The sequence below is a fragment of the Cherax quadricarinatus genome, unplaced genomic scaffold, assembly GCF_038502225.1.
Source record: "Cherax quadricarinatus isolate ZL_2023a unplaced genomic scaffold, ASM3850222v1 Contig323, whole genome shotgun sequence".
NCBI lineage: Eukaryota > Metazoa > Arthropoda > Malacostraca > Decapoda > Parastacidae > Cherax > Cherax quadricarinatus.
In genome coordinates, this window is record NW_027195349.1 from 25336 (window position 1) to 86283 (window position 60948).

Genomic DNA, 60948 nt, shown 5'->3' on the forward strand with positions numbered 1-60948 from the left:
GCCATCTTGAGTAGTTTCGGGAAGGTGCTAATTTCTGGTGACTTGTTAAAAAGTAATGAAATAGCATGCGAAAGGATATGGGCCGCTCGCTTGTACAGTAATGGTGGGACATTAGACAGATTCCCTGAGTTGTTTTTAAGCGACTTTATAATCTCGGTGACTTCCGAGGGCTCAGTTGGTGCAAGATACAAGGAATTTGGGAAATTCCCATCTAGGTAGTCCCCAGCATGGGCATTAGTATGTGGGATTTTATTGGCGAGATTAGATCCTATGGTTAAGAAGAAGTCGTTTATCTTGTTAGCTGTGTCACTGGGATGTAGTGGTGTTTCATTAGGTTTAGTTAGGACAATATTCTTGTTTTTTTCAGTTTGTGGGTCCCTAGAATCTGAGTGTGTTTTCCAGGTCTTTTTTATATCTCCTCTAGTGTCTGTGAATCTACTGGAGTAGTATAGTTGTTTGGCTTTCTTTATTACTTTGGTGAGAACTGATGAATAGTGTTTAAGAATATCTTTGTGTATTAACCCTTTGAGGGTCGACAGGCCCTCTCCGAAACTCGTTCTCAGGGTCGGCCAAATTTAAAAAAAAAAAAAAATTATTTTTTCTTATGAAAAAATAGAGTATTTTTTTCTAAACATTATAGGCTAAACAAAAAAATTTTAGCGTCAATACTTACCGAGATATGGAGGTGTGAAATTTCCCAAAATTGAACAACATATGGTAACATCGCCGACTGCCGTCACCCGGTATTTTTCTATTTACTTTTTTATGTACTATTTTCAATTTTTTTTTCAATTTTTCTTTTTCTGAGTAACTTTTATGGCCTCTGAGGCCAACATGATCAGTATTTTGTAAGTTATTTCTTTTTCAATACTACACAATAAGGGCGTAAACACTGTTGTCATTATTTTGTTTACAGAAAATATTTACACAAACAAACAATATGAAATGTTGTTTATTACTATTTTTCTATATTTTATATACACATATACAGTCACAGGACATGTTTCTAGAAGTTCTGCAGCCTGTGGAACTCTTTGAAACATGGTGTCATGCACAGTGGAGTTTTGCACTCCTCACACATAAAACGAGTGTCTCTGCGTTGTCGTGGGCGTTTTTTTGTATGTGAACAGACGTAACACCTCTTCTGAGCCTTTTTCTTCAAAGCAGTAGCAGGCAGTTTTACCAGGAAGTGATCACCATGCTTCAGACGAGCAGGTAGTTGTTGATAATTTGGTGGGCGGTCAATTGCAGGTGCATTTCCTTGGTACTTGAATACTATTTGTCTGATGACAGACAAACAGAATTCGCCGTACTGTGGTTTGTTTCTGGTGCTCATCTTATACATATTATAAGCATTGAGCATGGAAATGTCCAGAAGATGGAAAAACAGTTTGATGTACCACTTATAACTCTTGCGAACACAATCAGCAAACCCAATCTGCATGTCACATTTGTCCACTGAACGCATGTTGAAGGTGTAATCAATCACAGCTGCAGGTTTTAGAATGGGTTCATTTCTCTCTCTATGCTGCCTGCCACTGTCTGCCATTTCATTAGGGTGAATTGATGACAACAGTGTGACATCTCGTTTGTCATGCCACCGAAATGCCATGATGTCATTGGCAGCAAACGCCTGCACCTCACCTCTGCGAGTGCCAGCATCAAACCTGGGCATATGTTTTCGATTTGCACGCACTGTGCCACACACATCTGTCATGTTCACTCGCAAAAAATCACTGAGTGAGGGGCTTGTGTACCAGTTATCTGTATATAATATATGCCCCTTACCAAGGTATGGTTCTATCATTGTTCGAACCACATCACCTGAGATGCCCAATAACTTCCTGGTATTTTGCAATGTATAACTTCCAGTGTACACAATAATATCCAATACCAGACCACTGTAACAATCACAAAGCACAAACAACTTTATACCAAAGCGTTTCCTCTTGCTTGGTATGTACTGCTTGAAAGAGAGTCTTCCTTTGAACAGAATCAAAGACTCGTCAATTACAAGCTTCCTGAAGGGATAAAAATGAGTACTGAATTTCTGTTTCAGATACACAAACACATTCCTAATCTTATATAACCTGTCAGTTCTGTCAGGCCTGGTTTTATCTGAGAAGTGAAGCATACGTAACATTAGCACAAATCGATTCACTGGCATTATATCACTGAAACCTGGTGTTGCAATCAGGGGGTCTGTTGACCAGTATGATTTCACTTTGTGCTTATACACATGTGGCATAAGCATTATTGTGGCAAAGAAAAGATACAGCTCAGCCACAGTTGCCTCCTTCCATTGGTGTAGACGTGATTTTGGTGAAAGTATTGTGTTTGCCATGGTGTACTCGTAGTATGTGTTGCTTTCCATGACAATACTTTTCATCAGTGGTTCGTCAAAGAATAACTCGAAACATTCCAGTTCAGTGGCATTGTTCCCAAGTGCACAAGATGGCCGTATTCCACTTTGGCTGCCATCAAACTGGTGGGGATTTGGAACAAAATTGACAGCTTCCTGCCAATCCCAGGTGCGGTCTGCTGGTGGGTACTGGACAATGACAGGTGGTTGTGGTTGTGGAGGTTGTGGTTGTGGAGGTTGTGGTTGTGGAGGCTGGTGTGGTGGGGGAGTGGGGGATGGTGGCCTTTGTTCTAGATCAGCTGAGGCAGCGGCGTGGGTGGCAGCGTGGGTGGCAGCATGGCCCACTGCTGGTGCCTCACCGCCGGCACCACTACCACCACGCACATTTTCCATCCCAATTGCAACAGTATCTTCGTCATTTTCACTGTCTGTTCCTGTTGTACAGCCACGGGATGTACTCCGAGATACACTCCTTCCCCTTGGAATAGCATATGGCACACTTCCAGAGCGCATATATCGTCGTATATACTGACGCTTCACTGGGGAATATTGCACTTCACTATCACTACTGGAACTAGTTTGAAGAGCTTGTAGTTCATATTCACTATCACTATCATCACCCATGCTCTCATCTGAGTCTGGGATTTGGGAAAATAGAAGTTTCCTCTTGGGTTCTGGAACAACTGAACGTGAACACGAGGGCCCAGCACCAGAGGTGGAAGGCTGAGGGTCGTCTGGGTTTTCTTCACTATTACCGATATTATGGTCATTAGTTTCGGTCAAAACCTCACTAAAACCACGAAACTCATCTTCACTGGCACTTCCATCACTATTAGAACTGTCACTGGGGAACAAAAGTGTCCCAATTCGCCGAGGAGTGAGGAGCTTCTTACCGCGAGGCATGGTGGACATTGTTTACTAAGAGGGCATTCCCACAATGCACCACTGGGTCCCAGATTTTTTTTCTACCGCGCACACTGACCACGCAGACCCATTCTCTCACACCTAGGCCTATCAGCCTTTTCGCGCGAGATTTGAGGCCGCTAGAATTTATGCGTACTAGTACGTCAAAAACCCCTACGCGTAAGACGTACTAGTACGACGAAAACCCTCAAAGGGTTAAGCCCTGTCTATATTGCTTTTCATATTGGTGTTTCTTGTCAATGGATTTCAGAATGGTGCTGGTTAGCCATGGGCAACCAAGCCGTTTGTTTGTGATCTGTTTCGTTTTTATAGGACAATGTTTGTTGTATAGTCTAAGTAATTTGTTAAGAAAAATGTCTGTCCAGTCATCAATACCATTGGCCTTGGAGAATTCTGTAGGCCAGTCAACAATCTCTAGGTCAGTTGTGAACTTCCTTATTGAGGCCTCGTCATGGAGTCTAAATGAGACTTTGTTGTATTCAAGTGGTGGTTTATTAATGTTTGTCAGGAGGAAGGTAGGGTAGTGGTCTGTAGTGCTATCTGTGATTATCCCTGATTTAAGGGGGGCTAGTATATTGGTCCATATGTGGTCTATTATGGTTGCACTTGTCTCAGTGAGCCTGGTTGGTTTAGTTATTGTTGGTATGAGAAGTGTGTTGTTCATATTGTTGATGAAATCAGTTACAGGCTGATCATCTAGTAAGCCAAGGTTGATGTTGAAGTCTCCAGCTAAGAGAAGGTGGTGCTTATTCATTTGTCTGTTTGTTATTAGTGACTTTAATTTCTCACTGAAATTTGGGATGTTTGTGTGAGGTATCCGGTAAATGGCACCAATTGTTATAGGTGTCTTAAGGTTTTTTACAGTAAAATTAGCAAAAATGTATTCCCCATATTCATCACTAAAGCAAGTGGTGCTAATACAAGATAATTGGTTAGAGTAATAGATTGCAATACCACCCCCAACTTGGTTTGGTCTGCAGTTGTGAATTGCTGTGTATCCTGGTAGAGGGTAGATATCTATTGTGTCCTGCTTAAGCCAGGTCTCAGTAAGAATAATGCAGGAGAAGGGTGTCTTTAGTGATTCAAGGAGTGCCAGGAGGTCATCATAGTGTTTGCTTAAGGACCTGATGTTGTAGTTAAGTACTGATAGCCTTCTAGCATTGTTTAGGATAGTGCTGGCTTGTGATGCTGTGTAATAAAGGCAGTTACTTTCCAATAGGTTTTGATTGGGTGTCAGATTATGGAGGTTTAGATCAGGGTCAACGTGATCAATCATCTTCTAGGTTTAAATTATGGTTATTTATATCCTGAGTTATGTGTTGAGTTCTAGTACTGATATCTGTAGTGGTGGGAAGCTTGGATAAGTATATAGCTAGAGTATTTTGGTCATATAGAGTATAGTCACTACTACACATAATGAAGTTGATGTGGTCTATGTGTTGTGCTGGAATGAACTAAAGTGCAACTAGGTATAAACTAGTAATATAAAAATACAAATTTAAAATAGAACAAGACTCTCACTTGTAATTGCACTAAGGTCTAATATAATGACTTTTGTGGAGTCTATGTTTTGAGCTAGAATGAGCTATAGTACAACTAGATTTAGTCAAATAATATAAAAATACAAATTAAAAATAGCACCAGTCTCTCACTAGTAATTGCAATATGGTCTAATATAATGAATTTGGTATTGACTATAGTACAACTGAGTTTAATCTAATAATATAAAAAAGGCACAAGACTCTCAATTGTAATTGCACTAATGTGTTATATAAGTTGTTTACAAGAATTAGAGTATAACTAGATTTAAATTGACAAGATAAAATATACAAGTTAAAGTAGCAAAAGAATAAAAAAAGTAGAAAAAAAATATATATGAGGTAGTTGGTACTAGTTAGCAAAAGATAGTTAAGGGCCTTGAACAATAATATAATTGAAATATACACTAATTGCACACACAATATAGTCACTAAGATATGAAAACAATCTTAGAGTAGGAATTATAATATAAACTTATAATATAAAAATACAAATTGAAATGGTACTTGCAATTGCACTAGAGTCTGGTATAGGTTGTTGACAAGATCAAGAGTATAACTAGATTTAAATTGACAAAACAAAATTCACAATTAAAGTACCAAAAGAATAATAGTAAAAAATAACAATGGTAATGTCTTGGTTATAATATGATAGTAAGATGGTACACAGGTACAAAGGATAATATAAAGGTTGGAGTTGAATATACAAACTTGAAAATTTGGCAACAAAATGTTATGGGAAGTATAAAATAATGTTTAATGTACAAAAGTAAAATTGACTGGTAGTAAATATGGTGTTTAATAAAATTTTAGTAAGTAATAATGATTACAAAAAGTGAAAAAGTAATGTTTATTTCATTCAATATTGCACTGGTAGTTATACTAGAGGTTATATGGCAGTACAAGGTAATTAAGAGTACTCTAAGATAGTAAATGTGGTATTAAAACAGGTAAAGGTAATTAGACAAGTAATGGTTATTAAATGTCAAAAATGTTAAGAGTAAATTGAAATTATAGTAAAAATGATAATTATAAATTTTAGTAAGTAATATCAATTGATAGTATTTAAAAAAAATATGAGGTAGTAATATGGACAGAGAAAGTATCAATTCAGCTAATGTTTAAGCAAACAATAGTAAATAAGAAAATTACATAAAGTGACTTATGCTTACTAGTAAAATCACAAAATGAGTAGTTGATTATTTAATTACTAAGAGATTGTACAATGAAATTTGAAAAATAATGGAGCAAAACATACACTACACTACGTAGGCTTTTAAGTTGGACATTGTTTAGTTATTCTCTGTAAGATTAGTATCCCTGAGAAATCGTGATAGATCATTCTCGTTCGTGATTGTGTACAGTTGACCTACATTTGTTTTCCTAACAAGAATTTTCCCATCCCGTGTGAAGCATTGGTGTATTGTGTCGTTATTCTCCCGCTTAAGTTTTCTGACTCTATACAGGAGGTTCTGACGTTTTTTGATAAGACACTCGTTTATGTATACCTCTTTCTTTACTTTAATAGATGCAATAATTAAGTCTTTTTTCCTGTCATGTGAGTGGAATCTAAGCATAACACTTTTTCTACCATGGGATCCTAGTAACCTGGCTTCTTTTATTTCAGACTCTGGTACAATAACACTTGTTTGGTCCTTTATGATCTGCAGAGTAATTTCTTTACTGTTTGTTTGGTTCATATCACTGGGAAAAAGTGGACTATTAACTATTACTGCGTCCGATAGTTTATCTTGTTCAGTTTTATCTTCTTGGAGAGCAAAGTAGTCACTGAACTGGTTATCTAAGTTGTTCTTCCATTCTTTTACTGCTTCTTCAACCTTTGTATTAAGAGATATTATTTGTTGGGTATGGCTATCTATGACTGTTTGGATGGTCTTGTCACAGTTAGTCAATTCTGGTGTTGATAACTTTTGTTCAAGACTGAGGATTTTGTTCTCGAGTTGTGCCATCCTGGTGTCTTGTTTTGTTAGCGTCTCTCGAAGATTCATATTTTCAATAACTAAGTTGGAGATGCATGTCTTTAGGGTATGTGGTGTGTTGTTGTTGTTGTTGTTGGGTGTATAAGGGCCACTGAAAGCATAATCCTTACATAGTGATGGTGAAGGCGGCAGCAGAGGCGACGGTGTTGTCAGTAGCTCTATATACAGTGGACCCTTGGGTAACGACATTAATCGGTTCCAGAGAGCTTGTCTTTAACCAATTTTTTCGTTATCCAAATTAATTTTCCCCATAAGAAATAATGGAAATCCAATTAATCCGTTTCAGACACCCAAAAGTATTAACAAAGAATATTTTTTTAAAGATTAAATATAGATATACATACAGAAAGCAATGACAAATAAATATAAAGCACTAATAAAATGGATAAATGAACAGTTAACTTCACACTTACCTTTATTGACTTGTTGGTGTATGGAAGACAGGTAGGAGGCGAGAGGAAGACGAGTTTATTATGCTTCAATATGACACTAATATCATCTCTACGGCTTATTTATGTATCGTAATTCATCTAATATGACATAAACAATATTAATAACATAGAAACATGATAATTACTCTAGAATGAATACAGTATGTGGTAATGTATGTGAGGAGTAAGTGGTGGTGGTGTTGTTGGGTTTATAAGGGCCACTGAGAGAAGCCGTACATATTAGTGGTGATGGAGGCGGCAGCAGAAGCCACCACCATTATTCACACTTAAACAATGTGTGTAATTTACAAATAAGAAATATTTACATTTTCATTTAGAAATAAAAAATATTTACATTTTAATTTATAAATAAGAAATATTTACATTTTAATTTATAAATAAGTAAGCCGCCTAGCGATACATTTTAACGCAAAAATTTTGCCTCAGCTAGTGCTAAAAAACTCGCTCAATGCGGTTCGTTCGAGACGCGTCCACGTGCGGCCTGAGCCCACCTCACTTGTTCCGTGGGTGCCAGTGTTTACAAGCAAGCCACCGCGGTCGCTTCCAAGCATACAATCGGAACATTTCATATTATCACAGCCTTTTTAGTGATTGCACCTGCAAAATAAGTCACCAAGGGCCCCAAGAAAGCTTCTAGTGCCAACCCTACAGCAAAAAGAGTGAGAATTACTATGGATATGAAGAAAGAGATCATTGCTAAGTATGAAAGTGGAGTGCGTGTCTCCGAGCTGGCCAGGTTGTACACAAAACCCCAATCAACCATCGCTACTATTGTGGCCAAGAAAACGGCAATCAAGGAAGCTGTTCTTGCCAAAGGTGCAACTTTGTTTTTCAAACAGAGATCGCAAGTGATAGAAGATGTTGAGAGACTGTTATTGGTGTGGATAAACGAAAAACATAGCAGGAGATAGCATCTCTCAAGTGATTATATGTGAAAAGGCTAGGAAGTTGCATGATGATTTAATTAGAAAAATGCCTGCAACTAGTGATGATGTGAGTGAATTTAAGGCCAGCAAAGGTTGGCTTGAGAGATTTAAGAATCGTAGTGGCATACAGTGTGATAAGGCATGGTGAGGCTGCCAGTTCGGACCACAAAGCGGCTGAAAAATATGTGCAAGAATTCAAGGAGTACATAGACAGTGAAGGACTGAAACCTGAACAAGTGTTTAATTGTGACGAAACAGGCCTGTTTTGGAAGAAAATGCCAAACGGGACGTACATTACTCAGGAGGAAAAGGTACTCCCAGGACATAAGCCTATGAAAGACAGGCTTACTCTCTTGATATGTGCCAATGCTAGTGGTGATTGCAAAGTGAAGCCTTTATAGGTGTAAGCCTTTATAGTGAAAGTGAAGCCTTTATAGGTGAAACTCCCAGAGTGTTCAGGAAAAACAATGTCCTCAAGGCTAATTTGTGTGTGCTGTGGAGGGCAAACAGTAAGGCATGGGTCACTAGGGACTTTTTCTATGACTGGTTACACCATGCATTTGCCCCCACTGTGAAAAATTACCTAATTGAAAAGAAATTAGACCTTAAGTGCCTCCTGGTATTAGACGATGCTCCTGGTCATCCTTCAGACGTGGCAGAGCGACTTTCTGCAGAAATGAGCTTCATTAAGGTCAAGTTTTTGCCTCCTAATACCACTCCTGTCCTGCAGCTCATGGACCAGCAGGTCATTTCCAACTTCAAGAAACTGTACACAAAAGCTATGTTTGAAAGGTGCTTTGTAGTGACCTCAGAAACTCAATTGACTCTAAGAGAGTTTTGGAGAGATCACTTTACCATCCTCAATTGTGTAAACATTATAGGTAAAGCTTGGGAGGAAGTGACTAAGAGGACCTTGAACACTCTGCTTGGAAGAAACTGTGGCCAGAATGTGTAGACAAAGGGGATTTTGAAGGGTTTGAGGCTAACCCTGGGAATCCTATGCCAGTTGAGGAATCCATTGTGGCATTGGGGAAGTCCTTGGGGTTGGAGGTTAGTGGGGAGGATGTGGAAGAGTTGGTGGAGGAGGACAATGAAGAACTAACCACTGATGAGCTGCTAGATCATCTTCAACAGCAAGAGGCCACACCTGAGGAAACTGCTTCGGAGGAGGGGATAGAGAAATTGAGGAAGTTGCCTACTTCAAAGATTAAGGAAATGTGTGTAATGTGGCTTAAAGTGCAAACCTTTTTTGATGAAAATCACCCTCACACAGCTATTGCAAGCCGTGCTGGTGACTATTACACTGACAATGTTGTGAAACACTTTAGGAATGTCATAAAGGAATGGGAGGCACAGGCCTCTATGGACAGATATGTTGTGCAACAGAGGTCCAGTGCCTCTCAAGCTGGTCCTAGTGGCATTAAAAGAAGAAGGGAAATAACCCTGGAAAAGGACTTGACACCTCAAGTCCTAATGGAAGGGGATTCCCCTTCTAAACACTAACACCATCAACACTCTCCCCTCCTCCCATCCCATCAATCACCACCAGATCTTCAATAAAGGTAAGTGTCATGTAACTGTGCATGTCTTCTTCAGTTTGTGTGTATTAAAATTAATATTTCATGTGGTAAAAATTTTTTTTTGCTCATACATTGGGGTGTCAGGAACGGATTAATTTGATTTCCATTATTTCTTATGGGGAAAATTAATTCGCCTAAGGATAATTTCGCTTAACGTTGAGCTCTCAGGAACGGATTAATAGCGTTAGGCGAGGGTTCCACTGTATACACAAATACAGTTACGTACATAGATTATCATACATAGCAGCATATGTGTAAAGTACCTAGGATAACCCAAAAAAGTGAGAGTGACTTATTTCCATTGGGGTCCTTTTATATTTACACTTATATTTACTTTTGTACTTACACTTTTATATTTACACTTATCTTGGAGGAGATGTTAGTTTAATTAGTTGGGTTTGATGGAGGAGATGCTGGCAGAGGTTTAGGGTGGTGGAAGATAGTAGGGTGGCATATGTTCATTGGCTCTATACACATCCAACAACATTGGAGAGTTACTTTCATGTCGTTTTTCTATCGCTTACTCGCTTATCTTACTTGCTACACTGTTAATTCTACACTTTATCACTGGCTGGCACTATAGCCTTTATTGATACCTTCTGCTTTAGTATTGTACATATTGTAGAATCACTGAATCACTGCAGAAGGCACATTCTCCACTCTCTCTTCCTCCTCCAATTTGGTACTTTGCATCGAGTTCTTTCTTTAATTCTTTTGTGTTTGTCACCTTTACCAAAGGGCTGGCACTAATAGCTTTCTTTGGGCCTATGGTGGTTTTAAATATTTAGGCAGTTGCAAGCACTAAAACGAATGGAATATTACAAAATGTATTGTATGAATGCTTGGGATCGTGCTCACTCGATAAACAATGGCACACTGACTGTGAATGGTGTGTGGGGCCGCTTGGGCCACTCGTATGCGTTTGGGACCAATGACTATTTACGAGTCAAACGACAATTCGCAAGTCAATATTTTGACGAGAAAATATTACGATTTGCTAAAATTATTAATTCCGATGCTTACGAAAAACGAGGGTCCACTATATTGCTGGCGCTTTTATGCCACTGTTGCCGATAAATGATAATTTTTTCACCAACTTCTGCACATCATAAAACCGTAAGTTTTTATCAGATTCCACTCATTTTTGTCTCATACAATTCAGAAAAATGCACTCTTATCAAACACACTGCCAGAATTTTTTGCCCACATGCCTCAGCTAAGGGGTTAATTGAAATTTTTTTATTGACAAATTGCTTACTCTTAGTTGTTGTCTAGGACGGTTTTAATGATTTTATTGGCTGTTTCTTGGTATCACTTGATAGAATGGAAAACATACTATTGAAATAATTGTCACTTTGGTTAGTTTCTGGATGGAAGTAGTAGTAGTAATAATACTATAATATATAATTATTATAATAATATAATACAGTAGACTGTCATCTGACATGGTAGTTACGGTCCTAAAAATGGCGTGTTAGGTAAAACCATGTTAGATGAACTGAAGAACTTACAGGAAAAATAGGGTTACATTCCTGAGAGCCCCAAAAGAGCCAAACAGCTTTTTTATAGGCCTCCACATCTTGCAAAAATAAAAGCGAATATGTAATTGTAGTTCATTGTTGTGATGTATTATTTTGTTTTAAGTCAGTCAAGTCATTCAGTAAGTCAGTCAAGTCATTCAGTAAGTCAGTCAAGCCATTCAGTAAGTCAGTCAAGTCATTCAGTCAAGTCATTCAGTAAGTCAGTCAAGTCATTCAGTCAGTCAAGTCAGTCAATCACACAAACTTATTTTTACCTCTTTTTATGTGTACAAAGTAACACTTCATTACAGTGGACCCTCGCCTAACGAACGCATCGCATAATGTTAAATCCACCTAGCGATACATTTTAACGCAAAAATTTTGCCTCGGCTAGTGCTAAAAAATTCGCTCAACGCGATTCGTTCGAGACGCGTCCACGTGCGGCCTGAGCCCGCCTCACTTGTTCCGTGGGTGCCAGTGTTTACAAGCCAGCCACCGCGGTTGCTTCCAAGCATACAATCGGAACATTTCATATTATCACGGCCTTTTTAGTGATAGCACCTGCAAAATAAGTCACCATGGGCCCCAAGAAAGCTTCTAGTGCCAACCCTACAGCAAAAAGAGTGAGAATTACTATGGATATGAAGAAAGAGATAATTGCTAAGTACGAAAGTGGAGTGCGTGTCTCGGAGCTGGCCAGGTTGTATAGTAAACCCCAATCAACCATCGCTACTATTGTGGGCAAGAAAACGGCAATCAAGGAAGCTGTTCTTGCCAAAGGTGCAACTTTGTTTTCGAAACAGAGATCGCAAGTGATAGATGATGTTGAGAGACTGTTATTGGTGTGGATAAACGAAAAACAGCAGGAGATAGCATCTCTCAAGCGATCATTTGTGAAAAGGCTAGGAAGTTGCATGACGATTTAATTAGAAAAATGCCTGCAACTAGTGATGTGAGTGAATTTAAGGCCAGCAAAGGTTGGTTTCAGAGATTTAAGAATCGTAGTGGCATACATAGTGTGATAAGGCATGGTGAAGCTGCCAGTTCGGACCACAAAGCAGCTGAAAAATATGTGCAGGAATTCAAGAAGTACATAGACAGTGAAGGACTGAAACCTGGACAAGTGTTTAATTGTGACGAAACAGGCCTGTTTTGGAAGAAAATGCCAAACAGGACCTACATTACTGAGGAGGAAAAGGCACTCCCAGGACATAAGCCTATGAAAGACAGGCTTACTCTGTTGATGTGTGCCAATGCTAGTGGTGATTGAAAAGTGAAGCCTTTGTTGGTGTATCACTCTGAAACTCCCAGAGTGTTCAGGAAAAACAATGTCCTCAAGGCTAATTTGTGTGTGCTGTGGAGGGCAAACAGTAAGGCATGGGTCACTAGGGACTTTTTCTATGACTGGTTACACCATGCATTTGCCCCCACTGTGAAAAATTACCTAATTGAAAAGAAATTAGACCTTAAGTGCCTCCTGGTATTAGACAATGTTCCTGGTCATCCTTCAGACGTGGCAGAGCGACTTTCTGCGGAAATGAGCTTCATTAAGGTCAAGTTTTTGCCTCCTAATACCACTCCTCTCCTGCAGCCCATGGACCAGCAGGTCATTTCAAACTTCAAAAAACCCTACACAAAAGCGATGTTTGAAAGGTGCTTTGTAGTGACCTCAGAAACTTAATTGACTCTAAGAGAGTTTTGGAGAGATCACTTTAGCATCCTCAATTGTGTAAACATTATAGGTAAGGCTTGGGAGGAAGTGACTAAGAGGACCTTGAACTCTGCTTGGAAGAAACTGTGGCCAGAATGTGTAGACAAAAGGGATTTTGAAGAGTTTGAGTCTAACCCTGGGAATCCTATGCCAGTTGAGGAATCCATTGTGGCATTGGGGAAGTCCTTGGGGTTGGAGGTTAGTGGGGAGGATGTGGAAGAGTTGGTGGAGGAGGACAATGAAGAACTAACCACTGATGAACTGCTAGATCATCTTCAACAGCAAGAGGCCACACCTGAGGAAACTGCTTCAGAGGAGGGGATAGAGAAATTGAGGAAGTTGCCTACTTCAAAGATTAAGGAAATGTGTGCAATGTGGCTTAAAGTGCAAACCTTTTTTGATGAAAATCACCCTGACACAGCTATTGCAAGCCATGCTGGTGACTATTACACTGACAGTGTTGTGAAATACTTTAGGAATGTCATAAAGGAACGAAAGGTACCGGCCTCTATGGACAGATATGTTGTGCGACAGAGGTCCAGTGACTCTCAAGCTGGTCCTAGTGGCATTAAAAGAAGAAGGGAAGTAACCCCGGAAAAGGACTTGTTACCTCAAGTCCTAATGGAAGGGGATTCCCCTTCTAAACATTAACATCATCCACACTCGCCTCTCCTCCCATCCCATCAATCATCACCAGATCTTCAATAAAGGTAAGTGTCATGTAACTGTGCATGTCTTCTTCAGTTTGTGTGTATTAAAATTAATATTTCATGTGGTAAAAAATTTTTTTGGTTCATACTTTGGGGTGTCAGGAACGGATTAATTTGATTTCCAGAGGGCTGAGGAAGGGTTGTTGAGGTGGTTCGGACATGTAGAGAGAATGGAGCGAAACAGAATGACTTCAAGAGTGTATCAGTCTGTAGTGGAAGGAAGGCGGGGTAGGGGTCGGCCTAGGAAAGGTTGGAGGGAGGGGGTAAAGGAGGTTTTGTGTGCGAGGGGCTTGGACTTCCAGCAGGCATGCGTGAGTGTGTTTGATAGGAGTGAATGGAGACAAATGGTTTTTAATACTTGACGTGCTGTTGGAGTGTGAGCAAAGTAACATTTATGAAGGGGTTCAGGGAAACCGGCAGGCCGGACTTGAGTCCTGGAGATGGGAAGTACAGTGCCTGCACTCTGAAGGAGGGGTGTTAATGTTGCAGTTTAAAAATTGTAGTGTAAAGCACCCTTCTGGCAAGACAGTGATGGAGTGAATGATGGTGAAAGTTTTTCTTTTTCGGGCCACCCTGCCTTGGTGGGAATCGGCCAGTGTGATAATAATAATAAAATATTTCTTATGGGGAAAATTAACTCGCCTAACGATAATTTCGCATAACGTTGAGCTCTCAGGAACGGATTAATAGCGTTAGGCGAGGGTCCACTGTATAGCCACAGGCTATGTCTTGTCTAATATCTTTGTTTATTTCATTAATTCTAAGACATAAATGCTTATATCTTTTCTTGCCACTTTGAGCAACACTGGTATGCCTACTGGGTGTCATGATTGCTTGGCAGATACAAGATATAGTATTTAAAAGATCAAAACACAATTCACAATGACAAACTTGCAGCAGAGTAGTTGGACTGGACACGTATGAAGTATGAATGCTGGGATGGTGGAGTGGTGTCCGGGGGGGAGGGGCTGGAGACGGCAGGAGGCCTTCCCCACTGATCCACAACAAGGCGGCCACTTGAGGAAAAAGGAAGTTTTTTTTCCTTCCCGCAAACTGAACCGTGTTAAATTAATTTTACGAAGTGTTACATAAAATTGTGCCACAATTCTTCAATCGTGCTATACCCAAATCGTGCCAGATAAACTCGTGCTAAATGACGGTCCATTGTATTTACTTCTACAAGTACAGTGGACCCCCAGATTACATAATTATTCAGTTTCAGAGAGAGTGATTTATCCCTAATCTGACTTATTCTGAATTAATTTTCCCCATAAGAAATAATGGAAATCCAATTAATCCGTTTTGGACACCCAAAAGTATTAAAAAAATGTTTTCTACATGAAATATATATTTACCTACACAGAAAACAATGATAAATGAAGAATAAAACAATAATAACATCACACTTTATTGAAGACATGGTGATGTATGGAAAACGGGAGGAGGGAGAGGATGGAGGAGTTTACCAAGTCCTTATCCTGGGTTTCTTCCCTCCTTTGTTTTTTAATGCCGCTAGGACCAGCTTGAGAGTCACTGGACCCCAGTCGCTCAAAAAAGTGTTCCAGACAGGTCTGTTTCTGGCATATGTTAGGAATTGTGTTGGGAGACAGGACAAGATAGTCCTTCAATATGACACTAATACCAGCTCTACGGCTTATTTATCTAGCACAATTCATCTGATATGACATAATAAACAATATTAATAACAAAGAAACATGATATATACTCTAGAATGAATAAAATATGGCATTAAGAATGTTACGAGTGGTGGTGTGTTGATTGTTGTTGGGTGTATAAGGGCCACTGGAAGTTAGTCGGTAGCCCTGTATACCTCCAACAACAATGGAGGAGTCAGTTTCGTGCTGTTCTTTTTCTACTGATTAATTTCTTAACTTACTTGCTACACTCTTAATGCCACACTTTATCGCTGGCTGGCACTATAGCCTTTATAGACTCCTGCTGCTTAAGTATTGCACATATTACAGAATCACTGAAAAAGGCACATTCTCCCCTTTCTCTCAGCCCTTTACCAAAGGGCTGGCTGGCACTAGAAGCTTTCTTTGGGCACCTGGTGGCTTATTTAGCAGTTACAAGCACTAAAAAGAATGGAATGATACAAAATGTATCGTATGAACGCGTGGAATCATCCTCACTGGCTGGTAAACAACGGCACACTGGCTGTACATGGAGTGTCAGGGCCTGAGCAGCCCCGACATGAATGACTTATACCGAGTTCAGTGACAAATATTTTGACGAAAAAATGTTACTTATTCTGAATACATATTAGTTATTCCAATGACGACTTAATCCGGGGGTCCACTGTACATGTACAACAAATACAGACCTAGCTGACATCAGTGACATACTGATATATAGAAACCCCCATGTTATGCAGAGCATTTTGGGCAAATTAAGTGGATAGAGAAGGGATTATTTTACCACGATTGTAACAGTAATAGACAATTCTGTAACCCGTGGCCTTTGTCCGCTTTTATCAAATTGATTGACTCAACAGATTTCGTTTCCTATTTTCAAAGTCTGTTATGTGGAGGGTTTACTGTATTTCTGTACATAGGAAGGTTAGCAAGGTTGTTTGTGGCAGAGTTGGGGTGAAGAAGTTGCGTGTGTTTGAGCTTTGTCAAATTTGCGTTTCTCTGATAGTCCCAGAGGGGACAGAGCATGGAAAATAGGCGTGTGCAAACCATGAAGTGCATATACAGTGGACCCCCACCTTACGATATTAATCTGTTCCTGAGAGCTCATTGTATGCCGAAATTATCGTAAGGTGAATTAATTTTCCCCATAAGAAATAATGGAAATCAAATTAATCCGTGCAAGACACCACAAAGTATGAAAAAAAGTTTTTTTTACCACATGAAATATTAATTTTAATACACACAAACTGACACTTACCTTTATTGAAGATCTGGTGATGATTGATGGGATGGGAGGAGGGGAGAGTGTGTAAGTTGTTAATGTTTAGAAGGGGAATCCCCTTCCATTAGGACTTGAGGTAGCAAGTCCTTTTCCGGGGTTACTTCCCTTCTTCTTTTAATGCCACTAGGACCAGCTTGAGAGTCACTGGACCTCTGTCGCACAACATATCTGTCCATAGAGGCCGGTACCTCCTGTTCCTTTATGACTTTTCTAAAGTGGTTCACAACATTGTCATTGTAATAGTCACCAGCACGGCTTGCAATAGCTATGTGAGGGTGATTTTCATCAGAAAAGGTTTGCACTTCAAGCCACTTAGCACACATTTCCATTTCTTTGAGGTAGGCAACTTTTTCAATTTCTGAAGGAGTTTCCTCAGGTGTGGCCTCTTGCTGTTGAAGATGATCTTGCAGCTCATCAGTGGTTAGTTCGTCATTGTCCTCCTCCACCAACTCTTCCACATCCTCCCCACTAACTTCCAACCCCAAGGACTTCCCCAATGCCACAATTGATTCCACAACTGGCATACACTTCTCAAGGTTAGCCTCAAATCCTTCAAAATCCCTTTTGTCTACACATTCTGGCCACAGTTTCTTCCAAGCATTGTTCAAGGTCCTCTTAGTCACTCCCTCCCAAGCCTTACCTATAATGTTTACTCAATTGAGGATATTAAAGTGATCTCTCCAAAACTCTCTTCGAGTCGATTGAGTTTCTGTGGTCACTACAAAGCACTTTTGAAACATCGCTTTTGTGTAGGGTTTTTTGAAGTTTGAAATGACCTGCTGGTCCATGGGCTGCAGGAGAGGAGTGGTATTAGGAGGCAAAAACTTGACCTTAATGAAGCTCATGTCCCCAGAAAGTCATTCTGCCAAGTCTGAAGGATGACCAGGAGCATTGTCTAATACCAGGAGGCACTTTAGGTCCAATTTATTTTCCAGGAGGTAATTTTTCACAGTGGGGGCAAATGCATGGTGTAACCAGTCATAGAAAAGGTCTCTAGTGACCCATGCCTTAGTGTTTGCCCTCCACATCACACACAAATTAGCCTTGAGGACATTGTTTCTCCTGAACACTCTGGGAGTTTCAGAGTGATACACCAATAAAGGCTTCACTTTGCAATCACCACTAGTTAACACACATGAAGAGAGTAAGCCTGTCTTTCATAGGCTTATGTCCTGGGAGTGCCTTTTCCTTCTGAGTAATGTAGGTCCTGTTTGGCATTTTCTTCCAAAACAGGCCTGTTTCGTCGCAATGAAACACTTGTTCAGGTTTAAATTCTTCACTGTCTATGTAATCCTTGAATTCCTTCACATATTTTTCAGCCGCTTTTTGGTCCGAACTGGCAGCCTCACCATGCCTTATCACACTATGTATGCCACTACGATTCTTAAATCTCTGAAACCAACCTTTGCTGGCCTTAAATTCACTCACATCACCACTAGTTGCAGGCATTTTTCTAATTAAATCCTCATGCAACTTCCTAGCCTTTTCACATATGATTGCTTGAGAGATGCTATCTCCTGCTATCTGTTTTTTGTTTATCCACACCAATAACAGTCTCTCAACATCTTCTATCAATTGCGATGGTAGAGGGTGGTAGTGATGGTGGTAGAGGTTGTGATGGTGATAGAGGGTGGTAGTGGTTGTGATGGTGGTAGAGGGTGGTAGTGATGGTGGTAGAGGGTGGTAGTGGTTGTGATGGTGGTAGAGGGTGGTAGTGGTTGTGATGGTGGTAGAGGGTGGTAGTGGTCGTGATGGTGGTAGAGGGTGGTAGTAATGGAGATTTGTGCAATGTGGAGTAAGATGGAAAAATTTGTGACATTAAAAAACAAAGAAGGGAAGTGACCCTGGGTAAGGACTTGGTACCTAAAGTCCTTATGGAAGGGGATTCCCCTTCCAAACAATTGTAAACTCCATCCTCTGCCCTCCTCCCATCTCATCACTCATCAAATACTTCTTCAATAAAGGTAAGTGTCATTTTATTAATTATTAATGTATTTATTCTGCATGTCTCATTGTTTTCTGTGTAGGGAAATGTATATTTCATGTAAAAAATGATTTTGTTTAATAGTTTTGGGTGTTTGGAATGGATTAATTGGATTTCCATTATTTCTTATGGGGAAAATTAATTTGGATAACGGTAGAATCTGTTAAAGACCAGCTCTCTGGAACGGATTAATGTCGTTAACCGAAGGTCCACTGTACCTGGAAAGTGCTGGAAAACCTGGTCCCAAATCTGCACACTGCCATGACAACATACTGGAGTGAGAGATATGGGAGGAAGTGCAAAATAAATCCAGTGAGGAGTAAGGGTGTGGTGAGAACAATAAGGGAACACTGTATCAACATTTGGGGCCCAAACTATTCAATATCTTACCTGAAGATATCAGAAACACAGCTGGAACAAGTGTAGAAGCCTTCAAGAGGAATCTAGACAAGTGTCTTCATCAGGTGCCAGATCAACCAGGCTGTGATGGATTTGTGGGGCAGCGGGCCTCCAGCAGCAAAAGCCTGGTTGACCAGGCAAACACCAGACGAGCCTGACCCATGGCCGGACACTGAGAGTAGTGAAACTCTTGCAGTTCTTCAGAGGTATATCAAAGGTAAACCACAAATGCAGGTTTTTACAGATGAATCTTACACCAGCTGAGTTGTAGCAAGTTTTCGGTCAAGTTAACAGTACTTTTTACCATAATGTAGTATGTAATGTGTCAAGTTTCTTTTAATGCAATTTTTTTTTTTTCAGATCAAACTGGTGCTGCAGCCACTGGTGTCATCCACTGCTAAGCCCCTAAAATGTCGGATGACATGCACATGGGCAGGAACGATTTCATGGGAACAGATGGGCGTCCAGTTGGTGTCGGCAACTTCTTGAAAAGTGTGAGCATAAATAATCAGGATCGTCTGGGCCACAGAAGACCCAGCCATGAAACCTTTGATTACAGGCATGGGTTTGCCAGGGGCCCACCTTTCCCAGGAATGGGTATTATTATTCAAGGGCAGCCAGCTCCTCAGTTTGCTGGAGCACCAGTTTTATGTAGGCCATCTATTCCTGATGTGTCCCATGCGCCTCCTATACAGCGTTTGCCACCACCTGGCCCTATATTACATCCTCCCCCTCCTATTACACATTCCCCTATTCTACCTCCACCTCATTCACACTTACCCATGCCTCATCAGGGTCCTCATCCTCATCTATCCAATTTGACCATGCCACCAAGTAACCCATATTCAGTTCCACCTCCTACCGAGGTTAAAGCTCGTCCTCCTCTTTGTCATGGTATGCAAAAGGTAGAATCCACTATGCATCCTCCATTACCCAGAGGTCCAAGACCAACACAGTCTAGACTCTGTGCACCACCACCACTCCCTGGCACACAAACATCACGACCACCACCTCTTCCTCCCAATAATTTTACGGTACAACCCCCACTTCCTCCTCTACCTCCTCTGCCACCTTCACCAAAGGTTGAACCTTCAAAACCTCCTCCGCCAAATGACCCACCTCCATCTAGCCCTGTCAAGAAATCCTCTTTGCCCTCTGCACCTCCAAAATTTTCGAAAAGTGTATCGGTTACCAAGTCATCAAATTCAACACAATCAGGAGCTCCAAGCACCTCAAAACATTCTGGAACCAAAAGATTATTTTCTGATACTCAAGATATTGAACAAGCTAAACCCATCCCAAGTATTGTTTCATCTCGTCCCTCCGTGAAGCCTGCTGCCGTCCCCTCTGCTAATAACAGTAATAATAGGATTCCTTGTGTTTCAGGGGCACCTATTGTTGTCTCATATAGCAGTGTTCAAGCTTCCACACCTCCCCCACCTCCACTTCCTCCCTCAGATACTGTTCATCTACCTATTTCTTCCCATGTGTGTCAAGCAGCAGTCGAGGAGGAACCATATGATCCCGAAGATGCTACATTTTCTCCAGCCTCAAGTCTTGGTTCTCCATCAAGAGAAGAAAGTCCAGAAGACTCTCTTATCAATAAATATGTGAGGCAGCCAAATAAGTTAAACTCTTCTGATAGTTTCTCCAGTTCATTGAAAACCCCAGAAAGAATCAGAAATGAAAACAAAAAGAAAAAAGTTTCTTTCTCTAAAGATGTGTCATTTTCTTCAAAAATTAACAAGACTCCAACTGATTCCCCAGCTAGACCAAATTTAGATACTAGATTGAAGATTATGTTTGGGACAGTAGAGGAAGATGCTTCTAAAAAGCATAAGAAGTCTTTGACTCAGTTACTATCACCAAACACAGTTTCGGAGAAAGAACAGGAAGAGCTTGAGAGACCACTGTCTCCTACCCCATCTCCTTACTTGTCTAGACATATGTACCTTTATTGGCATAAGGAAACCCTCAAGGCAAGAAAGGCATCTAAGTTGTCCAGTGTTGATTTTGTAAATTCTAATACTAGCACTCAAAATACTGAGACTCCTCTAAATGGACAAATTTTATTGTCGATTTCCCCACTCAAGGGAATGCCACCACTTCCGAAAAACCTTCCCACAGTTCCTCCTCCAAACTACAGGAGTTCTTTAACAGAACCTTTGTTGCTAAAAGAGGGTAGTTTGAAAGCAGAGCTTATTTTGAAAAGTATTAATCGTATGCATCCCTATAAAATTATTGATTCTAAGGGCAATATTGTGAAAAGTTCACTGGACTCTGAGTTAGAATTAACGAGTGAGGCTATGCCTATGGAGACAAGTGAGGAAAAAATATCAGATATGTTTGACCTTGAAAGTTCCAGTTGTCATGAAAATGTAACAGTTAATCTTGTAATGGAAAAAATTATTGAAGAGCTCAAACTGGTTATTCGAGAAGAGCTAACAAAAGAAATCTTAGATAAAAAGTTTAAATTGTGCCTTGACAAGGATAAAAAATGTTAGGATAAAGATAGTATTCCCACATTAGTACAAACCATTACAGAAAAGAATCTGCTCCACAATATTTTATAAATAGTTTAGCTACAATGCCCTTTCCTACATGCTGATTCTTCTATTTGATAATGATCATAATAATTTTATGCATTACACAGAGGCTTGATGTAAATATGAAAATGTATTGTGTAAGTATGTGAACCAAGTCAAAATTTTGAAGTGTTGGAGTCTCTCTCCTTTATAATATCTGCACCCTGTAAACTGGAAATGGATTCAGATTTTTCACTATACTTTCAGGTAATAGTATTACTTCTCAGTGGTAAGGTTGCTCTGTTATTTGCTGGAAATTTCTTCAACATAATTTTCATCCCATCATCTCGACAACACTGTAAGTTTGGTTATGTCAATATCAGTATTGATAGCAACTAATGTTTTGTATTTTGGAGCAGTTAGTTATGGTTGTATGATGCATCCTGTGAACTGAAAAAATGTACTCACTTAACAGAAGCAGATGGAAAATACTTTGTAATGTTTTTATTTATGTAAATAGTAAACATTCATAAATATCAAACTTCATTTTTTATTGCTGAGATTAAATCTGTTTTAATGTTATGTTGATATTGCAGTTGATTGTATCAGCAGCTGCACCTTAAGTCACACACACACTGTTGAGCTGGTTATGAACTCAGTATTCATATATATATCTTTTTTTTTTATTTTTAATTTTTGTAGTTAATTATATGTTTGCATTTTTTTTCACTTTGTGCTCTCATTTTGACTTAATATTTCTGACACTCTACTTGGTTAGTTTCTGTATATACAGAAATTTCATTTGCAAATTTACTTTTTATTTTAAGTAATAAAATTTGTATATACTATATATAATTCTTTGAATATCAGTCAGGCTAGCATACTTGCCAGCTAAACACAAAATTTAGTAAATTCATCAAAAATATCAAATATTTCAACTAGTACTCTGTACTTGAAGAAATGCATTAGGAAGGCTTTGTTGATCTTTTTCACATGTAACTTACTGATTTGTAACCATTATGTCTGAAAGGTTTAAATTTTGGTAAGATATCATTATTAAAGCCTGTTGTTAAGACTCTTGTTTTTCTTTGTATATTTTAATATTTATTACTATGAATATGTATGAAGATTCAACTGGACTACTGATTCTAGTTTGCAGTTTATAACCTAACTACCATGAGAAGGATTTGAATCTTTGCTCACATTTTTATCAGCCTCACTTGATTGTCGAACTGGTAAAAATGTCAGAGGGAGCTCAAATTCTTGAAGTGGAAGTGGGGTGCTACAAATGAAAAATAGTAATTTTACACACACACACACACACACACACACACACACACACACACACACACACACACACACACACACACACACACACACACACACACACACACACACACACACACACACACACATACACGTACGCGCACGCACGCACCCATGCACGCGCACGCACACACACACGCGCACACACACACGTGCACACACGCGCACACACGCACACACACTCGCACACACACTCGCACACACACTCGCACACACACTTGCACACACACTTGCACACACACTTGCACACACACTTGCACACACACTTGCACACACACTTGCACACACACTTGCACACACACTCACACACTCACACACTCACACACTCACACACACACTCACACACACACACACACACACACACACACACACACACACACACACACACACACACTCTCTCTCTCTCTCTCTCTCTCTCTCTCTACAGCTCTAGGGCCCTGCTTTACGGCAATTTCAGATTATGACCAAAACTCGCTATATGGCTCCCCCGTCTTTCTAATATGGCGCGCCCCACCTGGTTTGTTTACATTCTCCATGAGCACATCTCTATTATGTCTGGAAACTTTCCAAATTTCAAGTGTTTTAAAGTTATTGTATATTTTGTATTTACTCAGATAATTATACTTATCTGTACCCGTATCTGAATATACTTACACAGTGTGCTGGCATGCAGATACACATTAAAATTACTAAAAGGCTCTCTACTCTTGACGCCATATTAATAATAATAATAATCTCTTGGGCGCATTAAATGTCATATATTATGTTAATATAGACATTTCCACTAATCTATCTACGATATTTTTTCAAAATTATATAATATACATGCTACGTAACATAAACATGATAAATACACCCCTCAGTAGAATAAATTAACATCAATATGAGATGTGGTAGCCAGGCTACTAGTAGGAGTGATGGCAAGAATAACATTTTCTCTAGTCCACCATCAGAGAAAATGTGTACACTATTATATTACTGGGGGTAGCTAGAAAATTTTTGCTATCGTATGCCTTCACTCAGGGTGTCATTTCTTCTAAAAATGGTGTTACATGAGAATGGGAGTGTTCCTCTTTGTTTATTCTACTGTATCAACACAGAGATAACTTGTATACAATGTAAAATGTTTGTATTATGGTATACCAAAACCAGATGCATCTGTTGTTTACATACTCTGCATATCTATCTCTCTCTTTATCTCTCTATCTCTCTCTATCTCTATCTCTCTCTATCTATATCTCTCTCTATCTATATCTCTCTCTATATCTCTCTCTATATCTCTCCCTATCTCTCTATCTCTATCTCTCTCTATCTCTATCTCTCTCTATCTCTATCTCTATATCTCTCTATCTCTCTCTATCTATATCTCTATCTCTATCTATATCTCTCTCTATATCTCTCTCTATATCTCTCCCTATCTGTCTATCTCTCTCTCTCTCTCTCTCTCTATCTCTCTCTATCTCTATCTCTTTATCTCTCTCTCTCTCTCTCTCTCTCTCTCTCTCTCGTTTATTCGTTTTATCTCGTTTACTCACCTCTAACCCTACATTAAGACTACATATATTTTAAGGTAATTAATGAATGTACTGTATATGTATTTTATTGGTCTGGGGCGCTTTAAATGTTGTAGTATATTACGTGTGAGTGGGATGGGTGGGCTGACTCGGCTGGCTACCATACCTCCCACACCTGACTTCCTACAAATGAATACGACTCACCTCTCACCCTACATTAAGACTACAAATATTTTAAGGTAAGTAATGGGTGTACTGTGTGTGTGTTTTACTTTTTGTTGCTTTTAATGCCTACTTCTATTGCTACGTTATTATATGTTTGTGTAAACTTGTTATCTGGCATTTATATGCATTTATATATATATATATATATGTATTATATATTATATATATATATATACAGGAGGGCCCCAATTATACGGCTGGTTAGGTTCCAGGCTACCGCCGTAAAGCGGAAACCGCCGTAAAGTGGAACGCCCTTTTTTTCCACTTACAAATGCATACAAACACTAGATAACAAGTTTACACTAACATATATTAAGTTAGCAATAGAACCAGGCATCAAAAAACAATAAAAAAGTACAGTACACACATAGTGCACTCATTACTTACCTTAAAATATTTATAGTCTTAGTCTAGGGTGAGACAAGTAGTATTTATTGTAAGAAATCAAGTGTGGTATGTATGGTAGTCAGCCAGGCTACCATACCAGGCCACCCCACCCACACATACAATTCTATGATATTTAAGCATCCCAGAGCGATAAAATGTATATACAGTTCACTCATTACTTACCTTAAAATATAGGGTGAGATGAGTAGTATTTATTGTAAAAAATCAAATGTGGTATGTATGGTAGTCAGCCGGGCTACCATACCAGGCCACCCCACCTACACATAATATTCTATTACATTTAAGCATCCCAGAGCCATAAAATGTATATACAGTTCACTCATTACTTACCTTAAAATATTTGTAGTCTTAATGTAGGGTCAGGAGTAAGTAAATGAGATAAAACGAATAAATGAGAGAGAGAAAGAATGAGTGCATGAGAGAGGACAGGCGCAGAGTTATGTAAACAAACCAGGCGAAGGTAAGTTTTGTAAACGAAGTGTACACGTCTGGTTTGTGTACAAGTTACATTGTGTACAGGTTGTCTCTACATTGATACGGTAGAATAAATAAAGAACACTCCTATTCTCATGTAACATCATTTTGAGAAGAAATGATGCTCTGAGTGAAGGCAATGGAAATAAGTCACTCTGACTTTTTTGGGTTATCCTAGGTTCTCTACACATATGTTGTTATGTATGATAATCTATGTAACTGTATTTGTGTATACCTGAATAAACTTACTTACATACATACGAAAGGAATAATTTTCTACGGTTACCCCCAGTAACATATTTTCTCTTATGTTAGATTAGAGAAAATGTTATTCTTGGCATCACTTGTACAAGTTATCTGGCTACCACATCTCATATTTATGTTTATTTATTCTATTGTGAGGTGTATTTATCATCTTTTTATGTTATGTATCGTGTTTATTATATAATTTTGAAAAAAATATCATGGATGGATTAATGAAAATGTGTATATTAACGTAATGTACAACATTTAATGAGACTCGGTGATTATTATTATTATTATTATTATCATTTCTAATATGGCGTCACTTGTGCAAGTCGTCTGCTACCACATCTCATATTTATGTTTATTTATTCTATTGTGGGGTGTATTTATCATCTTTTTATGTTATGTATCGTGTTTATTATATAATTTTGAAAAAATATCATAGATGGATTAATGAAAATGTGTATTTAACGTAATATACGACATTTAAATGAGACTCGATTATTATTATCATTACTAATATGACGTCTGGAGACATAAGACACTCTTACTGATTTTAATGTGTACCTGCATGCCAGCACAGTATGTAAGTTTATTTAAGTACAGGTATACATAAGTATAATTATCAGAGTATATATAAAATATGAAATAACTTTTAAAAACATTTGAAATTTTGGAGTTTCCAGACAAAATGGAGAGACTTAGTGCTTACTGAGCTCACGAAGAATGTAAACAAACAAGGTGGGGCGCGGTGACCGTATTAGAAAGTCAGGTGGGGGGAGCCGTATAGCGAGTTTTGGTCATAATTTGAAATGACCGTATTAGCAGAACGCCATAAAGTGAAACGCCGTAAAGCGGGGCCCTGCTGTATATGTATGTATGTATGTATGTATGTATATATATATATGTATGTATATATATATATGTATGTATATATATATGTATGTATATATATATGTATGTATATATATATGTATGTATATGTATGTATATACAGTGGACCCCCGGTTAACGATATTTTTTCACTCCAGAAGTATGTTCAGGTGCCAGTACTGACCGAATTTGTTCCCATAAGAAATATTGTGAAGTAGATTAGTCCATTTCAGACCCCCAAACATACACGTACAAACGCACTTACATAAATACACTTACATAATTTGTCGCATTCGGAGGTAATCGTTATGCGGGGGTCCACTGTGTATATATATATATGTATATATATATATATATATATATATATATATATATATATATATATATATATATATATATATATATATATATATATATATATATATATATATTATATTTTTTTTTTTTTTTTTTTCCAACAAGTCGGCTGTCTCCCACCGAGGCAGGGTGACCCAAAAAAGAAAGAAAATCCCCAAAAAGAAAATACTTTCATCATCATTCAACACTTTCACCACACTCACACATTATCACTGTTTTTGCAGAGGTGCTCAGAACACAACAGTTTAGAAGCATATACGTATAAAGATACACAACATATCCCTCCAAACTGCCAATATCCCAAACCCTTCCTTTAAAGTGCAGGCATTGTACTTCCCATTTCCAGGACTCAAGTCCGACTATAAGAAAATAACTGGTTTCCCTGAATCCCTTCACTAAATATTACCCTGCTCGCACTCCAACAGATCGTCAGGTCCCAAGTATCATTCGTCTCCATTCACTCCTATCTAACACGCTCATGCACGCTTGCATATATATATATATATATATATATATATATATATATATATATATATATAAATATATATATATATATATATATATATATATATATATATATATATATATATATATATATATATATATAAATATATATATATATATATATATATATATATATATATATATATATATATATATATATATATATATATATATATATATATATATATATATATTTTTCAACAAGTCGGCCGTCTCCCATATATATATATATATATATATATATATATATATATATATATATATATATATATATATATATATATATATATATATATATATATATATAATTTTTTTTTTTTTTTTTTTTTCTTCTCCAAGTCGGCCGTCTCCCATACACATACAGTGGTACCTCAGGATACGAACAGCTCAAAACTCGAACAGTTATGTAAGTGTATTTATGTAAGTGCTTTTGTAAGTGTATTTTTGGGGGTTTGAAATGGATTAATCTAATTTTAATTTTTCCTTACGGGAACAAATTCGTTCGGTATTGGCACTCGAACAGCCTTCTGGAACAAAATAAGTTCGTATCTCGAGGCACCACTGTACACACACACACACACACACACACACACACACACACACACACACACACACACACACACACACACACACACACACACACACACACACACACACACACACATGCACACATGCACATATGCACATATGCACATATGCACACACACACACATGCACACATGCACATATGCACATATGCACACACGCACACACACACGCACACACACGCTCACACACGCTCACACACGCTCACACACGCTCACACACGCTCACACACGCTCACACACACACACACACACACACACACACACACACACACACACACACACACACACACACACACACACACACACACACGCACACATGCACATATGCACACACGCACACACGCACACACACGCACACACATGCTCACACACACACACACACACACACACACACACACACACACACACACACACACACACACACACACACACACTAAAACAAAGCAGTGTCATTGGTAATCTTGGAGTCAGTGGTTGGAGCCTACATCACCTCTGCTCGTAGTTTGTCACTTTTATGATTAGTATGAAATCTCATTTTTCATACACCATATAGGGGATTAAGTGTATGCCAAATGTTACCAGTAGCCTGAGTGGCATAGGGATTTCTTTAAAAAGTGATTTCAGATAATAGTAGCAGTCTGTTACAACTGATTAAGTAGACATCATTAGAAATCTTTTCTACGCTGGTGCAAAAGTGGTTCATATATCTGTCATTTGCTGGATGGTGGGCCTTGCCCACATAGTTGTTGACAATATTTATTTTTATGATTCTGTTAAATCTCAGCTGTCTTCCACCGAGGCAGGGTGACGCAGAAAAGAAACACTTTCACCATCATTCACTCATAATCGCTGTCTTTGCAGAGGTGCCCAGATATGACAATTTAGATATCACTCCAAACAGCCAGTATCCCAACCCCCTTCCTTTAAAGTGCAGGCATTGTACTTCCGGCCTCCAGGACTCAAGTCCAGCTGACTGGTTTCCCTGAATCCCTTCACAAAATATTACGCTGCTCACACTTCAACAGCTTGTTTTACTTAAATTCATTCGATTATATATATTCATACATACCCTGCATATGTATATGACATGCTTCATTAGTAATTGTTTGCAATTTTGCCAAACAATTTGTCAAATAAGTAGAAAGTAAAATCATTGCTACAAGAACTGCAAAAATCAGTTTGAACATCACAACATAGATATTCTTCACTGATGTTAAATAATTATCAAAATATTTAGGCTGATCTAAGATGGGTTGAATTGGACTAAGCTAAATTATATTGTTATTTCTAACACTGTTATGTTAACTGGTGTGGCACTGTCTTTTCTCACTCAACTAAGGACATTAGTGTCCCTTTATGAATAGATTATAACCCACAAAAGTTGAACAGACATTTCTGATATGTGATCTAGTATTAAAGCATGAAATTTGTGAGGTTATTGTGTTTCTGCCACAGTCAGCAGCTGAGCTCAAATAGTGGCATGAAGAAGCATCATCCTGGCCCCCATCCACCACATGACCATATTTTTCTCACCTTGTACCTCGCTACCTTTCCAATTTTTGCCTTCTGGTGCCTTTAGTGGCAGATTATACTGCATTTAGTCATATACAGCTGTTTTTGATAAGTAAATGAAAGTGAGGGGAAATTACTAGTCATGGTAGTGTGTGTGTGTGCCACTTGTAGGGGAGACTCCAAAGCATGAGGAAACACATTCATGGTCATTCATTCAATTGCTGTCTTTTCAGTGGTGTGCTGATATCATAGTTTAAAAAGCCTTCCAAACTGCAGCATTGTTCATAGTTTGAAAGGCCTTCTGAACTGCAACATCGTTCATAATTTAAAAGATCTTCCGAACTTCAACATCGTTGCCCCTCCTTTAGAGTTTAGACACTGTAATTCCCACCTCCAAGACTTAAGTCTGGCTAATTATTTTACCTGCAACCCTTCCCTTCATAAATGTTACCTCGTGAAGAATAAATAGGCAGAAGACCTTGATGGGAACAATACACAAATGACCTGCATGTAGGAGACTTGAAACTTATGATGATGTTTCAGTCTGACAGGGACCATTAACTAGTCACACGGAAGTGTGATGGGAAGGGAGCCAGTATATTTGATAGGGGGGTGGAGAAGGGAGCCAGTATATATGATATGGGAGTGGGGAAGGGAGCAGTAGAGCAATAGTAGTAGTAGTAGTAGTTATACTTGTAGTAGCAGTAGTAGTAGTACTGGTAGTAATAATATTGGTAGTAGTAATAGTAGTAGTATTGGTAGTAGTAGTAGTAATACTGGTAGTAGTAGTGATACTGGTAGTAGTAGTAGTACTGGGTACTGGTAGCAGCAGTAGTAGTAGTAGTAGCACTTGGTAATGGTAGCAGCAGTAGTAGTACTGGGCACTGGTAGTAGTGGTAGTACTGGGTACTGGTAGTAGTAGTAGTACTGGGCACTGGTGGTAGTAGTAGTAGTACTGGGTACTGGTAGCAGTAGTAATGGTAGGCTAAGAAAAAGAGAAAAGAGGAACACTGCAGGAGAGCCAGTGACCCACAAGGGTAGGACAAAATACCAGTGGGCCAAAAACCCCATAAGACAGAACCCACCTAGGCAGAAGACAGGAAAGGCAATGAAATTATAGGAAAGACAAAGAGATAAAGAGATGAAGATCAGGTCAAGTCACAAGTGTTTTGAAATATGGAGCATTTGACAGTGTAATGAGAAAGAATGGCAGAGGCAAAGCCAGGACTAAGCTTCACATTAGAAGAATTGTGTATAATGGATGATTCAACAAGACGGCATCTATGAAGGCTAGAAAATGGGTAGACTGTTGTGGCAGAGGACCAGTCAGTAGGATGACTCTGATCTCTTACATGACAGAAAAGAGCATTACAGCCTCTCCTTACTTAGTGACGTTCTCGTTTACCGACACCTCGGACTTACCTAAATAATGTATGTATATTAGAGCTGATTTCCTCTACTCTGTGTATTACAATATACAGTACACTACTGTATAAACATTTAAAAATATACCAGAAATGTTATAAATGGTGCAAGTGACATTAAAGCAATATCAAAGATAGTTGACACAAACCCACTATCATTTTAGTATGCTCCTCACTTTGCAACAAATTCGTTTACCGATGTGGTCCTAGGAATGAAACTCCACCATTAAGTGAGGAGGGGCTGTATTTGTGTCAGCAAGGCTAACACATCCTTTGTGCTCTTTAAGTGTGTCAGAAAGAAAGTGGCCAGTTTCTCCAAAGTATTGGAGAGGACAAGAAGTGCAGAAAATGGAGTAGACTGTGGCAGCAGGAGAAGTATGATCTAGACTACAACGAAGGGGATTAGTTTGGCAAGCAAATAAGTTCAGTGTCAAAGGAATGAAGGGCATTGTTAAGATTTAGGAGACTGGATCATTTCTCTTTTTGCTAGCTAACCCTTTCAGGGTCTGTGCTGTAGTTCTACGGCTTTGAGTTGAGGGTCCAAACCTTAGATCTACGCCATGAGCTCAGCTCACTCTGATAAGCTGTGAGCGGTAAAGTTGGGCCAAGATATGAGAAAATACATCTATGTGGTATGTGTGCACTACATAAAGCAAATCCTGCAGCACACAGTGCATAATGAGATAAAAAAAACTGAGACTGTAGTTTTTTATTAAAACAGCAACTTTTCAGCGTTTTTTGTATGTTTTTTATAGTTGTATTTGCGATTTCTTGGCCTCATTTGATAGAATGGAAAATATATTACAGAACTAGAGATGATTTTGATTGGTTTTAATACTGGAAATGGCTTGAAAATGAGCTCAAAGTAGCAGAAATGTTAAATTTTTGCCGATGTTCAAGAGTAAACAAATGACCTCACATGTCTAATACACGCCAGCTGGTGGGTCTGATATACGTTCACAAATGTGGTGATATTATTTACACAATTATTACAATACAGTGGACCCCCGGTTAACGATATTATTTCACTCCAGAAGTATGTTCAGGTGCCAGTACTGACCGAATTTGTTCCCATAAGGAATATTGTGAAGTAGATTAGTCCATTTCAGACCCCCAAACATACACGTACAAGCGCGCTTACATAAATACACTTACATAATTGGTCGCATTCGGAGGTGATCGTTATGCGGGGGTCCACTGTATTGCATAACAGTAAATCTTCTATTTTTTGGTTTGAATAAAAATTCATTGTGAATAAAAAATCAAAATGGAATTCATTTGTAAAGTCTGAAAACATAACTAATGAATAGAGGAAATGTTAGTTTAGTGCCAGGAGTGCCTGCATTTTTTATTCTGGACCCCGTTTTGAAGTTGGTGTATTTTGAACTTTGCATTAAATTGGGCAAATTACCAATTTCCGATCACTTTATTTTGTAGTTGAAACAGTTGACTTGGCGATTTCTTGTGATCAATCGATAGAATAGAAGTAATACTAGTGAAATAGCTAAGAAATTGGTTGACTGGAATAATGTAATTGGCCTAAAATGGGAGTCAATGTTGTCAAAATCGCTGATGCGTAAACATCGCTGACACATCAAAATTCGCGAGAGCATAATTTGGTCAATTTTCCATCACATTTAATACTTTTTGTTTTATTACCTTCAGAAAGAGATTCTCTACCATTTCATAAGAAAAAATAACAAAATTTTTGTTTGAAAATTCTTGGACCCTGGTGTACACTTTGAAATTTGGCCTCTGGACCTTGAAAAGGTTAATGGTTGAAGTTAGACCGAAACACTGTCATAAGTTTGTCTCTTACGCGCAGGTTATCTGAACATTGTTACCTTTTTTAATTTAATACACTCACACAATTCTGCTACATGTTCATCCTTGGCACTGAATTTAATTTTAAACCCATCCCTTCCAATTTATTAAGGATTAAGTATAATGCTTCAAGAAGTATCTGCAAATAAGATTACATTATCCAGGTAATTCCTTTTTCATCCTTGTTGGCTTAACCCTTTCAGGGTCTTTGCTGAAGTTCTACGGCTTTGAAGCCAGTGTCAGTGCTGTAGTTCTACACCATGAGCTCAGCTCACTCAGATAAGTTGTGAGTGGTAAATTTGGGCCTAGATATGAGAGAGTGGGTCTGTGGTAAAAAATCCAGCTGCACAAAGTGCATAATGAGAAAAAAACTACGACTGTTTTTGGTTTAAATCAGCAACTTTGCAGTGTATTCTCAGTTTCTTGGTCTCATTTGATAAAATCAAACATATATTGCAGAAGAGATAATTTTCATAGGTTTTAGGACTGAAAATAGCTTGAAATTGAGCTCAAAGTGGCAGAAATGTTTGAATTTTGCTGATGTTCAATAGTAAACAGATGACATCATGCGTCCAATACCTGTCACCTGGTGAATCTATGTTCACGAATGCACTGATTTTATTGATAGTTATTACAATATTGCATAACTGTAAATCTTCTATTTTTTGGTGTGAATAAAAATTCTTTGTGAATAAAAAATAAAAATGGAATTTGTGTGTAAAGCCTAGAAACACAACTAATAAACAGAAGAAATGTTAATTTAGTGTCAGGAATGCCTGCATTGTATATTCTGGACCCTATTTTGAAATTGGAATATTTTGAACTGTGTGTGAAATTTGCCAAATTACCAATTTCTGATTGCATTATTGGGTAATTGAAATAGTTGATTGGGCAGTTTCCTTTGCTCAGTTAATAAAATAGAAGTGATACTAGCGAAATAGCTTAAGAATTTGGTCGACTGGAATAATGTAATTGGCCTAAAATAGGAGTCAAAGTGGGCAAAATCCCCGATGCTTAAATATCGCCGACACAGTAAAATTCACAATAGTATAATTTCATCAGTTTTCCATCAAATTTTTATTTTATTACCTCCAGAAAAAAAATTCTCTACCATTTCATAAGATTTTTTTTTTTTTTTTAATTGTTGGACCCTGTAGACAAGGTGTAGAACTACAGCTTGGTTAAATGAAAATGACTTGAAAATGTGCAATATTAATTTCAAAATAAAAAATAATATTAGCACATTCATAGTAGTGATACTCAACATGCTATGGTAATTATTGACCCAAGTATTTTTTAATATGAATTTTAAATTAATAACATTAAATAAATAATGTTATGTACTGAATTACAATTCTCTGTTTTAATAGATCAAAATATTTCAGGATTTATTTTTCTACACTTGTAAATGCTCCTGCTAGGGTTCTGAGCCACAGTTATCGTGGAGAAATGGTGGGGCAAGTGAGTACCTGAGTTTACTCAGTTGTACCATAAAGAAGCTGTTAATTAGTCTTTTTGTAAGGGGATCCATTCAGTTCTTAGTTTCTCCGTTTTATGCATTTTTTTTTTTAATATTTTTCCTCCACACAGACCAGTTGGCAGATGTGCATCTTTTTAGTCAGGCAACTGTGAGGGGTGACTAACCATGCGTAGTATCAGGTTAATAGCTGTAAGCTTGTGGGAGGAACCAGTGTGAGCAATTACCTATTTATAGCTAACCTAGTGGTTATGAAATTTGATGAAAAACTTATGGAATTATGCAGATGCAAGTTAGCAATGTGAGTGCAATTTATGCTTCTATGATTTCTCCAACTTTGAGTCTTATTTCAAGTCATTTCCATTGCTCCTTTTGACTAAATTCTTAGTTATTTTGCTAGTATGCCTTCTGTTCTATCAGTTAAGCACAAGAAACCATCCTTTCAACTATTACAATTTCCATATAAAGTGTATAGAAGTCAGTAATTTGGCCAATTTTACACAAAGGTAAAAAAATACCAGTTAAAAAAAAAAAAAAAAAAAAAAAAAGAGTACAAAATAAACAATGTAGACATTCCTGGCAATAAAACAACATTTCCTGTGTTCATTAACCCATAAATGGTCCAAATGTATATATACATTCTCTCGCGTAGTGCCCCAAATTTTTTGAGAAATTTTTTTTTTTTTAATAGGAAAAAAGAGCATATGGTACCCAGGCATCCCCTATTATTTTAACCCTTTCAGGGTCGACTGGCCCTCTCAGAGATTTGTTCTTAGGGTCACCCAAATTTCAAAAAAAAAAAAAAAAAATTTCTTATGAAAATATATAGAATCTTTTCCCGATCATAATGACACCAAAAGTATGAAATTTGTTGGAAAACTTACGGAACTATGCTCTCGCGAAGTTAGCGGTCTCGACGATATTTACACATCAGCTATTTTGCCCACTTTGAGCCCTATTTTCAGCCAATTCCACTGTACTAGTCGACAAAAATCGTGAATATTTTGCTAGAACTCCATTTTTTCTATCGAATGAGTGCAAGAAACCACCCATTTACCGATTTCAACTATCCAATACGGTGGTCAGAATTTAGCAATTTTGCCAATTTCACACAAATTTCAAAAGATGCTAATTTCCAAATAGGGTCCAGAATAAACAAGAAAGACATTCCTGGCACTAAAATGACATTTCCTCTGTTCATTAGTCATGTCCCAATGCCCCTCTTACATTCTTTTGCTTTCCACTTTGAATTTTTATTCTCGCAAAAAATAGAAGATATACTGTTATGCAGACTACTGCATTAGTGAAAAAAATGGTATAAATAATATCGGCACACTTGTGAAAGAATATTAGACTTGCTAGTTGACGTGTATTAGACGCTTAGCATGATTTGTTTACTTTTGAACTTTGGTAAAAATCGAACATTTCTGCTACTTTGAGCTCAATTTCAAGGTACTTTTCATTGAAAAATCAGTCAATTTCTGTTATATGTCTTCCATTCTATAGAATGAGACCAGGAAACTAGAATACAACAATAAATACCATACGAAAATACAGCGCAAAGTCGCTGTTTTAATCCAAAAACAAGGTCAAAGTTTTTTTTTTCTCATTATGCACTGTGTGCTGCAGGATTTTTTTTTATACTGCACACACTGACCACATAGACCCATTCTTTCATATGTAGGCCTACCAGCTTTCTCTCACTAGATTTGAAGGTGCTAGAATTTAGGCGTACTAGTACGTCAAAAACCCTGGTGCGTAAGCCGTACTAGTTCGGCCGAAACCCTGAAAGGGTTAATATGGCGCACAGTGAGTGCGCACACCCATGCTCTCATGTCTAAATGACTCAGGCTTATCGTGGCAATGTTGAATGTATGACAAATAAAATGTATATATACGTTTGGGACACTAGCGGTAAAAATGTATATACACGTTTGGACCGTTTACGGGTTAATCACATCCCATGGCCTCTCCTATGCCCTCCATTTTGAATTTATAATCACACATACTAAGAGCAAGGTGATAAGGATAACAAAAATTTAGGTAATGAGAGACTGGATATCAGATTGAAGGGGGAGAGTATGGAGAAAGTGAGTGTATTCAAATATTTGGGAGGACTAGTCAGCAGATGGGTCTATGAAAGACGAGGTGAATCATTGAATTGACGAGAGGGGGAAAAAGGTGAAGGGTGCACTGAGGAGTTTGTGGTGACAAAGAACATTATCCATGGAAAGAAAGAGGGGAATGTGTGAGAGTATAGTTATACAGTACCAACGTTCTTATATGGGTGTGAAGCATGGGTGGTGAATGTTGCAGCAAGGAGAAGGCTGGAGATGTCATGTCTGCGGGCAATGTGCAGTGTGAATATAATGCAGAAAATCCGTAGTTTAGAAATTAGGAGGCAGCGCAGGGTTACTGAAGTATTATCCAGAGGGCTTAGGAGGAGTTGTTGAGGTGGTTTGGACATTTAGAGAGTATGGAATGAAATTGAATGACTTAGAGAGCATATAAATCTGTAGTGTGAGGAAGGCAGGGTAGGTGTCAGCCTAGGAATGGTTGGGGGGGAGGTAAAGGAGATTTTCGTGTTCGAGGGGTTTGGACTTCCAGCAAACATGTATGAGTGTGTTAGATAGGAGCAAGTGGAGACAAATGGTTTTTATGAATTGACATGCTGTTGCAGTGTGAGCGAGGTAACATATATATGAATGGATCCAGGGAAACTGGCAGGCCAGACTTGAGTATTTGAGGTGGGAAGTACAGTGCCTGCACTCTAAAGGAGGGGTGTTGATAAGTTACAGTTTTATAACTTTAGTATGGGTGTGCCTCTGGCAAGACAGTGATGGCATGAATGATAATGAAAGTGTTTATTCTTTTTCGGGTCACCCTTCCTCGGCGGGAAACAACCGATGTGTTAATAAAAAAAAATTGATGATTTTCTCCTTTCCCAGATAATAAAACAAAACCAGGAATGATTATCATTGTGTTCAGTGTCCCAATAATTAAATCAGACCTATTAAAAACCCCTAAAACAGATTGGAAGTGTAGGGGGCCTTACCTGTCTTCAGGAAAATCAACAAAAATCAGATATTTCCGTTAGTTTGAGCAAAATTATAAGCTACTTCCAGTCTTTCATTCTATTAAATGATACAAAGAAACAGTCAATAAAGCCATAAAAAACCATCCTAGAAAACAATTCAATCTCTATTTTAAACCAAATACTGGGTCAGAATTTTACTTTACCTATCCTGCACTGTGTGGGGTAGGATTTTTTGTATACCTGTGCACACACTCCATACAGACCCATGCTCTTATCTTGGCCAAAATTTACTGGTTATCTGAGTGAGCTGAGCTCATGGTGTAGAACTATGTGAGGGACCCTGGCCTCAGTGGTGTAGTTCTACTTGACATCCACTTTAATTAATTAATTTAATTTCTGGGGTTAATTTCTGGGGTCTGGACAGTGAAAGGGTTAAACAGTATTTAGTTTATCATAAAGTATTTTAGAGATTCCAGTTATTGTAGCATTTATTACCTTTTCTTGTAAGCCATTCCAATAATGTTTCATTCTGTTTGCACACACAATTTCTCTTACCTACAGAACTGATTGTGAAGGGCTCCCCCAGTTATTAACCCAGTTAACAATTGCTAATAAAGACCTGTGCCACTTGAGTTTGTTATTACATGATTTGAGTCTGTATCTGATACTCCCATTATGTAAAGTGAGATTTCATAATACTCTTGCGAAAGAACAAATTTGGATGTAATGTGTCTTGGCTCTTCTGATAAATTTAGTTAGCTTATTTTTAATTCATGTGATTTTTTATGTATGCAACAAATTTTAAATAATTTGTGAGCCCTGTTAAAATTGTAGTTTTCTGCTCTTTTGTAAAGTAATTCTTGACATTTTTAACATTTATATTTAATCTTTAGTGGCTTCTCTTCACTACTCAATGTATCAGCCTCTTTATTGTCAAATTCTCTCTCATTTATCTCATATATCTTGGAAATATTTCCCATTTCAAAAACTTGATATCTGTCTGTTTAAGTCTAGTATTAATTGTTCAGTTAAGAGGCAAACAGTTATAATATTTGGAATGATGATTTGTAATGCACTAAGTTAATAGTTGAGTAATACATTTCATATGAGTACAGTGATTCACATCAAGATGCCAAATCTCCTAAACCATTAATATACAGTATCTTAATGATTAACATATGATGATTACAGCCAATACTTGATAAATTTGAATTCCCAGCAGGTTTGACATAAATAAATTGAATAGATATATCATACATATAGTTAACAAACATCCTTTATAGAAAAGAATGTAATTTCAGATGTATAATCCTCTTGATTGAAGCCAAAATAATATTCTAATGCATAATTTTCATGAAGATCTTTGTGCTGGTCTCTACTTTCCTATACTTTTTTATTTTTAACTCCCAGGTTGTTGCTTCACTATGCTGTGGAAAACTGTTCTGATGCTTCTAATCTATTCCCAGGTGGGTGTTGTTGCATAATGGAAAAAATCTATAATCTAAAACTTTGTAGCCTAGTTGACATTAATTCATTTTTAGGTTTATGTCCTGGTTACCATAAGCTTGGGAGAAAATGGCAGTCTTTTGATTTATATTCAACAGGCACTTATTGTGAAATCAAGTATGTGCAGACCAACGTGTGTGTGTGTGTGTGTGTGTGTGTGTGTGTGTGTGTTTGTTTTACCCTTTTTTTCTTTTACTAATATGACCTCTGCTTTTGTTTATTATTCAAACAGTTTGAATCTGAAAAAATCTTTTTTGCAAATATGACTGATAAGGTTTGGTTTATAATTGGTATGACTCGTACATATATACAAATTCTCTGTTTACCTTTCCTGTGAAAAATTACTGTTTCACCTTTGCAAGTGGCATTTGCATTTGATATTTTCACTATTAAAGTTGTATACTACAGATAAAGGTATATAAAATTTCTCAGCTCTGACAGCACTGATATGAAGAACTGAAATTGTTTTACAAATGTTTACCATGAAGTACTCCTACAGTGGTGATAATCTGCAGGTCACTTGGTGCATTATACTCCCAGACTTGATTTATTTGTGTGTAATGAGATGATGATACTTATCATTTTTAGTGTGTATTATTTGTTCAGCAATGTGCAGATGTAAGATGGATTGAGTGTTATTATTTAATTATTATGCTACTGTATATATAAGTATAAAATGTAAAGATTGATTGATTGTCTCCTCAACCTCTGCTACTTGTTTTCTTTTTCATGACTGCTTAGTTTCATCTCGTCACATACATATTTTATTAGGGCAAATTATGCAGTGTACAGCCCTCTCAGCATGGACATCTTTTGTAATGGTTTTTAAATCTGCATTTTTTTGGCAATTGATTTATATCAAGAATGAATATCACCGTTTTTACCTTGGTGACTGGTGGTACAGTATTGGTGCTTGGAAGTGCCCCGGATGGAAAATCCTTATTGAAGAGCGCATGTGGTCGGCACACATGTAAAACAAATCAAGGCAGGTTGTCTGCTTAGTGAGCTGATGATTGGCAACCACACATCAGCTTCCAGGTGATGGATTTTAATGTTAAAAGTAAAATTTGCAGACATCTACGATAAAGTATATCAAAATACAAAAAAGTGTAATACACATAAAACAATGTACAAGTGAACTCACTTGGAGAAAAGTAAGCTAAAGGTAAGAGGAGTGTTGTTTATTTCAGCCTATAACGGAAACTTGCTGAAGAGGACCTCAGGTGTAGGCTGAATTATACATCACTCTTCTTGCCATCTGTTTAATTTTGTCCAAGAGGATTTGTTTGTAGTATTTAAGATATAGGTGTATGGAGGTTACCTTTTTTGTCATGTGTGGGGAGTTTGTAAGGACTTTGCAGTTCCATTTTAGAACAACAACACAGTGTTGCATCTCATCAGTTGCGAGATGCAGTCAATACACCAAAATCTCAATTATTAAAGGTAATTTTATTCCAGGTTCATGATTGTATAGTTTAATTTTTAATATTAAGCTTATTTCATGATTGCATAATGATAAGTCATTAGTATGAAAACCAGATTTAAAGTACAATTGAGATTCTGGTCATTAATTTCCTTGATGATTGGGGTATTAGTGTACTGGTCTTCCCCTGTAGAGAATCATTGTAAATTAGTGTTCCTTCTCTTAAGAATACATGTTAGCAAGTCCGATTTTTGTATTTCTTGATCCTTTTTTAGGCATAATATAACTAAATTTTAAATGTTATATAGTGCTAGATAATTTTTTTTTAATTGGCTGCAAGAAATGGGGTTTTGATGGAAATGTGAACATTTGGAGTGTTGAGAGTGCATAGGTATTCAAGTTGGGTAAATTCTAATTTATGAAGGATGTAGAAAAATACTGGTTTGGCAGTAGAGGTGTAGATGAGTAGAAGAAGTTGCCAAATGGCATTATTGAAGCTAATATCTTTGGTAGCTTTAAAAACAATAGATTAGACAAATATACAAGTGAGAATGGTTGAGTTTAGAAAGAACTTGTGTAGCATGGACCAGTAGTCCTTCAGTCCTCTGCTGTTATATTTATTTTGTGGCAAGTTACTACTGCATAAGCCTCTGTAAATTGCAGTTAAACATTAATGCATAGGCCACAAATATTAGTGTAATAGCTGATTAAAAGTAGAACATTGAGTGAGAGTTGTATTATATTTTGATAGCATTTTATAGAATTATTTTTCTTTGTAAAAGCATGAGTTTTATATTGTTGAAAATGGTTTAGATAAGGAATAGTTATGTTATTTTTGAGACAAACTCATTCAGCATTCTTTGTTGACATTTTGAAAGTTTTAAGAATTAAAAAACTTTTTTTGTAATAAGTAAATTTAGTTTGATGTTTATTAATAAGCTTAGTTTTAGAAAAAAGATTGACAAAAATTATAGAAAATAATTTTATAGTTACACCATCTCTCTTGCTCAGGAAGTTCACCAAACCTTATAGTAAAAGATCATATCACATTCATAAATTTACTTTTAAATTCACATTTATTGACCAAAAAGTAGTTAAGCTTATCACTAAGCACATTATAAACTGTGCCTTGTTATATTTTCATTTACCCAGGATATACATTAGTAGAAAATATATATAGCTCTTTTTTTAAGGGGGGGGGAACTAGCATTGACAGCAGGAGCACTGAAAATTTTATGCTACTTAAATATAGAAAACATTAGTTTTAAATAGGTGAAAATTGGAAATTACAAACAATCATGACAATGTTTACTATGAAGAGTGTTGGTAGAAGTTTTCACACTAAACATTACTACTAATTTTTTTCACTCTAATGATTTACAATGGTATGTAAATGTGTAGAATTTTTTTTTTGCTGAATTGAAATTCTGGTTCCATAAAATGGCATTGTTAACCCTTTGAGGGTCCAGAGGGCAAATCTCAGAGTGACAGCCAGGGTCCAAGAATTTTCAAAAAAAAAAATTGTTATTTTTTCTTATGAAATGGTAGGGAATCTTTTTCTGAGGATAATAAAACAAAAAGTACAAAATTTGATGGAAAATTGTGAAAATACTCTCGCGAATTTTGCTGCGTCAGCGATATTTACGCATCAGCGATTTTGCCAACTTTGACTCTCATTTTAAGCTAATTACGTTATTCCAGTCGACCAAATTCTTAGCTATTTTACTAGTATTACCTCTATTTGATCGAGTGAGCATAGGAAATCGCCCAGTCAACTGTTTCAACTACACAATAAAGTGATCGGAAATTGGCAATTTGGCCAATTTAACACAAAGTTCAAAATATTCCAATTTCAAAATAAGCTCCAGAATAAGCAATGCAGGCATTCCTGGCACTAAACTAATATTGCCTCTGGTTATTAGTTATGTTTTCAGGCTTTACAAATGAATTCCATTTTGATTTTTTATTCACCTAATGAATTTTTATTCATACAAAAAAATAGAAGATTTACTGTTATGCAGTATTGTAATAATTGCATAAATAATATCAGCACATTCATGAACGTATATTAGAAACACCAGCTGATGCATATTAGACGTGTGACATCATTTGTTTACTCTTGAACATTGGCAAAAATTGAATATTTCTGCTATTTTGAGCTCAGTTTCAAACCATTTTCAGTACTAAATCCAATCAAAATCATCTCTATTTCTGTAATATATCTTCCATTCTATCAAATGAGACCAAGAAATCGCGAATACAACTGTAAAAAACATACGAAAAAGCACTGCAAAGTCGCTGTTTTAATCCAAAAATACGGTCACAGTTTTTTTTTCTTATGCACTGCATGCTGCAGCATTTGTTTTATGTAGTGCACACCTACCACACTGATATAGTCTCTCATACCTAGGCCCAAATTTACCACTTACAACTTAATTGAGCGAGCTGAGCTCAAGCTGTAGTTCTACGGCTTGGACCCAGGCTTCAAAGCCATAGAACTATGGGACGGACCCCTCTTAGGTTCTTAATAGATATTTATTTTGATGGTTTATATTTATTATTACTAGGTATGGTATTCTAATTGGGATTTTTTTTATTTAAACACATCGGCTGTTTCTCACCAAGGTAGGGTGGCCCGAAAAAGAAAAAACTTTCACCATCATTCACTCCATCACTGTCTTCCCAGAGGTGCACTTACACTATAGTTAGTTATAAAACTGCAACATTAACACCCCTCCTTCAAAGTGCAGGCACTGTACTTCCCATCTCCAGGACTTAAACCCAACCTGCCAGTTTCCCTGAATCCCTTCATAAATATTACCCTACTCACACTCCAACAGCACGTCAAGTCGTAAAAGCCATTTGTCTCTCCATTAGCTCCTATCTAACATGCTCACACATGCTTGCTGGAAGTCCAGATCACTCGCACACAAAACCTCCTTTGCCCCTTCCCTCCAACTTTTCCTAGGCCAACCCCTACCCTGCCTTCCCTCCCCTACAGATTTATACACTCTCTATGTTGTTCTATTTTGTTCCAACCTCTCTGCATGTCTGAACCACCTCAACAATCCCTCCTCAGCCCTGTAAATAATAGTTTCGGTAATCCTGCACCACCTCCTAATGTCCAAACTATGAATTCTTGTGATGTAAGCCCACGGAGGTCACAGCCTGACCTCACCAACCAGTGTAAATTGTCACAACCCTTGCCTTGGCAGAGAGGTGTTAGAAATATGGAAGAATCCTGGCGCCGGACATCTCAGGTCTCATTGTTTGAGAAGTCTACCCTTGGTGTGATAACTGAAGGCAACAGGTCTTGACACATATGGTGTATGCCTCATGATAGGGTGAATCCCTAAACCTGGAGTATAGGGGGGTGCTTTAACCCTTTCAGGGTCAGCAGGCCCTCTCCTAAACTTGTTCTCAGGGTCGGAAATATTTTGATAAAAAAAAAAAAATTCTTGTGAAATGACAGAGAATCTTTTCCCGGTAATAATGACACCAAAAGTATGAAATTTGATGGAAAACTTATGGAATTATGCTCTCGCAAAGTTAGCAGTCTCGACGATGTTTACTCATCGGTGATTTCGCCCATTTTGAGTCCTATTTTTGGCCAATTCCAATGTACCAGTCGACAAAAATCATAACTATTTTGCTAGAATTCCATTTTTTCTATCGAATGAGTACAAGAAACCATCCATTTACCTATTTCAACTATCCAATAAAGTGGTCAGAAATTGGCAATTTTGCCAATTTCACAAATTTCAAAAGATGCCAATTTCTAAATAGGGTCCAGAATAAACAAGAAAGACATACCTGGCACTAAAATAAAAAAAATTTCTGTTCATTAGTCATGTTCCCAGGCCCCTCTTACATTTCTTTTCCTTTCCAATTTGAATTTTTATTCTCACAAAAAAAATAGAAGATTTACTGTTATGCAGACTACTGCATTAGTGTAAAAATGGTATAAATAATATCAGCGAACTTGTGAAAGAATATTAGACTGACCAGTTGACGTGTATTGGACGCGTGACATGATTTGTTTACTTTTGAACTTTGGCAAAAATCGAACATTTCTGCTACTTTGAGCTCAATTTCAAGGTACTTTTCATTGTGAAACCAATCAAAATCATCTCAATTTCTGTAATATGTCTTCCATTCTATAAAATGTCCACCGAGGTAGCTCGGCAGATATGAGGTTGCTATCATGGATTGCTGGTTTACTGGCATGAAGGATAGGGCATGGCACGAGTTACATGCCGCATCTGCACTACTTGCAGTGTTGAGGTCCTCTTGGGCTCGGAGGGTGATTTCCGGCCCTTTCATTCCTCCTAGGAACTATTCCTTCTCATTCCCCCTTTTTCTTTTTTTTTGTTTTATTTTCTTTTCTTCTTTTTTTTTCTAAAAAGCAAAATGAAAGAAGTAACCTAACCATGGAAGCCCTAGTCCATGAACCTGCTACCCCCAGGCCCCTTACAGATACCGCACCCCGTTCTGACCAGCTTCAGGTTCTGACGTCTCAACTGACCCCTCCGATTTGTCTGATCTCCACTCTCCTTTGACTATGCCTCCGACCTCTCCCTCTATGGTGCAGCAATTTTCGAATCGCCAGCCTGTCCCACGTCGGACCAACTCTCCTCCCATTTCTAAACGCCAACGACAATCTCCTGATGATGTTACTTCATTATCTTCCCATTCTACTCAGAAAAGATCGACACGTCATGCACTCCCTCTCCATGCTCAGTTTCGGGCCACTCAGTGGACTAAATTCCTTACTTTACGACCAACTTCTTTTATTGCCTATCTTTCCAACCATAGTATTGGCAAAGCGCTCCTACGCCATGTTGGTAGAGATATTTCATTTCATGCTCTCAAGAGCGGTACGCGCATCGTCACTGTCCAGAATGCTACCCAAGCTCATGATCTTTCTCTCCTTTCACATATCGATACTATTCCTATCACTATTGAAAAACATCATTCTCTCAATTCATGTAGTGGTACTGTCATTCTGCCCCATACCATAGTCCAACAGAATTTCCGGACATTTGGCAATGACATTCTTGAACAGCTGGAACTCCAGGATCTCCCAGTCCTCAAAGTAGACACTTATGTCCTTCCTGCCCGAGGGCAGAGACGATACCCTTGCAATGTGGCTCGATTAACTTTCGACAGCCGTGAACTCCGGTCCTCTGTTTATGTCGCAGGACATTGGTTGCAAGTTTGAAAGGTGATCCCTACACCGCAACAGTGTAGAAATTGCTGGCGTTTTGGTCACCCAGCGAAATATTGCAGATCTATAGCTGAATGCCCAGTCTGTGGTGCTGATGACCATTCTAATACGTCTTGTAGTCGACCTCCCTCTTGCCTTAATTGTCATGAGGCTCACCCTTCGTACTCTTGCCGCTGCCAGGTCTACTTAAACGAGCGTGAAATCCGTTGCCTCAAAGAGGCAGAAGGTCTCCCTTATGCTATGGCAGTTTCTCATCTCTGCCTCCAAGGGAGACTACCCCGTGTTTCTTATTCTCGTGTTTCAAAACGTCCCCCCACTTCTGGAGTCCCATCTTCTGCAGCCTCCTCTGTTGTTACCCCTCCCATAGTCACTCCTGTATCTAATTCTTTTGCTGTCCTGGGCTCAGACATCCCTACTTCAACACCTCGGTCTGTTCTGACATCTTCGAGTTCTCACTCACAGGCCACGGTATCGACAAGATCTCGTACGACACCTACCAATCGCCCCTCTACTTCTCAGAAGTCCAAAAAAAAAACCTTTGCTCAAATCTTCCTTGCCCCCTCCTTCCCTTCTTCTGCCCCCACATTTTACCTTTTCCAGTCTCTGTACCTGGTTCTTCCCCTCTCACTGGCTCTATTACAAGTGTGGAGGTTCACCCCCCTCCTCGTTCTGTGCCTCCCTCCCAAGTCTCTCCCTCTTCTGCCGCCTCCCAGGTTTCTGCCTCTTCTGTCCCCTCCCACACTTCTCCAGTTCCCAACACTTTCGTCCCCCATTACTTTAGTACAGTCCATTACTGTCCCAATCTTTACTCACCCTCTTCCTTCTATCTCCAATATTGTCTCACATACAACGTCTTTGAATTCAGAAACACTTGACACTATTTCAGAATATATTGCAGAGACTAAACCTTCAATGGACACTGATCCACCTCCTGTTCCTTCTCTTCCCTCTCCTCCATCTCCTCAACTCTATTCTTTGCAATGCTCCATTCCATCGCTGCTTGAACGTCTTCCTATGCCACCCCACGTAGACTTCCCTAACCCCTCTAGTCCATAGGTGCCCTTCCCTACAGATTCCTGGTATTTTCCTCGTTGCCAATCATGGCCTATTTACATTGGAATTTCCGCAGCCTCAGGGGTAATCGGGGTGAGCTTCAGATGTTGCTTTCCAGGTTTTCCCCTGTTGGTGTTTGCTTACTAGAACCAAAATTACACTCAGCTGTTTTCCAACCTATCTCAGGCTATATGTAATTTATTGTATTCTTCAGATCCTTTCTCAGACGGGACCTTTAACCCTTTCAGGGTCGACAGGCCCTCTCAGAGACTTGTTCTCAGGGTCGCCCAAATTTAAAAAAAAAAAAATTATTTTTTCTTATGAAAAATAGAAACTTTTATCATAATGGAGATTTGATGAAAACTTACGGAATTATCTCTCGCGAAGTTAGCGGTCTCGGCGATGTTTACGCATAGGCAATTTTGCCCACTTTGAGCCCTATTTTCGGCCAATTCCACTATACTAGTCGACAAAAGTCATGACTATTTCGCTAGAACTACATTTTTTCTATGAATGAGTGCAAGAAACCACCCATTTACCATTTTCAACTATCCAATACAGTGGTCAGAATTTAGCAACTTTGCCAATTTCACACAAATTTCAAAAGATGCCAATTTCCGTCTAGGGTCCAGAACAAACAAAAAATACATTCCTGGCAATAAAATGACATTGACTCTGTTCATTAGTCACGTCTCAAGGCCCCTCTTACATTCTTTTGCTTTCCACTTTGAATTTTTATTCTTGCAAAAAAATAGAAGATTTACTGTTATGCAGATTACTGCATTAGTGTAAAAAAATGGTATAAATCATATTGGCGCACTTGCAAAAGAATGTTAGACTCACCAGTTGACGTGTATTGGACGCTTAGCATGATTTGTTTACTTTTGAACTTTGGTAAAAATCGAACATTTCCGCTACTTTGAGCTCAATTTCAAGGTACTTTCCATTGTAAAACCAGTCAAAATCATCTCCATTTCTGTGATATGCCTTCCATTCTATAAAATGAGACCAAGAAAACTAGAATACAACAATAAATACCATACGAAAATACAGTGCAAAGTTGCTGTTTTATGCCAAAAAAACGGTCAGTTTTTTTTTTCTCATTATGCACTGGGTGCTGCAGGATTTTTTTTTATACCGTGCACACTGACCACATAGACCCATTCTTTCATAAGGAGGAGTACCAGCCTTTTCCTCGAGAGATTTGACGGCGCTAGAATTTATGCGTACTAGTACGTCAAAAACCCTTGTGCGTAAGACGTACTAGTACGGCCGAAACCCTCAAAGGGTTAATGAAAGTGCCCTTCTTCTATGCAATGATATTCCGTACTGTCAACTATTTGTCCATACCTCGCTGCATTACACTGCAGCCCGTATCTACTTGAATAAGTGGTTTACAATATGTTCTTTATATATCTCTCCTCGGGCATTTTCTATCCCAGATTTTGCCTTTCTTGTTTCATCCTTACCACCACTACTTCTATTACTTGGCGATTTTAATGCCCACCATTTCATATGGAGGGGGGTGTCATTGTGACTTGCGTGGCATCCAGTTGGAGGCTTTTCTCACCTCTCACCCCCTCCATGTTTTAAATATGGGCACTCCCCCCTATTTTGATCCTCATACTCATACTCTCTCTTGCATCGATCTGTCGGTCTGCTCTTCTTCCACTGCATTAGACTTCGCCTGGTCTGTTCTACTGGACTTACATGAGTGATCATTTTCCAATCATTCTTACTTGTCCTTCATATCCACCACCTTTCCGTAGCCCTCGCTGGCAATTTGATCGGGCAAATTGGGACCTTTACTTGCAACTCACTGGTGGTTTTAGTGAAGTTCCTTCTTCATCCTCAATTGATGAGCTCCTACACCTCTTCTCGACGTCAGTTTTAACCGCAGCTTCTCATTCTATACCCCAAATCTCAGGCAGGCATTCTCAGAAGTGCGTGCCTTGGTCTCCTGCTTGTGCTCGTGCAGTACGTTTGAAACACGCTGCATGGGGCAGGTACCGGCACAATAGAACCAATGAGAGACTTCTTGATTTTAAGCAGAAGCATGCGGTCACTCGCCGTGTCATCCGTGATGCTAAATGCACTTGCTGGCAAGATTGTTTCCACCATCACCTCTGCTTCCTCTGTGTGCAGTCTGGAAAAAAGCGAGGAAATTGAGTGGTAATTACTCTCCTAACCCGGCTCCTGTTTTACGGGTCGCCGGTGTTAATGTAGGAAACCCTCTTGACGTTGCCATTGAAATTGGCACTCATCTGGTCCGTATTTCCTGGGGGCTCCATCTATGCCCCTCGTTTCTTTCCTCAAAGTCTGCCAGAGAGTTAGTACCCTTGGACTTTTCTTCTCTCAGAGAAGAACAGTATAATGTGCCTTTTACACTTCGGGAACTGGAGGCAACACACACAGCTTGCCGATCATCTGCAGCTGGGCCTGACGACATTCATATTCGGATGTTACAATATATACATCAATCAGCCCTTACAGCCCTCTTACACCTTTTCAATCTTATCTGGTCACAAGGAGTTCTTCCCCAGCTGTGGAAATCTGCCATTGTTCTCCCTTTCCGCAAGCCGGGTACTACAGGACATGATGCCTCCCACTATCGTCCCATTGCTCTTACTAGTGCAGTTAGCAAAGTGATGGAACGTCTGGTAAATCGATGTTTAATGTGGTATTTATAGACACACAACAGTCTCTCCACTAGTCAATATGGCTTTCGTAAGGGCTGATCTAACATAGACCCCTTACTACGCTTGGATACGTATGTTCATAATGCCTTTGCAAATAACCACTCAGTTATTGCCATATTTTTTGACCTTGAGAAGGCATATGACACAACTTGAAGGTATAATATTTTGGCCCAAGCCCACTCCTTAGACCTCCGAGGCAATCTACAATCCTTCCTTAAGAACTTCTTAACCAACAGACATTTCCGTGTTCGAGTCAATAATGTGCTCTCCCCGGACTTTGTCCAAGCTGAAGGTGTCCCTCAGGGATGTGTTCTGAGCACAACACTTTTTCTCCTTGCTATAAATGATTTGGCCTCTGTTCTTCCATCCAATATTTGGTCATCACTCTATATAGATGACTTCGCTATTGCTTGTGCAGGCGCTGACTGTCACCTCATTACAGTTTCTCTCCAGCATGCGGTTGACCGTGTTTCCAATTGGGCCACCACGAAGGGTTTAAATTTTCCAGTACCAAAACTCGCCAAATTACTTTCGCTAGACTGTCATCTCCGATCATCCTTTGTACCTCTATGGCTCCCGTATCCCTGAATACGATAGTCAGGTTTCTAGGCCTTCTCTTTGACTGTAGGTTATCCTGGAAACCTCACATTACCTCTCTGAAGGCAACTTGTCACAGCCGGCTGAACCTTCTTAAAACCCTTGCTCATCTTTCATGGGGAGCTAATCGTCGAACTCTCCTTCACCTACATTCAGCCCTCATTTTATCGAAAGTCGATTATGGTGGCCAGATCTATTCAGAGGCCTCTCCTGCTACTCTCTCTAGCCTTAACCCCATCCATCACCAAGGATTACGTTTATGCCTTGGTGCTTTTCGCTCATCCCCTGTTGAGAGCCTCTATGCGGAAGCGAATGTTCCATCCTTGTCTGATCGCCGTGATGCCCATTGCCTTCGCTACTATGTACGCTCTCACAGTCTCCGCAATCCTTCCGTTTATAGAATGGTCACCGATATTAGTAGACATTGAAGAATTGAGACACTTGTGCAACACATGGGAATCTTTATTGAAGAAACGTTTCGCCACACAGTGGCTTCATCAGTCCAATACAAAGTAGAAATGGGTAAGGAGAGGAAGAGTTCGAGGCAATCAGTCCCTCAACCTGGAATCGATGTGTTCAGTCCATCACTCTTGTAGGAAGTGAACTTCCTACAAGAGTGATAAGAACATAAGAAAGGAGGAACACTGCAGCAGGCCTGTTGGCCCATACTAGGCAGGTCCTTTACAATCCATCCCACTAACAAAATATTTGCCCAACCAATTTTCAATGCCACACAAAAAATAAGCTCTGTTAACCCTATCCACTCATATGCAAGTCCCATTCAAATCTAACCCCTCTCACTCATGCATTTATCCAACCTAAATTTGAAACTACCCAAGGTTTTAGCCTCAATACCCCAACTAGGTAGACTGTTCCACTCATCAACTACCCTATTTCCAAACCAATACTCTCTCTCTTGGAGAGATACCCTCAAGACCTTATCTATATCACCTTTATTAATACCTATCTTCCACATACACTTCGATCATGTCTCCCCTCATTCTTCATCTAACAAGTGAATGTAATTTAAGGGTCTTCAATCTTTCTTCATAAGGAAGATTTCTAATGCTATGTATTAATTCAGTCATTCTACGCTGAATGTTTTCTAACGAATTTATGTCTATTCTGTAATATGGAGACCAGAACTGAGCTGCATAATCTAGGTGAGGCCTTACTAATGATGTATAAAGCTGTAATATAGCTGCTGAACTTCTGTTGCTTACACTTCTTGATATAAATCCCAATAATCTGTTTGCCTTATTACATACGCTTAGGCATTGCTGTCTTGGTTTAAGGTTACTGCTTATCATAACCCCCAAGTCCTTTTCACAATCTGTATGGCTAAGTCCTACATTATTTAACTTATAAGTGCTAGGGTTGTGGACACTCCCGATCTTTAGAACCTTGCATTTATCTACACTGAACTGCATCTGCCAGTTTGCTGACCAGATACTGAGTTTGTCTAAATCCTCCTGAAGTTCCCTCATATCTACGTTTGAATCAGTTTACCTACCTATCTTTGTGTCATCGGCGAATTTGCTCATTTCACTAGTAATTCCCTCAAGATCATTGATATACATTATGAACAAAGAGCCCAAGACTGATCCCTGTGGAACACCACTTGTTACAGATCCCTACTCGGATTTAACCCCATTTATTCAAATTCAAATTCAAACTTTATTCTCTATAAGTATTACAATGCTGAGTTTACAGAATTTGGTTATTGTGTGGTTTACATGTAGTAAAATAATAATTACAGAGTGTACCACTAGAACGCCTAGCATGGCTAGGCATTTCGGGCAGACTTATATTAAATCTTAGGTTTAAAATGTTACAGAATTATGAGATAAGTTGGTATTATGGCTAAGTGACTAAATACTAGTTGTGAGTTTAGCAATGTGAATGCTTTTGTTTTGGCACTATACATAGTGAATCATAGAATTGATGAGGGAAAAAGAGTGAGTGGTGCACTTAGGAGTCTGTGGAGACAGAGAACTTTGTCCTTGGAGGCAAAGAGGGGAATGTATGAGAGTATAGTTTTACCAACGCTCTTATATGGGTGTGAAGCATGGGTGATGAATGTTGCAGCGAGGAGAAGGCTGGAGGCAGTGGAGATGTCATGTCTGAGGGCAATGTGTGGTGTGAATATAATGCAGAGAATTCGTAGTTTGGAAGTTAGGAGGAGGTGCGGGATTACCAAAACTGTTGTCCAGAGGGCTGAGGAAGGGTTGTTGAGGTGGTTCGGACATGTAGAGAGAATGGAGTGAAACAGAATAACTTCAAGAGTGTATCAGTCTGTAGTGGAAGGAAGGCGGGGTAGGGGTCGGCCTAGGAAGGGTTGGAGGGAGGGGGTAAAGGAGGTTTTGTGTGCGAGGGGCTTGGACTTCCAGCAGGCATGTGTGAGCTTGTTTGATAGGAGTGAATGGAGACAAATGGTTTTTAATACTTGACGTGCTGTTGGAGTGTGAGCAAAGTAACATTTATGAAGGGATTCAGGGAAACCGGCAGGCCGGACTTGAGTCCTGGAGATGGGAAGTACAGTGCCTGGACTCTGAAGGAGGGGTGTTAATGTTGCAGTTTAAAAACTGTAGTGTAAAGCACCCTTCTGGCAAGACAGTGATGGAGTGAATGATGGTGAAAGTTTTTCTTTTTCGGGCCACCCTGCCTTGGTGGGAATCGGCCAGTGTGATAATAATAATAATAATAAAAAACATAGTTTCAGTATTGGAGTATCACAGGCCAACTTTTGACTAGTTAAGATTCATTATTTTGAGATTGAGATTGATATTTCTGTTTATGGTCAAATGGGTGAGTGAGTGTAAGTGTGAACCACCAGGTGGTATTCGTATTATTAGTTGACAGGGTGTATCAGGGAGATAAGATGTTTTCTGATGGTAGTTTTGAAGGTGATAAATGTGTGTGTAGTTTTGGAATTTTCAGGTAGGGTGTTCCAGATTTTAGGGCCTTTGACATACATTGAATTTTTGTAAAGGTTTAGTCGGACACGGGGAATGTCATAGAGATGTTTGTGTCTGGTGTTGTGCCTGTGGGTTCTGTCACAACTATCAAGAAAGCATTTTAGGTCAAGGTTAATATTGGAATTTAAGGTCCTGTAGATGTAGATTGCACAGTAGTAAGTGTGGATGTACTGAACAGGGAGTAAGTTTAGATCTATGAAGAGTGGGGGGGGGGGGTGTTGCCAGGGATGGGATTTAGTGATTATTCTTACTGCGGCTTTTTGTTGGGTTATTATTGGCTTTAGGTGTGTTGCTGCAGTTGAACCCCAAGCACAGATAGCATAGGTGAGGTATGGATATATAAGTGAATGGTATAGTGTGAGAAGGGCAGTTTGCGGCACGTAGTATCGTATCTTGGAGAGGATCCCAACCGTTTTGGATATTTATGGACACACTCTGTTTCCTATCTGTGAGCCATGATTCGATCCACGAGAGCACTTTTCCCCCAATGCCATGAGCTGCCACTTTCTTTAATAGTCTTTGGTGCGGAACTCTATCAAAAGCCTTACTAAAATCTAAGGAAATAATATCAAATTCTTTATCGTGATCAACAGCCTCAAAAGCTTTACTGAAGAAAGTTAATAAATTAGTTAGACAAGAACGGCCTCTCGTGAATCCATGCTGAGTATCATTAATCAAGCTATGCTTATCGAAATGGCTTCTTATAATCTCAGCTCTAATTGATTAGTAATTTGCCTACAATTGAGGTCAGGCTTATTGGGAGGTAATTTGACGGTAACGACTTGTCCCCCCGCTTTAAAAATAGGAATTACATTAGCCATCTTCCACATATCAGACACTACACCTGTTTGAAGAGATAAATTAAAAATATTAGTTAATGGTTCACAGAGTTCCATTTTGCATTCCTTAACCCCTTAAGGGTCCAAGGCCAAAATCTGAAGTGGTGCCCCAGTGTCCAAGAATGGACTGAACATATCGATTCCAGGTTGAGGGACTGATTACCTCGAACTCCTCCTCTCCTTACCCATTTCTACTTTGTATTGGACTGATGAAGCCACTGTGTGGTGAAACGTTTCTTCAATAAAGATTCCCATGTGTTGTACAAGTGTCTCAATTCTTCAACTTGTCAGTTTTCAAAACCATTCACCACATTAGTAGACATTCTTTATTTGTTCACTGCCCCTGTTTGCTATGTCCTTTCTCTCTTCACCTACATTCACTCTTGTCTTCCCTTCAGTTACCACCTTTATATGTTCATGTAGCATCTCACTTTTCCCTACCCTCCTGGGAAGTTCCAGCTGTTCGGGTCTGTTCTTTTTCACACCCTTGCTCGAAAGCCCAACTGCCTACGGTGGCTTCCCGCTCTTTGTCTTGACCACTTCCACTCTCATTCTCGTGCCATCGCAGTGTACACAGATGGCTCTAAGTCTTCTGACGGCATCGGATTCGCAGCAGTGTTTCCGGACAGCGTCGTGCGAGGGCATCTAATATATTCGGCTAGCATTTTTACTGCTGAATTGTATGCCATTCTTGCAGCACTTATTCGTATTGCCTCTATGCCTGTGTCATCATTTGTGGTTGTCTCAGACTCCCTTAGTGCTCTACAGGCTATATGGAAATTTGATACACCTCACCTGCTAGTTCTCCGTATCCAACTTTGGCTGTGCCGTATCTCTACCAAGCATAAAGATATTGTTTTTTGTTGGGTCCCTGGTCATGTTGATGTACGGGGCAATGAACAGGCAGACACTGCTGCGCGGTCAGCAGTACATGACCTACCAGTTTCATATAGAGGTGTTCCATTTCTGGACTATTTTGCTGTAATAGCTACCCACCTTCACACCCGTTGGCAACAACGTTGGTCAACTCTACTCAGTAACAAACTTCATTCTATTAAACCGAGCATAGGTTATTGGCCGTCTTCTTGTCATCAGTGCCAAGGTTGGGAGACTACTCTCTCCCACCTTCGCATTGGCCATACTCGTCTAACTCATGGGTATCTCATGGAGAGGCACCCTGTTCCTCTCTGTGAGAAGTGTCAAGTTCCAGTATCGATTAGCCACATTCTGTTAGACTGCCCTCTCTATCAACGAGCACGCAGAATTTACCTCCAACGTCGTCTCCGCTCTACTGCTCTCTCTTTACCTTCCCTTCTTGCTGATGGACCCTCCTTTAATCCTGACTCTCTCATTGACTTCTTGACAACGGCTGATTTACTCCACAAACTCCTATGATGATACCTCTCGCACTCCCCTCAGCCCTTTCTACCTCAATCTCTTGCTGCCCTCTACCCTTTCACTATCCACTGCCCGCTGTTCTCTGTAACCTATTGCTCATCCCTCTCCCTTTTGCCACCTAATACCCTCGCTTCCTTCCTGCCCTGCAGCGCTGTATAGCCCTTGTGGTTTAGTGTTTCTTATTGATTATAAGAATCAATCATATTTCTCACTTTCTTTACCAAAGGCTTGGCACCAGGAGCTTTCTTTGGAGCCATGGTAGCATATTTAGCACTTGCAAGCACTAAAATGAATGAAATATTGTGAAATATTTCATATGAACAAGTGAGAGTACCGTCGCTCACTGGTAAACAATGGTACACTGGCTGGGAAGGAAGGGCGAGGCGGCTCAGAGTGTGAGTACACGTCCCAGACGAAGGACGATTAGTGAGTAAACCGACCATTTGCAAGCCAATGTTTGAACGAAAATAACGCGACGATTTCCAGAAAGGACGAATATCGAGCTGGACGATCATTGAGGGACCACTGTATATCATAATCTATACCTGGAAGATTCTGGAGGGACTGGTCCCTAACCTGCACACAGAAATCACTCCCTATGAAAGGAAAAGGCTTGGCAGGTGATGTAACATACCCCAGTGAAAAGTAGGGGTGCCACTGGTACACTAAGAGAAAACACAGTGTCTAGGGCCCAAGACTGTTCAACAGCCTCCCACCAGCCATAAGGGGAATCACCAATAGACCTCTGGTTGTCTTCAAGAGGGAGCTGGACAGATACCTAAAGTTGGTGCCAGATCAGTTGGGCTGTGGTTCGTATGTTGGACTATTTATTTATTTATTTAGTAATTTTAGCATACATACAGAGGTACAAAAAAATACAGGTAAGAGCAGCATGCCAAAGCCACTTATACTATGCATAGCATTACGGGCTGGCTTAAAATTAACTTAAGATTAACTAAGCAATGATGAAATCAGTGATAAAACATTATTGTAAACAGATAACTATAAAGCACAAATGAGTATTACAAAGACAGGTCATATGGTTGCATGCATTGCTGTACATTCAGTCGAATGGAGTATTCTGTTAGGTAGTGTATTTAAAAAAATAATAAAGTTCGATTGGGTCCTAGGTTTAACATTTGTGTGATATAATTGTGAGTAACATTTATGATATACAATTTCTAAGGTTCAGTTATTCAGTATTTATTTGGTTTTGAGTGAGTAAGTGAACTTTGAGAAGAGACTTGAATTTATAAACAGGTAGTGTTTCTTTTATATTTACAGGTAATGAATTCCAGATTTTAGGGCCTTTTATGTGCATTGAGTTTTTGCATAGCGTGAGATGGCCACGAGGAACATCAAAGAGTGATCTGTGCCTTGTGTTATGGTCATGTGTTCTGTTGAGGTTGGCAAGGAGATGTTTGAGGGGAGGGTTAATATCAGAGTTAAGTGTTCTATGTATGTAATAGGTGCAGTAATAAGTATGGATGTTTTGTATGGTGAGTAGGTTGAGTGTTTTGAATATTGGTGGAGTGTGCTGCCTGTAGTGAGAATTTGTTATTCTAACTGCAGCCTTTTGTTGGGTAATTAGTGGTCTGAGATGGTTAATTGTTGTTGAGCCCCATGCACAAATTCCATAGGTGAGATAGGGGTAAATAAGAGAGTGATAAAGGGCCAGGAGGGCTGACTGTGGAACATAGTACCGTATCTTCGATAGTATGCCTACAGTCTTGGAAATTTTCTTAGAAATTTGTTGTATATGTGTATGAAATTTGAGTATTATCAAGGTGGATTCCTAAGAATTTTCCCTCTGTTAGCTTTGTGATAGGTGATCTGTTTATCGTTATGTTAAGAGGTACATCTGTAGCTCTGTTACCAAACTGAATGAAGTAGGTTTTGTCAATGTTTAGTGTAAGTTTGTTAGTCCTCATCCAGGTAGATATTTTCTGTAATTCAGTGTTTACAGTATTGGCTAGCGTGACTGGGCTCGGGTGAGAGAAGATGTATGTAGTGTCATCTGCAAAAAGTGTGGGTTTGAGTAATTGCGAAGCATTTGGTAGGTCATTTATGTATAGGAGAAAGAGAAGAGGGCCAAGGACACTTCCCTGTGGGACACCAACTGTAATTGGTTGAGCGGAAGAGCTTGCCCCATTTGCGTACACATATTGGCTTCTGTTGCTGAGGTATGACTTGAGGTAGTTGAGGGAGTGCCCTCTAATACCATAGTGTGACAATTTTACATAGAGCAAGTCATGGTCAACTGTATCAAAAGCTTTACGTAAGTCAATGAAGATCCCCAGTGGGACTTCTTTTTTCTCTATTGCAGTGTACAGTGGACCCCCGCATAGCGACTTTAATCCGTGCAAGAGGGCTCATTGTTATGCGAAATGATCGGTATGCGAATGAATTTTCCCCATAAGAAATAATGGAAATCAAATTAATCCGTGCAAGACACCCAAAAGTATGAAAAAAAAAAAAAAATTTACCACATGAAATGTTAATTTTAATACACACAAACTGAAAAAGGCATGCACAATTACATGACACTTACTTTTATTGAAGATCTGGTGATGATTGATGGGATGGAAGGAGGGGAGAGAGAGTGTTAGTGTTTAGAAGGGGAATCCCCTTCCATTAAGACTTGAGGTGTCGAGTCCTTTTCTGGGGTTACTTCCCTTCTTCTTTTAATGCCACTAGGACCAGCTTCAGAGTCACTGGACTTCTTTCGCACAACATATCTGTCCATAATGGCCTGTACCTCTCGTTCCTTTATGACTTCCCTAAAGTGTTTCACAACATTGTCAGTGTACAGGTTGCCAACACAGCTTGCAATAGCTGTGTGAGGGTGACTTTCATCCATGAAGGTTTGCACTTCAAGCCACTTTGCACAGATTTCCTTAATCTTTGTAGTAGGCAACTTCTTCAATTTCTCTCTCCCCTCCTCTGAACCAGTTTCCTCAGGTCTGGCCTCTTGCTGTTGAAGTTGATCTATCAGCTCATCAGTGGTTAGTTCTTCATTGTCCTCCTCCACCAACTCTTCCACATCCTCTCCACTAACCTCCAACCCCAAGGACTCTCCCAATGCCACAATGGATTCCTCAACTGGCATAATCCTCTCAGGGTTAGCCTCAAACCCTTCAAAATCCCTTTTGTCTACACATTCTGGCCACAGTTTCTTCCAAGCAGAGTTCAAGGTCTTCTTAGTCACTCCCTCCCAAGCCTTACCTATAAGGTTTACACAATTGAGGATATTAAAGTGATCTCTCCAAAACTCTCTTAAGAGTCAGTTGAGTTTCTGAGGTCACTACAAAGCACCTTTCAAACAGAGCTTTTGTGTACAGTTTTTTGAAATTTGCAATAACCTGCTGGTCCATGGGCTGCAGGAGAGGAGTGGTATTAGGAGGCAAAAACTTCACCTTAATTAAGCTCATGTCCCTAGAAAGTCGCTCTGCCAAGTCTGAAGGATGACCAGGAGCATTGTCTAATACCAGGAGGCACTTAAGGTCTAATTTCTTTTCAATTAGGTAATTTTTCACATTGGGGGCAAATGCATGGTGTAACCAGTCATAGAAAAAGTCCCTAGTGACCCATGCCTTACTGTTTGCCCTCCACAGCACACACAAATTCTCCTTGAGGACATTCTTTTGCCTGAACGGTCTGGGAGTTTCAGAGTGATACACTAATAAAGGCTTCACTTTGCAATCACCAGTAGCATTGGAACACATCAACAAAGTAAGCCTGTCTTTCATAGGCTTATGTCGTGGGAGTGCCTTTTCCTCCTGAGTAATGTAGGTCCTGCTTGGCATTTTCTTCCAAAACAGGCCTGTTTCATCACAATTAAACACTTGTTCAGGTTTCAGTCCTTCACTGTCTATGTACTCCTTGAATTCCTGCACATATTTTTCAGCTGCTTTGTGGTCTGAACTGGCAGCCTCACCATGCCTTATCACACTATGTATGCCACTACGCTTCTTAAATCTCTCAAACCAACCTTTGCTGGCCTTAAATTCACTCACATCATCACTAGTTGCAGGCATTTTTTTAATTAAATCCTCGTGCAACTTCCTAGCCTTTTCGCTTATGATCGCTTGAGAGACGCTATCTCCTGCTAGCTGTTTTTCATTTATCCACACCAATAAGAGTCTCTCAACATCTTCCATCACTTGCGATCTCTGTTTCGAAAACACAGTTAAACCTTTGGCAAAAACAGCTTCCTTGATTGCCTTTCTGTTGCCCACAATAGTAGCGATGGTTGATTTGGGTTTCTTGTACAACCTGGCCAGGTCGGCGACACGCACTCCACTTTCATACTTATCAATGATCTCTTTCTTCATCTCTATAGTAATTCTCACCCTTATTGCTGTAGGGTTGGCACTAGAAGCTTTCTTGGAGCCCATGGTCACTTATTTGGCAGATAAAATCACCAAAAACACTGTAATAATACGAAATGTTCCGATTGTATGCTTGGATGTTACCGCGGAGGCTGGCTGGTAAACAATGCCACCGGCGGCACATGTGAGGCTGGCTAAGGGTGCACATTGGACGCGTCTCGGACGAAGAGCGGTGAGCGGGTTTTTGAGCGGTATGCGAGGCAAAATTTTTGCGATAAAAGCTAGCGGTATGCGGATTGTATGTTATGTGATGGCGACGGTATGCGGGGGTCCACTGTATATATGTTCTAGCATGTGTATAATAGCATCATTAGTATTTTTATTAGGCCTGAATCCAAATTGGCAGGGGTTGAGAATGTTTTGGGAGATGAGGTAGGAGTAGATTCGTTTATGAATTAATTTTTCGAAGATTTTTGAGAGAGGGTGTAAATTGGATATTGGCCTATAGTTATTCAACTCAGTTTGGTCTCCTCCTTTATGGATCGGGGTGACCCTTGCTATTTTGAGAGCTGTAGGGAAGGTGGCGGATTCAATGGATTTGTTAAAGAGTGTTGCAATGATTGGTGATAGTACTTGTGACACTTTTTTGTATATAAAGGGTGGTAAGGTATTTAAATCTCCTGCCTTGTTTTTTAGTGCGTTGATAATAAGGGAGACTTCGTATGGGTTAGTCGGAGCTAGGAACAGTGTGTTCGGGTAGCCATCAGTAACAGCCTCATTGATCAGGCCCTGATCCACCAGGATCAGGGCCTGATCAATGCTGCGGGTTTGTTGATCCCCAGAATGCCCTCCAGTTAGGCATTCCTGGCACTAAGTAACATTTCCTGTGTTTATTAGTTGTGTTTCCAAGTTTACACACAAATTCCATTTTGATTTTTATTCACACAAAAAAATAAAGATTTACTGTTATGCAGTATTGTAATAATTGAATAATTAATAACAGTGCCTTTGTGAATGCTTATTAGACCCACCAGTTGATGTGTATCAGACACATGAAGATTTATTTACTCTTGAACATTGCCGAAAATCAAACATTTCCCCTACTTTGAGCAGTTTCAAGCTATTGTCAGTCCTAAAAGCAATCATCAGTCGTAAAACAAATAATCTCTATTTCTGTAATATATCTTCCATTTTATCAAATGAGACCAAGAATCTGAATACGACCAGAAAAACGCAAAGTCACTGTTGTAAACCAAAAACACGGTCGTATTTTTTTTTCCTCGTGCACAGTGCTGCAGGATTTTTTTTATATGGTGCACATTTACCACTTAGACCCATTTTCTCATATCTAGGCCCAAATTTTCCACTCACAGCTTATCTGAGTGAGCTGAGCTCATGGTGTAGAACAATGGCACGGATCCAGGCTTCAAACCTGTAGAACAACGGCACTGACCCTCAGGTGGTTAAACAGTAGGAATAAAAGTTACTGTAAGCAGTGAAATATCAGAATGAGTGACTCGTAAGTTTCTATATCAGTGTTG

At 39.0% G+C, this 60948-nt stretch overlaps 1 protein-coding gene across 4 annotated transcripts; it reads left to right on the top strand.

The window, feature by feature from the left end:
- Positions 1-19406: 19406 nt before the first annotated feature.
- LOC128687631 (uncharacterized) lies at positions 19407-41097 on the top strand. 4 transcript variants are annotated; one of them, XR_011391141.1, is made up of 3 exons: positions 19407-21926; positions 38767-38822; positions 39767-41092. XR_011391141.1 is itself a non-coding variant. In XM_053775185.2 (1 exon), the coding sequence occupies exon 1, from the start codon at positions 19454-19456 to the stop codon at positions 21545-21547; it is 2094 nt and encodes a 697-aa protein (XP_053631160.2). In that variant the 5' UTR covers positions 19407-19453; the 3' UTR covers positions 21548-22641. The 4 variants fall into 4 exon arrangements, 1 of the variants encoding a protein (XP_053631160.2); XR_008406872.2 differs by having other exon boundaries at positions 19407-19537; positions 38767-41097; XR_008406870.2 differs by having other exon boundaries at positions 38767-41092.
- The last annotated feature ends 19851 nt before the right edge of the window (positions 41098-60948 follow it).

Bases quoted from the DNA above. Each gene is read 5' to 3' on its own strand.
- LOC128687631 (XM_053775185.2), top strand. From the start codon at position 19,454: ATGTCGGATGACATGCACATGGGCAGGAACGATTTCATGGGAACAGAT.